Genomic DNA, 53,315 nt, shown 5'->3' with positions numbered 1-53,315 from the left:
ACGCCGGTTACATAAATTTGTTCACAGTTCCAATGTGGGCATAGTAAATTGGTCTAATGTGCACCAGAATTACGTAAATGAGGCATCTAATCCAGGAGACCACTTGGTTGTTCCAACCGGGTATTGGAGTCATTACGACATATTGGGATATCGAAGTTGGTTCCAGGAAAATGGCATGTTCAATATCTTCTTAGGAAAGCGGTGCATAGAGGGTCTTGATGATCCCATTCCAGAATACAGAGACGAGATTGGCGAAGTAGGGTACATTCCCGGTGCCCCGAAATCTACACGTGATGTAAGTTTTATAAGTTAAAGATATTAATGAGATGTTATTATTCTTTCAATGGACTTATCATTTTTTTTATTTTGTAGACATTACGAGGGATAAAGATAATATCAGCAGCTGTGGGATTGACGAAATCGAGGGCACTCAAGAAAATAGGAAAATTTTTTCTGAAAGCAAGTTGTGGCCTTCTCAGAGACAACGGTATGGAAGCTAAATTGCAAAGTATGTTGAGGGAGGCCGATCTTCCAGACAATATCGATGACATCTCAGACGGTGATAATCCAGAACACATCCCTGACTTGCCACAAGACATAAATCCCAACTATCACGAGAGATGGATAGAAACAAATGATGGGTTAAATGAATATCTTGCAAGCTTTCAACCCGAACCTAGTCATGTTGAGCTGGTAAGTATAAAAAAAAATACTTTAATTGGTTGTCGATTATGTTTATTAAGAAAAGTAATATTTATAGGGAGATGAGGATCATGGCACGGCTGCACAAGGAAACACAGATGGGCAATTCTTCTCAGAGTTGTTGTGTAGCTCGGCATATTCCGAAGATCATCAAGCAGGACCTAGTCAGGTCCATCAGGTATAAATTTCATCACTTATAATGTTTAATTTTAATGCTCGTTGATACGGTTTATTAAGTACTAAATTAATTATTATAGGAATCAGAAGTTCCTATCACGTTCACACAAGACAACACAGGACCTAGTCAGGTTTATCAGGTAATTTTAACTCTCTTGAAATAAATTTTAAATAATCGTTTATTGTGTTTGATACAAATAGTAACATAGTTATTTCAGGGTATGAATGCGCATGTCAGTTGGGACCAGACATACGATCAGGCCTATCCTCCGGATGCGCAATACACGGGTCACACAGGACCTAGTTTGGTCTATCAGGTAATAATTTTCAAATTTTAATTTTTATTTAAATAAGAGTCGATTATGTTTACTAAATGCTAAAGTGAATGTTGTAGGATTCGGATCATATCGAGCTGGCCCCGTTAGATGTTACTGGTGCACAAGACAACATAGGACCTAGTCCGGTCGTTACGCCACGTACACAAGCAGTGAATGCCTTTTTTCCATCGTACAATAATGTTTACGTTAGGCGTAAGAAAGCGGACATACAAGAACGAAGATACCCCGAGCGCAACCGTCGAGCACCAGATTTGTTCACTTTCGATTAGGTATTTAAATGAACTATTACTTAAATAGATTGTTAGTTTGTGTTACACCAGAATGTATTTAAATGGACTGTTAGTTAAATGGATTGTTAGTTAAATGGACTGTTACTTATTTTAGCTTATGTTTCTTGAGAATGTTTTCACTTTGCTCTTATTTCGTATGAATGTGTCCATTGTGATTTGAATGTGTCCATTGTGATTTGAAATGGATACATCTATCTAAATCCTAAAAATGAAAAGGAAGCTCACGGTTCCTAGTTAAGAAAAATATATAAAATTGAAGATGCTTGGGCCAAATTCACTGCATAGGCCGAATGTAAAATGGACCTCACCATTGGATAGATAATTTAAAAACACATAAAATTGATATAAAGTTCATGTTATTTGGATTTTTCTACAGAAAGATACGGATCTCCAAAGTTCATCTCTTAAAAATATAAAATGCTGAATTTTCTGTCAGATTTACCAGCTATGCCCCTGTGTTCAACCCCTGTCTGATACAGCTAGGTAACTCCAAAATTCACGAAATTTTACCAGAACATAGAAGACTCTTTCCTGAGAATTTTCATATAAAGAACATAAAATTTGGATCAGCAGAACTCTTGCAATTAAATTCTGAAGTTAGCTACCACCATGGTAACAACAGCTATTTACCAGCAGAATTCCCTGTACAAAAATGCCTGTTTCATATAGTTCTGAATTGAGTTTAATAAAACTGTTTTACATGCATACAAGTCATGACTCAAGGAAGATTTTCATGTAAAGAACATGAAATTTGGTGTAGCCAATTGACGGAAATTAATCTCCAAAGTCCAACTACTCAGAATTAAAAAACTTCACGACAAACTTAAAATGAGCTACAAACATAATCACATCCCTGACAAACCGAATAACAAAAATGAACTACTTACAAAGAGTCTCGAACATACGACTTCATCTTCGACTGTAACCAGAAGATGTTTCTGATTTAAAAGCATTAATTAGAATACACAATTTTTGGATAAGGAAAAAAAATTAATCAATATTAAAATATTAAGAAACCTGCTGTATATATGTCAGACACAGAATGTCTAGCTTGTTGTCCCTGATTCCTATTGAACCATCTCCATGTCTGGAAACTCTCTTCCCCGACTAATGCAAAAGCCAGAGGAAGCAACTGGTTCTCAGCATCGTAACCGCACGCTATCAGCAACCTCCCTTGATACCTACCAGAAAGGAAGCATGCATCAATACTAATGATTGGCCTGAGATGAGGCACTGCAGCAATGCACGGACCGTAAGCCCACGCAGCTGCCTTAAACAACCTTTCTGTTGGATCATCTGTGGGTTCGTGCGCAACTCCGAATTTTGTTCCTGGATTGTCTTTTTTAATTGCTTCCAACAATGGAGTGAGAAGGTCGTAAGATTTTTCCCAACTACCGAATAGTTGTGCGATTGCCAGCTCTCGACCACGCCACAACTTGTTATATTTGGGAATGATTCCCTTGTATTTTTTACGGACTAGCCCTTTAACGCTTTTAATGGTTAAGGCAACATTCTCCCTAATATCTTCTCGTATAACATCGGCGACAATTTTTGCAGTTAATTGTGCATGATCGGTACAAGAAGCATCAGCATGGCATGTATGTGGTCCTGAAATTGTTCTAATTTCCCACTTAGATGAAAATAATCCAGACTTAGCATACAAACGCCACGTACACCTCGTGTCCTTGCAATTGACTACCATGCTAGTTCTATTGCTCCCCGTAATTTTTACTTCAATATTCTTTTTGATGTGATAACTATTTATTTTCAATTGTAGGGCCTCTTTTGAAGAGAACTCATTACCTACAGCAAGTGTATCATGAACATGATTCGGCCTACTGAAGAAGTTGACATCTGCGGGTTGAAATGCTGAGGTGTCATTAAAGCTTGCCACAGGGTGACTTACACCGCGGTCACTTATGGGAAAATGTTCAGCCTGAACGCGTGGTGTTTGGTGTGATTGTGTTGACGTATCATCTCGGACATCCCCTTCTGAATCAGCTTCATTATCCCAGTCAGCGTCATCCTCACATGAGTCAGCGTCCTCTTCATCATCACTTTGCGGCACATCATCAAAATCAGCATTAGGATCAGCTGCATCCGGTGGATCGATCCATGGGCTATTCTGATTACTGTATTCTGTCTGAACAGACGGTGACAACTCGTTCATATTGGGATAAGGATGTAGATAAAGGTCTCGCCTCGGTGTTTGTTGTGTTGGATAGGGTTCGAAGAAACTGGGACCCGCATAGTTATCACTATATTGGATCTGTTGAGGGTCTTGCCTCGGTGTTTGTTGTGTCTGATAAGGTTCAAAGAAATTGGGACCCGCATAGTTATCACTATGTTGGGTCTGTCGAGGTTCTGAATTTGGTTCTGGTACCATACTATTAACAAATAACTGCGGTTGTATTTCACCGATGATTGGAACCAACTCAATGTATAAATCAAGAAAAGTATACTGGGTTTGGGCACGCATACTTTGGATATAAATACCTCTCCAACTCTGATCGCACACGATTTCAATTTTCTCATAATAACGTCGGGTTGTTGTACCCACATTAACCCGTGCATGTGCTTTTAGGTTATACTCATTCTCGGAATATCCAAGTTGGCGATAAATTTCACCTTTCACATCATACCAACCGTGTTCATCAGTCACACTCAATGAAAATTGAGGACTAATACTATACTCTACTCCTTTACGACCCTGTCGTATTTCACCACCAAAATAAATTCTCAACATCAACATGATTAATTATTTTTATAAATTAACCTGCACAATAATAAATAAATCACATATTATTATTATAATAACTAATATTAATTAAATTATTCTACAAGAGTTACTAAATGACATATCAGAAAATAACAAAATCATTTAATTGAACAAACATAAAGTTCAATAGTTACGTAAAAACAAATTAAGTTTGATAACATTTTAGTGATACTATTAAATAAAAATTACATAACCTACACCATAATGAATAAATTACATATTACTATTATTATTATGTTAATAAAAACTAATATTAATTAAATTATTTTATAAAAATTACTGAATAATATAACATAAAATATAATTGAGTTACCTGTTTGAAATTTGATTTTGCAATTAACAACTTCTTTCTGTCTCTGACATTCGCTTCTGACGTTCGCTTCTGCTTTCTGCGTGGAGAAGAAGAACTACGCGGAGAATGAGAAATAGATGCTCAGCGGGGCGTTAATTAGTGGACGGGACCCGTCCAGGAAATTTTTTTTTTTTTTTACGGGTTGGGACGGGATTCTTCAACCCGGCCTGCGAATTTTTTTTTTTTTTTACGGGGTGGGACGGGATTCTTCAACCCGGCCTGCGAAATTTTTTTTTTTTTTTTTCGGGGTGGGACGGGATGCTTAAACCCGGCCGACAATTGTTTTTTTTTTTCCGTGATATTGGTTAAGCCTTTAATTAACCGGGACGGGTTATATAATCCCGTCCGGTGGGACGGGTTATAAAGGCCCGATCTACCTAGTTTTCGAGAAAAATTAAAATCATTGTTCTTTTTAAATATTTAATTTAGTTTATTTCTATTAATAAAAAATTCGGGCGGAACGTGGCTTACGTGGGACCAATCAAATCTGACAAGCTGAAAAAGTGTATGATGAATAGAGTAATACATCTTGACTAAAGAAATCAAGATGCCAATCGGACGCGGTAGTATATAATAATAATACCAAGAATTAGTATTTTTTTTATATGAAGTCAAACAGTAGTTTGGGAATTCCATGGCCCATGCTATCTGAATTCCACCCATTGATTAGTTAGTTTAATAAAAATATATGAGTTCAATAAAAGATAATGATGGCATGCTGCCCCCATTCTTCTAGGATTAAAATATGTTGTGTTATTCTCGTGCATGAACAGCGTTTCTGCTATTTCTGTTTTTTCAAATTCAGTCATTAACTTGTTTCGAGATGCGTGCACAGAAATTTTTTGAAAAAAAGTTGCTTTGAGATTTGTTTCAAAAAAAATTAATTAAACGATTGAATTCGGAAAAACAACGATAGCAGAATTACTGTCCACGAAAAGAAAATAGCAGTGAATTTCATTCCCTTCTTCTAAAGCATGCAAGCTACTTTAATTCCAAACACAACCTTCTATGTGGAAAATCTGGACCGTTCAAATCTTATTTGAACGACTCAAAGCATAATAATGGATTAATGTTCCACTAAATAGGCACCGTAAGAAATTTGATTCATTTTAGATAAATCGGAAATTTTGAGGGACCGGACTGAGAATAACAGCACCGTACTATCTCTTTTTTGCTCTTATTTTCTCTTTGGTTCTGTTCAGCAGAAGAGTGAAGGTTACTATTCATGTGGGAAAAAAAAATTCAATTGGACTGAATTTTTTTTTCTCCACGTGAACAATAAAAATCAGTTCAAAACTTTTGATTCCTATTTCTTTAAAGCCCGCCGAGCAAGTCCTTCAAGAGAAGGGAAGATACCAGCGGAATTGGCATCCTCTAAAATATTTCATATATTTTTTTGATTGAAAAAAAAATTATTTCATATTTTGCGTGAAATTTTGGGAAATCTCAATCATTTAAATACGTTATGTACGAATTTCAAAGATCAAATACTACATTCCTCCTACCTTATCCTCCAAATAGGCATCAGACACATCGGTCATGCATAATATGAGATATCTCAGAGGATACGCACTCTTAGCAAGAGTCCGCATCGTCTACATTAATTAACTCAAAAGAGTATTTTTGGAGTTAATACATCTCGATAATTTAATTTTAAACAGAGTCAATCCATCCACAATCTATAATTCATATTAATATTAGTGTAAATTTAATTTGTACTGTCTTTAAAACAGTTCAGACAGTACAAATCCATTAACTAAGACAGCAGATTTCATTGCAGTTATGAGATATCTCGCAGGATATGGACCCCTTAGTATGACCATAATACCCTTGGCAATCACCTATTTCCTTATCTAGACTTGGCTCACCTAATCAATAGGAGAACCAACTTTGTCTTGATTCTTTTTAGAAAAATTAGAGTCAATAATTCTTCATTTAAAATTTGAATTCCCGACTTCTCACACGTGGGGAGCATTAATTATTTTGTATTATCAAATCAAAGATTGAATCTCAATTTGTAATGAATTTTTACTAATATTGTTCATATCAGTTCATTTCAAGTTTACATTTTCCATTTCCTTTTTCATTTGCTATTTTTCTGTTGTTATGTACAGCCACCAATCTTCATTACAATAGTAAAATATACAAGTAAACCTGAAACGGTGGATTCCCCCTTCCCCAAGAAATGGTTTTATTTTCTTTTCTTTTCTTTTCTTTTCTTTTCTTTTTTAAAATTGAGTTTAAACGTCTTAGAAAACCATATCCTTCATAAATTTATCATGGAAAATTAATTCTTCATTCTCGATAAAAAGAAACATTTAAGAGAGCAAACTTTGAGGCGAAGGCAGATGCAATTTCACCAAGTAATTTCCTGTTAATTTTTTAATTCTTAACGTACGGTCCAAAGAATAAAAAAGAAAAGAAGAAGTCTAATTTGGATGTTTCTATGCATGTGCAAGAGAACACAATTGAGACGACAACCTCTAATAATGATTATATTATATTATACATCAAATGGAAAATAATAAACAACACAAGATTCACATATTCACTTGTATTTTACTTAAATGTTTAGTCGCAAATCTTTGAAAAAGATTCGATCAGCTTCCTTATTTTATTCTAGCGAGTTATATATGCCGCATGGCCACATGAATACATGATATCGTATTATCGTGCATGATGGAAAACAATAAATAGAAGCACGTTATGCCTGCCATAAAACCTAGCAACTAATTAAGATTGGAATAGCTTAGTAAGGAAGATAACAACAACAAAAGAATTAATTAGCTAGCTTGGAGCCTTGGAGGGGAAGCTTTCTCTAAATGGCATATGTGGATCAGACTGCTCTAACAGAAATTAATTATAACCTTAGATTAGTCTGCTTAATTATGATGGCCACAAATTCAGTCTCCTCGTTTATTTGAATATTAGTCAATAGTCAACGAGCAAACAAAAGAAATATTACTTATGTACCCTTGTCAATATTTTATTCATTAAATTTTGTAATTGTATACATGTATCTCCTTATAAAATAAAATACAGTATATTAAATTAAAATTTTATAAGTCTTTCATTTTAATTTTCCAAATTCACTCTTGCACATAAGGTATAACATATGTATATATTGCATACACAGCAAGTAGTTTAATCCCATTTCATACTATGCTGGTCTTTTCACCTAATAAACCCACAAAAATAGCAAATTTAGAGTATGTGGAGAGCAAAACATAACTTTTTTATAATTTGGTGACTAAAAGTTGGTTTTTTCATTGTATTTGTGAAGAACTAGAGATTAATCCGGTACCATAAAATTAAGGTAATATTTTAGAATTAAATAGAACTGGACTGTTCTTCAGAGGGATTCTATATCTTCAATAAACACCGAATTGAGTAAATTTGGGCCGTAAAGTTGTGGGCTCCACTATCCAAAATTTGAGAGGAGGATTGCTATGAAGCGAGAGGATGACTGTATGGAAAAAAGAGAGACTAAACCACGTATAAATTGAAAATTGAAAATTTTATTCATTAAATTTGTTATTTTATAAATATCAATATTTTTTAGTTTGTCTTATAGAATGAATTTGCATTATTTTAATTTTTTTTAATTTTTCATAATTTGGTGACTAAAAGTTGGTATTTTTCATTGTATTTGTGCAGATTAATGCGAAACAGTGATATAAATATTGTAACAAGAATGACATGAACATATAAGAGTAAGGCTACGGTGCTACGAGTTGCATAGAGGATTACGGTGCTACGGTTTAATATTCGAGTTTTCAAAATCCTAACGGTCAATCCGAACCGTCCATTTTGTTCTCAATATTAATATGTGTTTGGAGACCAAATTTTACATTTTTTGAAAAAATTTTACTATTTTTTTAGATAGGTAGAAAATCAAATATCTGAATGGTGTAGAATTTTTTAGATCAAGTGATTTTCTACCTATCTAAAAAAATAGTAAAATTTTTTCAAAAAATGTAAAATTTGGTCTCCAGACACATATTAATATTGAGAACAAAATGAACGGTTCGAATCGACCGTTAGGATTTTGAAAACTCGAATATTAAGCCATAACACCGTAACTCTCTATGCAACTCGTAGCACCGTAGCCTTACCTATATATTATTTTAAACGTTTATCCATTTGTGTGATATGAAAAAAGCGATGATAGCATTTGCAAGGAAAAATAATTTTATATTAGGTTTGATTTTTGAGTGGAAATTCTTATAAATATTTCAAAGTTTGAAAATTTGACTTTATTTTTATTTAAAAAAAATGATTATGTTGTCTGGATAATTAATGAAAATGTCAAAACAATAATAAAATACAGTATAAATTGGACTTGTATTTTTGATTGAGCAAGTTATGAACGAGTTGGTCAAGTATTTCTTCGTTTTAGTTTTATTTAGAGGAGAAACATTTATGTTTAAAAATTAGCATTTCTTTGAATATTCAACAAATAAATTACATTCCACAAATTACGATCACACAGTTTCTAACGTACGCTATTCCACAAAATAGACACAATATAGTTTCAAAAGTATTTCTTTAATTATTTTAATACAATGTTTGAATAGAAGAGTTTTGTTTGTAAATTAACATTTCCTTGAAACTTCATTCAATAAACAAATACATGACACAAATTAAGGTAACACGGTTTGCAAAATCTTTGCAGGGACCTACACTTTTTGTAATCAAGAATTATGTCTTGGAGGAGGCCGGCGATGAGCATGAGTAAACTAGTTAATACTCAAAAGTTGTCACTTTTTGTAAAAGCATTCAGATTTGATGAATATACGACGTTCTTCTCATCAAGAACTTTTGTAATCATTGTATTAAATTTGCTTTAATGACCTTATAGTATTTTGACGGAGCATAATGCAATATATATGATTATTAAATGAGAGCTCTTTTGTCCGGTCAGAACTCAGAAGCGAGAAGTGATTTGGATACCTCTATCGTCTAATCATTAACTATATATTTTCTGGTTTTATAAATCAATATCACACTTTAAGAGGGACGGAGGGAGAAAAGAGTTGATAGATGCTGCCATGCTGCCATGCTGCCATGCTGGGGTTGGGACTTGGGACTTGGGACTTGGGAGGGAGGGGAGTTTGGGATTACAAAAGTTTAACGAATACCGTTCATTTGAAGACGGGGGCAAAATAGGTATTCAACTTTAAAATAAATTCAAATGTTAAATTAAACTTCAAATTTCAGATTTAATCAAAATAAGGAGAAACAAGAAAGAATTTTAATTTAAAATGGGTAAATAAGAAATTTGTATGTTTTGATGAGAAAATTAGCTATAAATTTTCCCTTAATTCTACAATGCAAAATAATAGCATACAACTTGGTTAAAAAGTCTTTGTCGCACCTGTTAAAAAACTTAGTAAATGTTCTTTCAAAATGACAGTTTTTGCGTAATGATGTGAACATAAATTTATAATTTGCACACAAGGTTGATAAGAAGGTAATTGCAAAACAAAATTAGTGAAGTCAATTTAAGCAAAGTTTTTGCTCCAATTAACAGAATATGAGTATTATATCAGAGAGGATTCGAATTTTTCTATTTTTTATGTCTTAATTATAATTATATTTTTTAAATATTAACATTTTAAAATTTAAAATTTAAATGTTAAAACAGAATCGTTAGATATATATAATATGTATCATTTTTATGCACATCTAAAATATTATAACATTTTAATTTTGTTTTCATTGTTATTAAAAATTTGTAAAAAATATATTTGTGTGGTAGTTTTTTAATGTTGATTTTACAATTTACTGATTCACATAAAATTAATATCGAAAAATACAAATATATAAATTACATAGTTTTATTTTGGTTATTTTGGCCTAAATGTTTTTAGAATTGTTGTTATTAAAGAGAAAAACTTTTAGAAATTTTAAAAAGAAAATAGAGAATTCTACTCATTATACTAATTGAATGAGGACGTATGATTTATCCAAAGTATTTAATTTGTATGTGTATATTTTATTTAATTTATATACAAAATAAACAAGCAACTGAAATTCTTAAGAAATTGGCATATTAGTCGTGAAGCCGCCAACACTTTTCTGCTTGGGAATATTATTTGAGGAGGGGAGAATGTACAAATTGTCCTTCATTTTCAAACCAACAAACAAAATATTCATCTTCATAAATTATTAACAAAATGCCCCTGTAGGCTCCACTTTCTCTTCCCTCTTCTCTCCCTCTCACTTCTCGTCATTTACTCTCCATCATTTTTTATTTAAAATGGAGAGTTATGCAACATACCAACAAATATAAATACATTTTCTTGTTGCATAATTTGTCGTGTTTTATTTAATAAACCAATCTCTTTATGCAATTTTTTTTTATTTCAAATGGAGGATTATACAACGAATCATAAAATATAAAATGCATCAAGATTGGTTTATTATTTAATGTTGGTCATTAAATTGTTTTCAATTTAAAAATTGTAATAAAATTATTTATTATTATGTTATTTATATTTTCTACTAGATTCATGAAGTCTGTAGCGAATATTATTTTCTTAATATTTTGTACTTTATCCATAAAGTTTGTAGGATGTACCAGATATTTATTAATTTTTTTTGTTACTGATTAAATTGCATTGAGATTGTTTCATGATGTATTAAATTAGTTTATTATTTTTGTAGCAAATATGAATTTTTTGTCGCAAATATTTTGTACTTCATCGCATCAAGATTAGTTTATTAATTTTGTTATATCATTTTTCAAGCTTGCGTACAGAGCAGGAACAGATGCGTTTTATATCATTATTTATAATATTTTTAATCATCCTTTTAACTATTGTTGTTATGTTAAATTCAACTGTTTAAATTTCAATTGTTGTTTCTGGTAAAATATTTTTTTTCATACTGCATATTTCAAACTGGTACAAAGAATGTATGGGGGCGTCATTCATTTTAATTCAGGTCATGGAGCTAATTTAACACATCATGAAACAATCTCAATGCAATTTAATCAGCAACAAAAAAAATTAATAAATATCTGCTACATCCTACAAACTTTATGGATAAAATACAAAATATTAAGAAAATAATATTTGCTACAGATTTCATGGATCTAGTAGAAAATATTAATAACATAATAATAAATAATTTTATTACAATTTTTACATTGAAAGCAATTTAATCACCATCATTAAATAATAAACCAATCTTGATGCGTTTTATATTTTATGATCTATTGTATAATCTTCCATTTGAAATAAAAAAATTACATAAGGAGATTGGTTTCTTAAATAAAACACAACATATTATGCAACAATGAAATGTGTTTTATATTTGTTGGTATGTTGCATAACTCTCCATTTTAAATAAAAAAATGATGGAGAGTAAATGGGGAGAAGTGAGAGAGAGAGAAAAGGGAAGAGAAAGTGGAGCCCACAATGACATTTTGTTAATAATTTATGAAGAGGGATATTTTGTTTGTTGGTTTGAAAATGAAGGGCAATTTGTACATTCTCCCTTTGAGGAGGGTTAAAATGCTTTCAATTTTTGTGCCTCCATAGTACCTCCATTTTTTAAAACTTTAATAATTTAAAATTTAAAACTTAAAAGTCCAAATAAAACTGTTAGATGCGATCTATATTATTTTCTCTATGTGCTCATAAAAAATTATCACATTTCAATTTTGCTTTTATGTGAATCAATAAATTAAAAAATTAACGTCTAGAAATTATCCACATTAGTACGTTTTTTACAAGCTCTTGATGACAACCAAAACAAAATTGAAATTCCATAATTGTTTACACGTGCATAGATAAAATGATGTAGATCATATCCAATGGTTTTATTTTAACTTCTAAGTTTTAAATTTTGAGTTATTAAAGTTTTTAAAAATAGAGGTATGATGGAGGCATTTGAACTCCCCTCATATTATTTTTATAGATTTTGGACAATATTTAGAGCTTCCTCTTGACTTTTACTCTTTGGACTCTCAAGTTCCAAAATAGTTGTAAAAGTGAGGCTACAATACTATATATAATGCATTTTGATGTAACTTTACTCTAGTTTAATTACTTGAACTTAAACCTTTAATTGACAAGTGAAAAAAACGTGTTGTGTCGTGATTTTAGTCTCGTGTAATATTGTGTCGTGATCAAGTTAATTTTTCACGTGCTATGTTGTGTCGTGATCAGTGGCGTAGCCATAATATTTATCAGAAGTAGGCCAAAAAATAAATTATTAAAAAATAGTTATTATTTTTATTTAATTATTAATTTTTTAATAAAAATTTAAATTGTGAGCACACCCATTGTTAAAAATGAATTTTCTTTAGTCTAATCAGTTTGGTAAAAAAAATCAAGTTAAAATTATTTTTGTACTATACTTTGTGATTAAGATAATTTCTGTGATAGTTTAAAAATAAATAGATTTTCTGTATGTTAAAATCGTCAAATAGCAAAGTACATGGTCTGGATTGAATGTTAAGACTCAAACAATTTATAGATGTTTCTGGTTCTTTGTGAACCAATAATTATTTCTATTTTTGTACTTAATGGACCAATATATCAGGTCTATTTAGAAAGAAGTATCCAATAATCGTTTTTCTCCAAAGAGTCACTGTTCACTTTTTTTTTCCAAATAAACAAATCACGTTTTGGTTAGATTCAAAATTGACACAAAAAAGACCGAATCAAGCCACAATTAGAAGAGAATCATGACAGGAGTAGGCAATGATCTAATTTTATACGGATTTGTAGGTAATTATCAAAATCCAAGGGTAGGCGGCTGCTTACCCCTGGTCCATGCTGGCTCTGCTTTTGGCCATGACCAAAATGTCAAGAGATGTCCACGACACGCGAATGGTCACGCCACGTGAGTCACGTCGTATCCAAACGTGCCTGTAACTAAACATGACTTGCGTGATAATTTATCATAATTTAAGTTAGTATATTCAATATTCACTTTTTGGTCAAGATCTAACAGTCCTAATTACACGTGACTTGCGTGACTACGTGTCGTACAGTGACTAGATATTTCGCGCGACGTGTCATGCTGTGCCAAATTTTCAAAAAAAAAATCATAGCACGCGAATGATCACAATACGGAACACGCGAATTACGATATGTAACCGATATGTATACTGTACTATTATGTGCTGTAATTATACCGTCCCGTAACGGAGTCAGCTTCGTTGTGTCATTTTTCCCACTTTAGACCAGTATAGTAGTCAATAGAATAAACTAGTATATCATAGCAAGCAACGCCAGCTTCCGGATATGTCCTTTTACTCCGATTTTTTTATATATATCCAAAAAATAAATAAAATTTTAAAAAATAACCAACTAGCTATTAAAATTGCAAAACTATCCAAACCGGTTAACCAGTAACCGGACTCAAATCACATTTCCGGTTAACCATTAACCGGAAATTTGATTTGAGTCCAGTTATTGGTTAACCGGATTTGTGCATTTGTGCATTTTGTTTTTTTTTGTATTAAAATATTAGAAATATTGAATATATTTATTTGAAAATAGATGGATTACAATATAATTTGATTTATTAGAAAGACTGCAACAAATAACTCGGATCAATATTTTTCAGGCCAGATTTTTTGTGGCTGTAAGAAAAATTAATATATTTCTTTATGTGTTATTGGAAAAAAAATAAAAATGTTTAGATTCTGAGTTATTGATCCCGGTTCAAAAGTCACTTCTAGGTAATCCAGAAAATATTGTGATCTTTCTAGTACATTTAATTTATAAAAAGTTGTATCTATTTTGAGAATTCTTTTTGAAAAACAATCATTAAATAAATTAAAGTTTTAGTTTTTTTTTCAAAAATAGATACAACTTTTCATAAATTAAATGTCCTAGAAAGATCACAATATTTTTTGGATTACCTAGAAGTGACTTTTGAACCGGGATCAATAACTCAGAATCTAAACTTTTTTTTTTCCAATAACACAAAGAAATATATTAATTTGTCTTACAGCCGCGAAAAATCCGGCCTGAAAAATATTGATCTGGGTTATTTGTTGCATTCTTTCTAATAAATTAAATTATATTGTATTTTATCTATTTTAAAAGAAATATATTCAACATTTCTAATATTTTAATACAAAAAATAAAAAAATTAGAAATTTCTGTTTTTTTTAAAAAAAAAAAGAAAATTCCGGTTAGTGATTAACCGGTTAAAAAAAAAAAAGTAACAAAATACAACTTTCCGGTTAGTGGTTAACCGGTTTTATTTCTTGAGTTCGGGAATCCACTAACTGGGCATTTTTTCCAAATTCGGTTATTGGATAACCGGTTTGGGTAAATTTCGAATTTAAGTTGGGATTGGGATATTTTTTTTAATTTTATTTATTTTTTGGATATAAATAAAAAAATCGGCCTTTTACTGGTTATGATTCAATAATATTACATGTCCTTTTCTCACTGGTTATGATTAAATAATTAACGGTTTCGTTGAAACTTCGTTCATTAAACATCTCACAAATTACGGTACCTAACACGGTTTCCAAACGCGATTTACTAAGGCAAAAAAAAAAGAAAAAAATTTAAAACTGCGATTATTCAAAGGTCGAAAGTGCGAAAGCCACTTACGATTTTGTAGCTTCTACAAAAAATTTTAGAAAAAAATTAGAAATTTATTCATATTATATCTTTAATTAGTCAAAACAGAAGGAATGAAAGTTGTTTTTAGTCTTTGTAGGAATTTACATCTTGAAATTTAATTGAATTTTGTTATATTTATTTGCCTTTCTATTTTATTTTTGATATGTACTAGCGTTTCTTTCGGTGCGTTGATTTAAACTTTTAGTTTTTCTTTTCTATTCAACCCAGTAAATAATTTTCTTTATTAAAACCTTGCTATTTAATTTAACAACACGTTTTTTAAGAATTTTAATTAAATACGCAATATAATAATTTTAAAGGATTTTAATGTAAAATTCCCTAATCAAATAATATGATTTTAGCGCTCTTATGTCTAAATCCAGTTTCGTAGTCTTTGCACGCTTACATTATTCAAGAGAATTATTAAGTCTAATTTTCGTTGGAAAAATTCGTATAGTGTACTAATTATACAATGCAAAATATTCTAGTAGGGCCTGTTTGATGGATCTGTAAGAATAGGAATAGAAATGGGTTAGCCTGCTTTTTGAATTGTTTTTTACTGATTACGTGGAAAAAAAAATTCAATCAAACTGAATTTTTTTTTTTTCCACATAAACAGTACTTCGCCGAACATGACCTAAAAGTGTTTGTCGCACCTATAGGGATGTCTCTTTAAATTTCACTTTTAATTTTCTCTTTTTCGCTGTACTGGTAGGTGCTGTAGTTGCCTTTTAGTGTTTTCTGTTAGAAAGGGAAATCTGAGGGGCCTAGATGCAATTGTTGCTTTTCTGGCATGGACTCCTTGTAACACATGCCAGCTCAACAGCTATAAGCTAAGCTGATGTAATTTCATACATGGAATGAAATTCTGTCTTCAGGCTCTTGGCAAACAAAAAAAAAAAAGTGTTTGTCGCACCTGTTAAAATTCTAGTACAAGTTCTTTGAAAATGACAATTTTTTTATGTGAACATAAATTTATAATTTGCACTGTTGCACATAGCGTTGATAAGGAGGTAATTGCAAGGCAAAATTAGTGAAGTCAATTTATGTAAAAAAAAGGATTCAAATAGTTTTATTTTTGGCATTTTTATTATTTTTTTAAACTTTAATAACTTAAATTTATGATAAAATAATTTTATGTATATTATCTTTTTTTTCTTATATGCATATAAAAGATTATGATATTTTAACTTCTTTTTTATTGTTATCAAAGAGTTTGTAAAAATGCATTGATATGGATAATTTTTGGACGTTGATTTTTCAATTGTTAATTTATGAAGAAGGTTCAAATGTTTTGTGTTTTTCATGCCTCATTTGTCTCTCATGTCCTTATTTTTTTTAAAAATTAAAATTTCAATCCGAACTGCTCAACATGATCTCTATATTTGAAATATACTTGGAGACCAAATTTTATATTTTTTATATTTTTTAAACTTTTTAATTATTTTTTTATATAGGTACAAAATAACTGTGTTTGGATGGTCCAAAATTTCTAAAAAACGTTAATTTTGTATTATCTAAAAACAAAATAAAAATATAAAATTTGGTCCAAGCACATTTTAATAAGAAGATTCCATTGAGTGGATCGGATTGACTGTTTGAATTTTAAAACACATATTCTTAGATGAGGTACAAATGAGGCATTTATACACCCTACTCCTTACATAAATACAAAATCGAAAAGTGATATTTTTTTATGTATAAGTAAATGAACCAATTTTTTTATTTATATCCAAAAAAATAATTAAATTTAAAAAGAGTAAGGCTTGGGTGCTATGGATAGCATAGAGGCCTCTATGCTACGGCTCAATATTCAAGTTTTCAAAATCCAAACGGTCGATCCGAACCGTTCATCTTATTCTCCATATTAATATCTGCTTGGAGACCAAATTTTATAATTTTATGAATTTTTTTACTATTTATTAAGCCACTTTGAAAATCGCTAATCCAACGGTTTTACTGTTTTGTGCAGCCACCGTTGGATCAACAATTTTGTAAAATACTTAATAAATAGTAAAAAAATTCAGAAAAATGTAAAATTTGGTCTCCGAGCAGATATTAATATGGAGAATAAGATGAACGGTTCGGATCGACCGTTTGGATTTTGAAAACTCGAATATTGAGCCGTAGCATAGAGGCCTCTATGCTATCCATAGCACCCAAGCCTTACTCATTTAAAAAAATAACCGAAGCTGAACGGGATTTTGAAATCTACCCAAAACGGAAAAATATTTTTTGGTAATTTAGTCCAAAACCGGAAACAAATTTTCCGGTTTCAACATTCCAAAACAGCGGCTAAAAAAAAAAAGAGAAACCGTAAATTTTCTTTTCCAGTTTTAACATTTTTTTCTTTTTTCAGATTTTTTTATTTAAATAGAAATATTTATAAATTATTTATTTTTTGTATTGAAATATTAGAAATATTTAATATATTTCTTTGAAAATATATGGAATACTATATAATTTGATTTATTAGAAAGACTGCTACAAATAACCCGAATCAACATTTTTCATGCCGGATTTTTTGCGGCTGTAAGAAAAATTAATATATTTCTTTATGATTTATTGGGAAAAAATAAAAATGCTTGGATTCTGAATTATTGATCCCATTTTAAAGTCACTTCTAGGCTGTGTTACTCGGATACAGCTATTTAGGCACCGTACCCGTATCGGATACCAATACGCGTCCGATACGGCCACGATACGTATCCGATACGCCAGCTGGCATATCGGCTGACGTGGCGTATCTCTAAAACTTCTAATACGGTCGTGATACGCGTTGAATCGTATCCGATACGGCTGTTTCAGCGAGATACGGGTGGGATACACCGCTATAGACTGCGCGAAGTGTAGACCGCGCTTTAGACCACGCCGTAAACCGCGCGAACTTGTAGACCGCGCCAAAATTCACCTTATTTTAGCGCCTGGGCGGAATCGAACTTGGCTCCTTCCCTCTAGCGATATACAACCTAACCACTACACTAGATCAACTTTGATGTTTAAGTCTAGTAGCTATTATATTTAATGTATATCTAGAATTTTTAATATTTAATTTATATAATACAAGTGTTGAATTGAAATATAATAAAAAATAATATATATATATATAATAGACGTATCGTATCCTAGATTTTTGAAAATTACCGTATCGCCGTATCCGTATTCATGCAACATAGCTTCTAGGTAATATAGAAAATATTGTGATCCTTCTAGTACATTTAATTTATAAAAAGTTGTATCTATTTTGAGAATTTTTTTTAATAACAATCATTAAATAACTTAAAATTTTTGTTTTTTTTTTCAAAAATAGATACCACTTTTTTAAAATTAAATGTACTAGAAAGATGACAATATTTTTTGTATTTACTTAGAAGTGACTTTTGAACCGGGATCAATAACTGAGAATCCAAATATTTTTATTTTTTTTCCAATAACACATAAATAAATATATTAATTTTTCTTACAACCGCAAAAAATCCGGCATGAAAAATGTTGATCCGGGTTATTTGTAGCAGTCTTTCCAATAAATCAAATTATATAGTATTCCATCTATTTTCAAAAAAATATATTAAATATTTCTAATATTTTAATACAATAAATAAATAAATTATAAATATTTCTATTTAAATAAAAAAAATCTAAAAAAAGAAAAAATGTTCAAACCGGAATTTTTTTTTTACGTTCTCTCTCTCTCTTTTTTTGTAGGTGCTGTTTTGGAATGTTGAAACCGGAAAAAATATTTCCGGTTTTGACTGAATTACCGGAAATTTTTTTTCCGGTTTGGATAGATTTCGATATCCCGTTCAACTTTGGTTATTTTTTGAAATTTAATTATTTTTTTTGATATAAATAAAAAAATCGGTAAATGAAACATATAAATTATATAGTTTTGTTTTGGCCTGAAAGCTTTAGAATTTGTTGTTATTAAAAAAAATAAAGACATTTACATTATACTAATTGAATGAGGGCGTAATTACCAAAAGATTTACCCAAGGTCTTCCAAAATTTTATTTAATTGTGTGCTTGGAATCTTTTAAACGTATACGAAGATCTTATTTATTTCTGGATTCTTAAAAGGTTTCCATGTAATTAATTAATTTGTACAACATAAATAAGAAACTAAAATGAGTGAGTCTATGGTACTATGCATATCACGGGTTGTTACCGTGCTACGGCTCTATATTCGAGTTTTCAAATCCTAACGGTCGATCCAAACCGTTCATCTTGTTCTCCATATTAATATGTGTTTGGAAACCAAATTTTACATTTTTTGAAAATTGTTTACTATTTTTTTAGATATTTAGAAAATCACTTGATCTGAAAATTCTGGACCATAAAAAAACAGTGATTTTCAATAAATCTAAAAAAATAGTAAATTTTTTTCAAAAAATGTAAAATTTGGTCTCCAAACACATATTAATATGGAGAACAAGATGAACGGTTCGGATCGACCGTTAGGATTTGGAAACTCGAATATAGAGCTGTAGCACGGTGCCAAATCGTAATATGCATAGTACCATAGACTCACTCAACTAAAATTACTAAGAAATTATTTATTTCCGCTAGGAATATTATTTTTATAGGTTTTGAGCTTACTCTTGACTTTTACTCTTTCATTCTCAAGTTTGAAAATTGTTGTAATTACTTGAACTTAAATTTGATAATAATAATAGTCAATAGAACATAAGAGTAGTATATGAAAATAAGACTCCAGCTTCCGAATATACCCTTTTACTGGTGGAGAGCATAGAAACTAAACTGAGATGTATGTATGTCCTTGTCTTACTAGTTAAGAACATAGAAAGAGAAATGACATCAATTGATGGGTTCTCAATTAAAAAGGCCCCCCCCGCAAAAAAAAAAAAAAAAAAAAAAAAAAATCGATATTACTCATTTCTTCTCTAAAATTGCCAACGTTAACATTTCATTGAAAATTATGGAGGAGAACGGTTATATATATTTAAAAATTAACATTTCTTTGAAACTTCATTCAATAAACAAATACATCTATTTAGTCAAAGAAGAAGAAAAGAAAGTTATTCATGCATTATTATTAGTATTTGCTTGCTTACGTTAAATTAGTATATCATTTTTGAGTTTACTTTTCATAGTGCATGTCCTTTTCTTGCACATGTTGTAAAAATTCAAAGGGATAGTCAATGGTGTATTAATCCCGCAGTACAAAATAAATGACGTGAACTAACGCGTCATGCAACTCGGTTGAAAGTCTTTGTCGCACCTGTTTGTTAATTAAAATCCAAGTAAAAGTTTAAAGTTCTTTTGAAAAGGACAGTTGTTATATATGTAATGATAATGATAATGATAATGATGTGAACATTAATTATATAATTTCCACTTCAAGTTGATAAGGAGTGCTTCTCTCATGTACCTTTGAAAATAGGAGTCCGTGTCTCACCTGGTACCTGAGGTACAATTAAACAAAACAAACGTCCAGATTAATTTAATTTCAGCTGGGTCAAATTCGATCCGGTGCCTATTAAAACTATAGGGGGTCTGCTTTGAGATTCGTTCCAAGTACAAAGAACGGTCCGAATTTGACACTTAGCACCTCAGTCCTCAGGTATCTGGGGTGATACGAATTCTGAAAAAAGAGTATACTTTTAACCGCATCAAAATTAATTCAGTGTCTAATTAAAATATTTGAGGTCCGTTTTGAGAATTCGGATCTGATGTTATTCATATGGAATAATAGGACCGTGCTATTTCAAATCCAATTGTCGGATTTTTTAATGCACGAATTTCAACGAAGATATACGATTAGATTTGAAATAACAGTTTTCTGTTATTCCATTTGAATAACAACAAATTTGAATTTTCGTTTTGAAATTTTTGTCAGACTGAAATTTGAATTTCTACTCGGTCAGGTAATGCACTGGATCTGAATTCGTTGATAAGAAGGTAATTGGAAGACACAATCACACAGTTAACCTAACTATTGAGTATTATACTAACTAAATCAAGGTAAAAACACCCCAATTATTATTATTATTATTATTATTATTTTTTTTTTAAAGTTAGGGCTTGTTCGGCCATCTAAAGGGAACGGGAATGAAAATTTTTGAATGGCTGAAATACTGTGCGCGTGGGCTGATTTTCGTGAAGTCTGAGTGAATTTTTTTTCCCACATGCATAGTAAACAGATGAACAGGTCCTTAAAAAGTGGCATTGTTTTTCCGAAATTTTGTAACATAACAAGAACGTTACGAAGCACAATGTTCATCTAGATGTTTTTTATTTTGTAGATGCTATTATCCATAATGTTATTTATTTTTATTGTAAACCTTCTAGTTCAGACCGTAGAAACTTAAAAATATAAATTGAGAAATAATTATTTTTAAATTAGATATTTTTTTCAAATTAGAAGAGTAAATATCTGTTAATAATATTTGTTGCAGAAATAATTATATTTTACAATTCAGATATAATTAGTTTGAAATCAATGTGTTATTTACAAATTATTTGTAAAACAATATGTGTCATTCAATATTATTACAGTAATACACCAATAATTATGAGCTTTAGGTTTTCGAAAACAATATATAAATTACCCAATATACAAAAATTGCAAATAACATTTTGATTTGAAAATAATCACAAATGACGGATAGTACCACTTCTTTAATTTTATTTATTTTTGAATGTTACATATAAAAAAAAAATCCGAGTCACCAAAAGAGTTACCTAAGGTTTCCTGAATTTTTACTTATGCTTGGAATTTTGTAATATGTATTTGGAGAAATTATTTATTTCTGGATTATTAAAAGGTTTCCTGACATGATTATTCAACTAGTTAAGTTATACAAATAGATAAGCAACTGAAATTACTAAGAAATTGTTGTATTAGGCAACGCGTTTTTCCCCTGGAAATATTTATTATTTTACATTTTGGATAAGATTTTGAGCTTCCTCATGACTTTTACTCTTTTCATTCTTCACTTTGAAAATTGTTTGTATTCACAAAAAAAAAAAAAAAGTTGTTGTAGTTACTTGTTAGAAAACTTAATTGACAAGAATAATAGTCAACAGAATAAAAGAGCAGTATATAAAAACAAGTGACGCCAGGTTCCTGATATGCCTTATTATTGGTGGTGAACATAAAAAATAAAATGACATGTATGCCCTTTGACTAATGGAGAACATTGAAATTAAAATGACACATGCCCTTTACCGTGGTCAAAGAAAATGACATAAATGCCCTTTAGTCCAAACGATGGCGCAAAAATTAGGAAAAATGATGGGTCTCAATGGAAAACTACGCTTATATTTTTTTGTTTTAAAAAAACATTTCCGATATTCGATCCTCATATAATATTTATAAAAATATTATTTTTTTACTCAGATGCTTTTTTTTTTGAAAAGGTAAGACTGTTGCCACGAGGGAACAATTTCATTTACAAATATACAAAATCAAATGGCGAATCAGCAAAAGTACCTTATTATTATGCTTTTTTTTTTTTTTTTTTTTTTTGCGTTTTGATATTATTATGCATTCCCACCGATGGGCACCTCGAAAAATCCCCAGAACAAATACTCACATTTTTTTCGAGCTGACGTCGCATCTAAGAGCAGAACCAAACTAAGAGACGGAGCTCCTGGCGAATTATATCATCTGAGTTAACTCAAATTTTGAATCCAGATCCAGACCGTTCGATCTGCTCAAGCACGAATGTTAAAGGATCGGGATTCTGATCTTACGGTTCAGATCTAAACGGTAAAATTTAAGTTACTTCTGAGGATCGGCACTCGGGAGCTCCTGGCGCCAAGACAAACAAAAAGGGTTGACAAAAACGAAAAACGATATGACTAGTCATAATTGGACTTGTCAAGGAACAGCAGACTATAAATCCTCCCAAGGCCTCAAACTCATTTTGGCTCCAAAACCAACCACCACACACCATCTGAGATTCAATTGAGTAAAAACAAATAAGAAATATAAAAAAGATAAGCTTGAGAGATGGAGGTGGGGAGGAGAGGGGTGGGGCTGATGGGTCAGCAGTACGCAGCGTTGGTGAGGAAGAACGCTATCGTGACATGGAGGCAGAAACGATCAGCGGCAGTGCAGCTGCTGTCGTCGCTCTTCTTCATCTTTCTCATCTTTTGCATCGACAAGGCTGTACGCCAGCGTTTCAACGCTACCACCGCTTACAAGAACGTTCACGACCCACCAACGTTGTCTTCAATTGCGCTCGCAATTCCTCCCTGCGAGGACAAGTTCTATGTTAAAACCCCCTGCTATGATTTCCTCTGGAGCGGCAACTCCTCTTCTCGCGTTTCATCCATTGTAAACGCCATCATGGCCAATAACCCCCAACGCCCCATTCCCTCCAGCAAGGTAACTAACTAACTAACTAACTAACTAACTAACTAACTAACTCTTTCTTCTTCTTCTTATTCTTCTTACAAATTCCAAATGCTTACCTCTAAAATCCTAGTTAATTCTGAATTGGGATTGCACAGCCGCTACTCAATTAAGCAATTTTCCATTAATAGGCAACTTATCATACTCATGTACCAATGCCATTATTATTCACTCTCAAAAGTCGAATTCTTTCTGAATTTATTTTTAATTTTTAATTTTTAGTTCTGGGTTGTTAATTTTTTTCCTCATTGATAATATTTGGGGGAGAGAAGTCAACGGGACTTTGGCACTTTGCAATGATCCAAGGGCAATCTTTTCTCTGACTTTAGTTGCTCAGTTTGACCCCTCTACGTTTCAAGGAAAAGAGATTTATGCTATTTATGTACTTCAAACATTAATTTTATATATATATATTTTTTTTTTTGATAAAAGTGGGTTATAAGCCCACCGATTTCATTTATTCAACGAAACCATACATGAGAGGATCTTGGTACCAAACCACTGGTACCAAATCCTGTGTTCATATGTTTGACATAATTACACATAAATTAAATATTCTCTAGGTTATGTCATTTGAGACCCCAGCTGACGTGGACAAGTGGCTGCTAGACAACCCCATGCGTTGTCCTGGCGCGCTCCACTTCACCGTGAAAAACACGACGGTCATAAGTTACGGCATACAGACCAACTCTACAGCAGTAGCAAGGAGAGGCAATTATGAGGACCCCACTATGAAGTTCCAAATCCCCCTTCAAATTGCTGCCGAGAGGGAAATTGCAAGGTCTCTTATTGGAGGTAACACTAACCTACCAAATCAATCAATCAATCAATCTGGGATCAATCAATTTTAAAGTAGCTGATAAATGCATTCCCTTTTGATGCCTGGGATGGCAGATTCGAATTTCAGGTGGAATGTGGGGCTGAAGGAATTCGCACACCCAGCCACTGAGACATTCTCTGCGGTGGGGACGGCGGGGCCTACGTTCTTCTTGGCGATCGCTATGTTTGGGTTTGTGTTCCAGATAAGCTCATTGGTGACTGAGAAGGAGCTGAAATTGCGCCAGGCAATGTCGATAATGGGGCTGTACGAGTCAGCGTACTGGCTGTCATGGTTCACATGGGAGGCCATGCTCACTCTTATATCAGCGCTCCTTACCGTGCTCTTCGGCATGATGTTCCAGTTTGATTTCTTCAAGAACAACAGCTTCCCCGTGCTCTTCCTCTTGTTCTTTCTTTTCCAACTTAACATGGTATGTACTATGTACACGGATGCTTCCCTTGATAATTAAAACCAACCTACATTTGATGCATAATCAGTGATAGGGGTGTCAACGGGTACGAAACTGGCCAGGTGGAAGCATTTTCATACCCTTAAACTTTACACTTACCCGTACCTGATAAGCTAAACAGGTCTGGTACACGGGTAAAAGGGTGCCGTTGATACCCTAATCAGTGGTCTGGTACTATAACTAAGTGAACCTTAATTCTTCCTGTGGGTAATGTTTTGCAGCTTGGCTTTGCTTTCATGATATCGACCTTTATTAGCAAGGCATCGTCCGCCACTACTGTCGGCTTCGCAATTTTCATAATTGGCTTCTTGACTCAGGTAAATATATTTCCGTAGCTCTTTTTTGGGTATACAAAACAAAACCCATACCTCTGTATCTAGAAGTTTCTTTATTAATTTCTTTTTTGTTGGTGTGGTTTGTGTAGCTCGTGACAACATTTGGGTTTCCGTATTCGACGACATATAAGAATTATTATCGGAATATATGGTCTTTATTCCCTCCCAACTTATTTGCAAAAGCTGTGAATACTCTTGGTGATGCTACGTCCACTCCTGAAGATCCAGGTGTTAGCTGGAGCAGTATCAACAAATGCACTGAAAGAGAACCTGACTGTGTGATTACCATTGTATGTGCACACAAATGCTCAAATTCTCAACTCAGATTTGATTAAATATATTTTAAATTGAGAAAGATCTTTGTTTGTATTCTATGCCACACAGGAAACAATATACAAGTGGCTCATAACGACATTTTTTGTCTGGTTTATCCTGGCAATTTACTTCGACAATATAATACCAAATGTAAACGGTGTGAGGAAATCGATGTTCTACTTTTTGAACCCTGGTTACTGGACTGGAAGAGGAGGTAGCAAGGTGCGAGGTTAGTTCTTTGCCCTTTTATTCATACATTTGATGTGAGTTACGTGAATTAGTTGGATTTAACTACTTTTTTTGCTGACAAAAGTACATTAATTGTTTTATTAGAGGGAAGCCTCTGCAGCTGCATGGGGTCCACTCCACCAGTGGAAGAGACATCTCCAACTGATGAGGATGTGCTTGCAGAGGAGACAGCTGTCAAGCAGACAAAGGAAGGTGATGATGTAGATGCGAGTGTGGCGGCACAAGTGCGTGGTTTAACGAAAACATATCCCGGCACCTTTAACGCCGGCTGCTGCAAGTGCAAACGCACTGCTCCGTATCATGCTGTTAAGGTATCTTTCTTTCCTTCCCATCTATTCTCTCAAACAAAAGGCGTATGCATATACTAATTTTTATTTTTTAATTTTGTATCAATAATTAGGGAATATGGGTAAATTTTGCCAAAGACCAACTGTTTTGCTTGCTTGGGCCAAATGGAGCAGGAAAGACTACTGTGATTAATTGCCTTACCGGCATTACCCCCATCACAGGCGGTGATGGTATGCTAGTTTCTCTGTCTTTCTTCTTTTCTTTGTTTTGATTTGATTTGTTATTTCAATATGTAATGAATATAACTAAAGCTATATTACATAATAAGAAACTCTTTGCTCCAACTTTTCTGACAGCGCTGATATACGGGCAATCTGTAAGGAGTTCTGTTGGCATGGCCAATATCAGAAGTTTGATTGGTGTTTGCCCCCAGGTTATAATCTGATACTTTGGAATAATAATTGCTTCAATTATCGCATTGCCTCTTTTTGTCTAGTAAAATGATATTCATTCACTGAAGTCCAGAACCTTTTCTTTTTCTGTTATGCAGTTTGATATATTGTGGGATGCATTGACAGCAGAGGAACACCTTGCATTGTTTGCCAGCATTAAAGGATTGCCCCCTTCTACAATCAAAGCGGTACACTTTTTCATTATGGTGTCAACATTGCACTTATTTAATTGCAATCCCCGGTTGTGTGGCTATTGGTGGGAGTAATATTTGGTATTATTAGGGGTAATTGTGTAACATTTTAATTGGGATATTTATAAAAATGAAAAAAGAAATGAAAAGGGGAAAAATGATGTCCTACAAACTAGTATGGTTAATGGTTGCTCATGGATTTGCAACTAGCCATACTGACTTTACAGCATGACTGTGTATGGATTAATAGATATAATCATGCAAACCTTGCAAAAAGACTTGGAATTAGAAAGATCCATTATGTGATCAAGTTTGCACGGAACTTGTTTAACAAAATTAAATTTTTGCGGATGCAGGTAGTGGGGAAATCGCTAGCAGAAGTGAAACTAGCACATGCTGCTCATGTTAGAGCAGGAAGTTTTAGTGGAGGCATGAAGCGCCGTCTCAGTGTTGCCATTTCTCTCATCGGCGACCCCAAACTGGTTTTTCTAGATGAACCGGTAAATATGCGCAACGCTCCAGATACAACTAAAAGAGAATTCAATCTTTTGATTATTTTGTTCCTTATATCATAGCAATATTTATTACCTTCTTATTTATATTTGCAGACAACAGGTATGGATCCAATAACAAGGAGGCATGTATGGGACATAATAGAGGATGCAAAGAAAGGGAGAGCGATTGTTCTGACGACCCATTCGATGGAGGAGGCTGACATATTGAGCGATCGTATAGCTATCATGGCAAAAGGGAAATTCCGTTGCATCGGCACCTCCATTCGACTCAAGTCCCGATTTGGTACTGGTTATATTGCTAATGTCAACTTCTCTGCAACTAATGGTGCACCTGGTGGAGGACCTAGCGATGATTCTCATCTTGAGCCCGTGAAACGCTTCTTTTATGAAGTAACTATATACAAAATTACTACCATTTAGAATTCTTTGCTTGTAGAACATTGTAGATACCTTCTCCTCAGGAATCTTTTATATATGAGATGATATGTTTCTATAATTGTGCAGAGGATCGGTGTGAAGCCAAAAGAGGAGAACAAGGCGTTTTTGACCTTTGTTATCCCTCATGATAAAGAGCCTCTCCTGACAGTAAGTATTATGTTTATGAGCTAGTTCCAAGTTAATTTTGTTAATACTGCTTTAATTTCTTGGCGTTTTCTTCTGAAATGGCAGAGTTTCTTTGCGGAATTACAAGACAGAGAAAGTGAATTTGGGATATCAGACATACAACTCGGCCTCACGACTCTGGAGGAAGTGTTCCTTAATATTGCCAAGCAGGCTGAGTTAGAGAGTTCAGCTGCCGAAGGAAATCTGGTTACCTTGAACTTGACTTCTGGCTCTTCTATTCAGGTATGTGGTTCCTATTTGTAGAATAAACACTTCTCCCTCTTTGAATTTGCAAAAGTTGACCACTATATATGCTACATAGATGCTGACACAATACATGAGACTAATGGTGAATGACTAAACCAGGTACCGAAGGGAGTGCGATTTGTGGGAATACCAGGGACGGAATCAGAAGAGAACCCGAGAGGGATGATGGTGGAAGTCTACTGGGAGACTGACGATGCGGGCACCCTCTGCATTTCTGGCCACTCCCCTGAGACTCCAATTCCTGCAAATGTGGAGCTGAACCGCACTCCGTCTCTGTCGAGGAGGGCTTCTCTTCCTCGTGGCACGCTGGTTGGTTTTGTTATTGAACCCAGCCAGATTCTCAATCAGAGTTGAGTGTGTGTTTGTTTTTTTCTTTGTTGATTTACATGTAGGTATGTGTCGGTGTCTTCTGTTTGGAAAGTGGCTCTTGCTGCATTTTTAATTATCTTTTTGGATTTTTTTTGTTAATTCTTCCCTCTCGTATAAATTCTTATAGATTGAATCTGACACAAGAGTTGAGTATAGTATCTTTGATTCTTTCTTCTAATATACACATAATATAATTATACCCTCTATTTTTGTTTCAGATATTAAATGAATTGGTTAGCATAAAGAAATTAAAAATAAAAGGGGAGGCACCATGAAACTAAAAGAATTTTGAACTTTTATTACTTTTCTATTTGATCGATATTATAAAATTATTTAAATATCCTCAAATCTGCATCTCCAAATGTATGTAGGGTTGTCAATAAAAATTCATAATCCTGTAACGCGACCCGAATCCGTATGAATAAATCTGATAGCTTATTGGATCAGCATATATCACGATCTAATCTTGAAGAAGAATCCACCTTAATTATTGGATTCCCATATGAATCTTTCACAATCGGAATCCAAACTTTGTTAGGAATTTGACAAGTCTTAATATACTAAATACATTAAAATAATTAAATCAGAGTAGAACTAGGGTGTTCTTAAGTTCACCAAGCTCTTTGGTGAACTCAAGTCTAAAACCCATCGAATCAAATTTAAACGATGAATCTTAGCCGTTGAAATCCACCTACTTTACGAGTAATGCATCTACATGTAAATTTTTTAAATTAATTTTGCATAGAATCAAATGATCAAAAGACGTTAAAAAAATGAATACATTAAAATTAATTTGTTAACCTTCTAATTTTGGCCGCTTAACTTTATACTAAATAAATTTGAATGTTTAAAAAATTTCACATGTAAACGCACCACTCTTAATGTATGTGGGTTTCAACGGTTCAGATTCATCATTTAAAACTGATTTGATGGGTTTTAGATTTGAGTTCACCAAGGAGCTTGATGAACTTAAGAACACCCTAGTTCTACTCATTAAATCATAATAATAATAATAATTTTTTTAGTAAATGTTGGAGACCAAGCCACCCAATTATTTAATTTCCACAAATAATTCTCTTTTGAGTTTCAAACTTGCGACCTCCCACACGGAGTATAATAATCATAAATTAGTATAATTAAAGTCATTTCTCTTAATATGTACATTTATAATATAAAATGGTTATATTCACTCATGTTATGCCATGTATTATACTATATTAAAATTTTAAGTAAAACATCCAATACGATCATAATCTATTTTAAAATCCACGACGATATATATATGATACAGATGGATCCGCATTTGGATCCTTCTATTGAAAATAAATCCAAATAATATTTTAAATATTTATAGGAATTTTAACAGTTTGACACCACATATTGAGCTAACTTTCCAAATTTTGCACGCCATGCTGTGATAACAAAACTCAAAGCACCTCCATGGCTCCATAGTTTATCGGGGGAATTTCATGTATCCCCTCAAAAACTTCAATATTACGTATTTTTCCCCTCAAAAGTTTATAATATCGTATTTCCCCCTCAAAATTGTAAAAACTCACATATTTACCCAAATTATCAATTCAATATATTAATTTATCTAAAAATAGTTAAATAATAATATTTTAGAGTGTAAAATTTACTTCAAGACCATTATACCCTTCCTTTCATATTCTATCTTTTCGATTTTTCCTCCCCATCTTGTCCATCAAACACTCCATCCAAAATTTGTTCTCTGCAGCTCATTGAAGAACCAATCAACCAAGACATGTAATTCACAACATGTTAATTCTATTAAGGGTACTTTTTTGTGAGATAAAATTAATGAAAAAGTTGACTGAGAAGGGGATCTTTGAGATTAAATCCATCATCCATCTAGTACTGGTCTTTGAGTTAAAATCTATCTTTGAGATTAAATGCACTGGGGAGGGGAACCGGTGGTTGAACAATCGGTAGCAGAGGAAGGGAGAGGTCTTCGTAACAGAGAAGATGTCTCTTAAGTTTGGCCACAGTGAGATGTTATAAGGTCACCATGGAATCAGCACTAATTTAAATCAAGAGAATTATTCTTTTCTGTAATTCAGAAATCTTGCAAGTTCTTATAAGCCATGGTCTTCAGAAATCTTGCAAGTTCTTATAAGCCACGCTCTGAAAATGTGCGTGCGCATCGTTCCCTCCAGATGATAAATTGCATTATTAGCATGGTCTCTCTTTGTATTTTGGATATACTTACATCTGTGAGCATCTGTGTTGGTGGTGTGTTGTTTGACAGATTCGGTACCATTGCTGGTACGGTGTTGGCCAGCATTGAATATACTGACTTTGAGAAATTGCATTCATCAAGCATATGTTTAATTGATTCCCCTTGTACCCTGCACAATACACATCTGTTGACCAATGGCCATCCCCTCTTATTTAGATTATCTATGGTTAGGAGTCTATTGTTCAGTGCTAGCCATCCAAAAACCTTCATGCGAGGAGGTGCTTGTAATTTCCAAATTCTTTGCGATCCATTCAATATTCTTGGTCCATCCTTCATTGCTCTATATCCTGCTTGGACAGTGTATTGACCCGACACATTCCACTTCCACTTGATGTCGTCTTCTATTTGTGGGTTTAGAACTAGATCCGATAGAATGAATTGCAGTTGTACTAGTTCTTGATTTGCCATATCAGAACTTATTGATCTAAAGAGGGATCTCAGATTTGAGATTTGAGAGACCTCAATAAGAGTGATTTGTGTGTCTAGAGCATGTGTATATAGGTCAGGAAGAAGGGTACTGAGGATTTGTCCTTCCCAATTGTCATTCCAAAGCTGAATTTTTTTACCATTTCCAATCTTGTGTGAAAAGAAAAATTGGCAGTAGGGAAGTGATTTGGAGATTGCCAGAGTGAAAATAGGTGAGTCTGGTAAGCCATTTGAGGCTATATGTTGCTGAAACAGTGACTTACATAGTGTCCTTTGCGGTTTTCTCCATTGCCAAAACCATTTGATCAAAAGAGCCTGATTGAACACCGATAAATCCATTAAGCCTAGACCTCCAAAATATTTTGGTGTGCAAGACAGATTCCAATTTGCCAAGTTTATTTTGGAGTGTGGTTGAGGTGTTGTGCCGTGCTATAAGAAATCTCTTCTTATCTTATCAATGTCTTTAATTACCCACGTCGGCATCTTGAGACATGACATAAAGTAGGTCGGTAGTGAAGACAAAAGTGAGTTTATCAATACTATTCGTCCTGCTATAGTTAGATGTTTTGCTGCCCATCCACTCAATCTTTTGTTCATGCGATGAATCAGTGGCATATACGCAGATTTCAGTAATTTTCTGTTTTTTTTTTTTTTTTTGAGTAAGAATAGGAGTCATGCTCCTATTTTATTAACCGCAATTGGACAAGGGAAGCCCCAAGTATGTGAAAGGTAGAGTTGCCATTCTACACCCTAAGACATTTGTCAGTTGTTGCTGTGTTGCGTGAGTTCCCATGGACACCATTAGTTCAGATTTTGACAAGTTAACCGAAAGTCCTGAAACTTGCTTGAAAACCGTAAGGGCAATTTGTAGTGCTTGTAATTGTTGAACCTCTGGCTTGATGAAGAACATATCATCGTCGGCATATAGTAAACATGGAGTCATTTCATTGAATGGTAACCTTAAGGCTCCCATGTCTGCCAATCTTTGAACATACCTTGCAAGAAAATCAATTGCAAGGATGAACAGTAACGGAGATAATGGATCCCCTTGTCGCACGCCCCGTTTCAGAATAATTTTTTTTTCCCAATAATCCATTGACCATGACTTGTGAAGATCCTACTAGAATGCACTGTTTGATCCATGTTAGCCATTTTGTAGGAAATCCATGTGCCCGCATCACTGCCATAATGAAATCCCAACTCACTGTGTCGAAAGCCTTTGTGAAATCTGCCTTGAATAAGGCAATTGGCAATTTTCTCTTCCGAGTTGTGTGTAAGACATGCTGTGCATAGATAAAACTCTCGCAAATATATCTATTTGTCATGAAACCTGTTTGAGCTTTGTGTACTAAGTCTGGTAGATGCTTCTGTAACCTTTTCGCCAAAATTTTGGAAATTTTTTTCTGAATTCCATGAAGTAAACTGATGGGTCTGTAGTCCTGCACTGTTGTTGGTGATTCTTTCTTTGGTAGTAACACTATGTAAGATGTGTTTAGTGGTTGAAGGGAGATGCCTTGCCTTGTCACTTGCTGGAAAACCATGCACAGATCAGGGGCCAAAATGTCTATGAAGTGGTTATAAAATTCTCCTGAGAAGCCGTCTGGACCCGGGCTTTTATTCTTTGGCCAATGTTTGATGGTTGTCTTTACTTCCTCTAAAGAGATGTCTTCTTCCAATGTCTGTAGCTCTCTTGCATTGTCAATTGAGGGATATAAATTGTCCCAATGAATGTTTGGAACCGGTGGTGATGTTTGGCCAATCAAATCTGAGTAGAATTTGAAGAAAAGATATGCTTTGGCTCTCTGATCCATAGTGACTACTCCTTGATGCTCAATTTGCATTACTGTGTTGATTTTCTTTGCTGCAGATGCCATGCTATGGAAAAATCTGGTCCCCCTATCTCCTTGCATTTCCCATTTCGTTCTTGTCCTTTGCCTCCAAATATCCTCTTCAAGTACTGATAACTCTGTAAACCTTCTTTTGATTTTTGCCGCAATAAATTTTTCCAATTGCGTTGTCTGTCTTCTTTCCTTGACTTGATCAAGCCATCCTAAATATTCTCGACATATTCTAATTTGTGCCTTAATTGTTGTTATCCTGTTCTGGGCCCATTCTTTTGTTTTTTTTTGCAAAGTCCTCAATTTACTATGTAATTGTGTAGGTGTTTGAGCTATTGGTACTGATTGCCATGATTGCACTACCATGTCACTGTATTGCTTGAATCGCAGCCAACAATTTTCAAAACGAAAGAAACGAGATTTCATGTACCTTGTGTTAGCCGTGTAGACTATAGGACAATGATCTGAGGATGTATTCGGTAATACTGTCTGAGTTGAATTCGGGTAGGATTGATTCCATTCATCTGAAACTAGAAATCTGTCAAGGCGTGCCATGTGTGGTTGGTCTCTTTCATTCGACCAAGTGAAGCGGCGACCATGAAGAGGAGTGTCGATTAATCCTAAAGTGGAGATTAGAGCAGCGAAACCCATTGTAGTTCTCCATTCTGCGGCAGTATTACTAGTCCTATCTTGCGGTGCTAGAGTGAAGTTTAAGTCGCCTCCCAGTAACCATGGTGTGCCATCAATTGGCTTAATTGATGTCAATTCTTCTTTGAATGTTGATCTTCCCTCTGATGTTGAAGGGCCATAAATGCCCGAAAATAAAAATTGTTTCCCATCTATGTTATGTGTTAAGAGAACACTGACACTATAAGTCTTGATTGTTGCTGTGACTAGCGTGAATTTAGAGGGCATCCATGCCACTATAATTCCGCCTTTGGTACCATTAGCTGGTAACTGTTCATGTTGCGATAGTCTGAATCCACAAATTTCTAGAAAGGTTCTGTTGTCAAAATTTGCTAATTTGGTCTCTTGAATGCAGACCAAATCCGGTTTCTCAGTCAATAAGGTTTGTCGTACCGCCAATCTTTTATTCCTTTCATTTAATCCTCGGACGTTCCAAGAGATGAATTTTAATTTGGTGTTGTGATTCATTGGAAACTAAAAAACTCCAACTTCTTCCATTTCAAAACAAAGTTGATACAAATAGACAAGGCCACTGCCTCATTGAAAAGAAATGCAAAAGGGTTTGCTCCTGGTAGTGTCACAATGGGCTGTGCTAGCTGTATGAAGGGGTCATCACTGTTCCTAATTAATTCTTCTATTTCTATTGGGGTAAGGGTTAGAATTGAACTTTGTTTTTTTAGAACAAAGCCCATATCAGTCAGCCCATTATTAATCCGCCCCTCTTGGGCTGTAGAATAAAAACTTGCTTTGGAGAAGATATTTGGTAATGGAATTTCTAGCATAATATTCCTCACGTGGGTGGTTGTACCCCTGTGGCCACACTGCGCGTGGAGCCGTGGATGGACACACTGCCCCATGTTTTTTTGAATGTTACTGTTGCTAGAATTTTTGGGCCACACATGACTCTCTTTCCTTCCCTAGGTACGAGGCTTTCTACTTCTATCTTGTCTTTACCTTTGTTTTTCTCTATTTCACTTATCACTGTTGTCTCCAGTTCTGAGCCTTGTCTCAACACATGCATCAACTTACCTTGTACCGACTGTGGTAAAACCGGCCTTGTTCTTCGGGAATATGCTGAATCAGCCTCATTGTGATGTGTCTGTCAGTGATCTCGAATAGTCATCCAAGTCAGGGGATCGCCTTTGAGGACTTGGCATGCGTCTGTTGTTGCAATGGTGCAACCTTCCCCCACCTCCTCCTGGAGCAGGAGGACGGCTCACCGGTGAATGCGACCAACCTTCCAAAACCACTTTCACTGTCTTGGAGTAAGGGATGGTAGACATGAGGAGAGAAGGGGGTATGCTTGCCGGGTTGTGACATGTAATGAGAAGTCTTACAGTTTCAAAATTCCCGTTCTCAAAGACCGGTGCTAGCTTGATGACATGACCAAGGCCGGCTAGTAAGTGGTCTAAGTCATCTTCGTTCCAAGCGTTCATGGGCACTCCGACCGGTTTGAGATGTGCTTTATAAGTTGGCGGGTCATATATCATACCCAAGCTTGGTTGCCATGCGGCAAGCTGAACCCGAGAGTTGTGGTCTATGGCAAAGACTCCGACATTGACAGCATGGTTTCTGAGATCCACTGTTGGGAAGGCTACAAGAGAGTGACCAGTGGATGGGTCCAACTTACCTATCATGAAATATCTTGGGTGGCTATGAAGTTGAGCAGCCAAGGTGTTTGCAAGACGGTGAGCAAGAGTACGTTCATTGCAATGAGGGCCCAAATGCACTACGGCTGCCTTGTCAAGCAATTCATTGGAAGAATGGAACCCTTCCCTGCTCGGAACATAAACCCGACGTATCTCATGACGGACCATAGGTAGTGAATCTGGAGAGAGCATAGGCATGGTTTGCCAATTCTCCATGATTTCCTCTCTTTCTTTGTGGTGGTTCTTTGTTTGGTCTCTGTTATGGAGCGGTTTTGGAACTGTTGGAGGCACTGTGTTGGTTTTTATAGCCTTTGCTTTACACCATGAAGATTTGTGACCAACTCCATTGCATTTAAAACATTTCATTAAATTTCTGCAATTTGCTTGTAAATGGCCTCTCTCTGCGCATTTAAAGCATTTGCCTTGTTCTCTAAGAGCATTCATTTTCTGTAAGAGATTTGGGTTGTTGAACTTACCTGTAAATAGGTTTTGCTTTTTCTGTTTTCTCTGAACTTTCGTCCATTCTTCTTCCTTGGTTGGAGATAAAGCACTACTGCCAGAGATTTTGTTGAAGATTTCATTGGAGCTTGCTGTAATCTGCTGGACTTTGAGTTGATCGGTCTTAAAATCTGACTTTGGTTCTCCATTAATGCGTAGGTTAGCTGTGTAAGGTCTTGGTTGGTGAAGATCAGTTACTCCTTGCTCCGATTTCTTGTGTGCTTGGGTGGTGGATCGCTGTGCCGGGTTGATTTGGCGTACTGTTGCCTGTGCGTAGGTGGGTTGGGGGTTTGATTTGTTGATTTTGGCGATCGATGTCCTCCAGTGTCGCCTTCTTGTGCTCCTGAGTGGGGAAGAGCGAGCCCATCGAAAAAAACGTGTCTATCATTAAACATGAAGATTTATTTTACTCTTCTTATTTTGACTGATTTCTTGTTTTGCAATGAAAGCAGAGGAGAGGACGGCTACCCTTTATCTTCCCTGTTTTGCATAGTAATGAAGTTTCAATCTATCAATCCAACTAGATTTTGTACACTTTATTGAATTTTACTTCTCCTCTAGGCAAACTCTGCTTGTGAGAATTACGTATGCAATAAGTTAGAGGCCCTTTATGAATATTAAATGGAAGTTGACAGGCTTAACCTCTACCTTTCTATATAAAAAAAAACAGAGAAAAATAAAATAGAAAAAAAACCAAAAAAAGAAAAAGAAAAAAGTAACATGAGCAATCTTAATGCTGTAAATGAAACTGTTATATTTACGAAAGCATGTTAATTGCCTATGAGCCCCTGGCGACTTTTATGAAGACGTCTTCTAGAGTTGCGTCGGCCAAACCCCATGCGTAGATTGTAAGCCGGCTCTTGGCCTTCTCCACTGCTTGGAAAACATCTGAAATTCTGACCTCCTGTTTTGGTATTTCAAACTTTTGCGTTCCACATATGTGGTAAATTTTTTTGGCATTTGGGGAGAGTCGCCGCACTAGGGTTTCTACTTCCTGTTCATGCTTTGCTGTAGTAGTCATGGTGAACACATATGACCCTCCATACCTTGCCTTCAACTAATATTATACGAGTCAAATTTGTAATGTATTATTATCTACATTTCAGACACATGTAGAGTGTGTAAAAAAAAACACAAATACCAAAAATTACCTCCTTAGGATTGCCTAAACACTGGAAGCTTCCATCAACAAAAATACCAAGCCGGTCACATAAGACCTCTGCCTCCTCCATTGAATGTGCTGAAATAAAACAATTTGGAAAGTCATTTGCTGTAGTTCTGATTGTTATAAAAAGTTAATTTATGAAAGAAGAAACTACTAATACTTGTAAGAATAATAGCACGGTCTTTCTTGGCACGCTTCACAACATTCCACAAATTGTTTCTTGAATCAGGGTCCAATCCCGTACTAGGCTCATCCATGTAAACAACCTAAAAAGGTGAAAGAAGAAATGATCTTGAGCTCACTACATAAAGGTAAATTATGCTACTAAACCCAAATTAAATATGTCAGTGGCACAGTATTGCGCACCTTAGGGTCTCCAATGAGAGAAATCGCAACACTGAGCCTTCTTTTCATGCCACCGCTATACGTCCTCACTTGTTTGTCTCCAACTCCACCATAGAATAAATTAACGCTCCTCAGTGATTCTTCGACTGCCTTTTTTTTTTTTTTTGTGAAAAGAAAGTTGTTTGGTAAGTAATGTTTTCGAGAATTAAGGACCCTCCACAAAAACTAATAGCATGTTATGGCGTTGTGTAATGTACCTTTGCTAAAGCATCACCCTTAAGATTCTTGAGCCGTCCATAAAATAACAAATGTTCTCGTCCGGTCAAATTTTCCCATAACAAACTACATTTTTTAGCGAAGAAAATAGAAAGAATTTCATTAATTTTCTGTCAACACCCTTAATTATAACTTATAAGAATGGCTCATCTTTCTTGTTACACTAAGGGGCACCTCTAATTGAACAAAAACTGAAAATAAATTGCAATTGAAAGTAAAAGAGATGAGTTTAGAGAAATTGACACGCGGGATGATAACGGAGTTCGGCAAAACAATGGCCTACGTCTCCGGGGCGTCGCAACCTCTTTCTAGGTGCGCCTTTCTATTACCCAATATGAAAGGATTACAATTGTGAACCGTGAGCCCTTACAAAACGGGAAGTCACGGCCAACGAGAGATGAGCGCCGGCGAGCCCTTACAACCAAGGGAAGTCACACGAGCTACTCAAGAACAAGAGAAACACTCAATAGATCACTCTAACCTAATCTAATTAGAGATTAGTGAAGTGGATTTGAGATTGTTTGAGATTGATTGAGAGATATTGAAGTTTTAAGCTCAATCAACAATGGTGGAACCAAGCTCTCAGAAAATCGCCTCTTTTGAAGTTTAGGGACGGCTAGGTTAGATTTGAAAGTGATCCCTTCGGTCTATTTATAGTGGTAGCTCAAAAATGAGCTGATTGAGCTAAAACGTTACAACGTTTTCCAGAAACGTTGGTAACGTTTTATGAGCCTTCAAAAGTCCGAGAGCTGCACCAAAACGTTACACAAACGTTTCAAAAACGTTACAACGTTTATAAAACGTTACATAACGTTTTGCACTGTAAAAAACTTGATCAAAATCAGGAATTTCTGAAGTTTGGAAATTAATTAAAACGTTACCAACGTTTTAAAACGTTACAGCACCGTTTTTTGACTTTTTTTGACTTTTTTTGACTTTGATCGAGTTGTTTCACAGCGTTTTCTTAAGGTATAATCGTTATAACGTTTTACAAACGTTACCAACGTTTTTATCCTGTTGAAACAACATCAAAAACACTTTACCAAGTTTAGATTTTACAATTTACATTCTTGATAAGTCTTCATGATTTCTTCAGTTCAAGTATTCCATATTGCAATTCCATTTGACTTGAACCTGCATAATTCTAAAATAGAAGAAATCGTAAAATTCAATAATTGTATGTTTTTGCAAATTAGTCAAATAGACTAAAAGGATTATTGCTAGAACAACAATCTCCCCCTTTTGACGATTTGCAAAAACATACAATGCGAGTAAGTGCATAAATGAGAATTTTTTTTTTTTTTTCAATTTGGTTTACCCAATTGTTATTTTGCACGTTTAGCAATTTCTCCCCCTTTTGGAAATCGACGAAAGGGAGAAAAATTAGCACAAATTAAGATTGCTCCCCCTCAAAATATGCACTCCCCCTCAATTTAGTAATATGATACCGATAATTCACAAATGAGATAAAATTGAGGGATTACTCTAATACTTCATGTCAAACATTTTACAAATCCATTTAAATGTCGCAATTTTAAAGCAATGATTATCAATCGACAAATCAATTCAATGCATATCAATTCATATAAAATAATTCAATTCATGCATTTCTATATATCACACAACTTGTCAAGATTCTAAGATACACAATTCTACTCATTCAACAATTTTGCAATTTAACCCTTGACAAGTTATCAATTCACACAATTCAAATAATTCATACATCTCATACATACCAACAACAAATACCAAATTAACTAAGATATAGCAATTCAAGCAATTAACATTTTTGCATTCAAACCCTTAACAAGTTCACAATTCATGAGACTCAACAATTCAAGGATTTCGTGAAAATATTGACAATTTGGTTTTTGGTGTCGATATGTATGAGTCATAGCTAACACAAATATTTTTATTTTGCTTAGTTTTATGGCACTAGTGTTGTCACACATAATTGGTATGTAGCGGAAGCGAATTTCATAATTATGCAGAGTTTAGATTGCGCATAATATTTGTGTGTAACAACAACTATCAATGATCCAAGCATTTTGTTTATGAGATGCAATCAATCACTCCTACAATAGTATATATTAGTTATTGTTGAGTTAGTAACTAACACATACGTTGTTTAATCTCCCCCTTGATTTTTGGCAAATTGAATAAATTAGGGGAGATTATGTATGAATCTAAGCTAGTTTAACTTTAGGAACCCAAACAACATTTGAGTTGTTGTCTCCATTCCTAAACCTACACTCTAAGGAGGTATGGCCAATTTTGCAACAATAATTACAAAATGTAATTGATGGCTTTTGAGCAATAGAACCTTGCTTGAAAGCGGATTGGTATTGATGCTTAATTTTATGCATGCTACACCTACGACTATCATGAGACCTATTTGCAACTTTAGATGTGACACTCTTAGTTTTGTTGAAATCAAATCGATTATGATGTTGGGGAACATCTCTAGCTACACCATTTCTTTGAGTTTGGTTTTGTAAAGCATTTTTATTTTTAAGTTCATAAAACCATCCATCGGGTCCTTTGAAATAAGTTTTGTTTGACCCCTTTGGATTAAACATGTTCTTATCACTATTTTGAAAAGTATTTTTGTTCTGGAAATTTCTTTTATTGTACTTATACCTAAATGCATAATTTGGTGACTTTTTATCTTGTTTAGCATTTGAGGCATGAGAAGACTTCAATTTGGATGACTCCTTGTTCAAGGGAGTTAAACCCTTTTTGGTAAAGAATTGATAAGTTGTATTGCTCACAATTAAACTTAAGTTTGGCATTTGGAATACTTGAAGTTTGAGAATGTTCCCCTTTTTCTTTTGGGCCTTTTATGTGATTGGATTTAAATGAGGATTTATCCTTCTCAAATCCAAGACCAACTCTATCTATTTTATGATAAGATTGATCATGTATCAAATTACTCACATAATAAGGATCTAGACTAGTGACATTTGAAGATTCACTAGGAGACCTTAATGCCCTATTTTCGGTATCTAAGGTTTGAACTTTAACCTTTAATATGCCTATTTCACCTATGTGCGATGTTTTTAAATTCCTAACTTCACATTCTAACATGTCATTTTTAGCAATCAATTTTTGAATAATACCTTCCTTTTCAACCAAAATTCTATTGGACTTATCAAGGAGAGATTGTAATTTTGATTCATCATCATAGCATGATATACTCTCATTTTTGAAAATGCTTGACTCATTGATTTCTAACCGATTGGTGTACAAGTTATTTTCGGTCTCATCAATGGTACCATTGTATTCTTCACCACCTTCTTCCTCATCGGTCAATTCATCTTCGGACTCAATACCATCAAGACCCCAATTTAAATGTACCTCATTAGCGGAGCTAGTTGAGGCTTCGATTCCATCATCGCCCTTCTTGATGTTCCTTGATTTCACAAGGTCTATGAGAAATTCGATAGTGGTCTCGTCGGTGATGTTCTTGCTTGCAATAATTGAGTCCACATCAATTGCCGAGGGACCTTCATCTACATTTGCCGTCAACGCAAGATTGAGATCTTGTTCATCCATCTTTGTCTTACTCATTTTAATCTGGGCATTTACTTCAAATCGATTGGTTAGATCCTCCCATATTTCATGGGCACTACACGAATCATTAATTAATGATGAGATAGATTCACTAACCGAATTAATTATATAATTTATTGCAATTAGATTAATTTGCTTTTCAAGTTTGGATGTGGCGGTCACATTATTATTGTCATCAATTTTCGGTACATATCTATTTTCTACAATGTCCCAAACCTCATTGGTTTTAAAAAATTGAATCATAAGATTTTTCCAATGACTAAAATTGTTGGTTGTATTACCGAAAATTGGGGGTTCTCTCACACATCTATAAGGTGTCATTTCCCAAGTTGATCTAACTCAAACTAAGTGAGTCTTAATTTGAGCAACTTGCTCTGATACCACTTTGTTACACTAAGGGGCACCTCTAATTGAACAAAAACTGAAAATAAATTACAATTGAAAGTAAAAGAGATGAGTTTAGAGAAATTGACACGCGGGATGATAACGGAGTTCGGCAAAACAATGGCCTACGTCTCCGGGGCGTCGCAACCTCTTTCTAGGTGCGCCTTTCTATTACCCAATATGAAAGGATTACAATTGTGAACCGTGAGCCCTTACAAAACGGGAAGTCACGGCCAACGAGAGATGAGCGCCGGCGAGCCCTTACAACCAAGGGAAGTCACACGAGCTACTCAAGAACAAGAGAAACACTCAATAGATCACTCTAACCTAATCTAATTAGAGATTAGTGAAGTGGATTTGAGGTTGTTTGAGATTGATTGAGAGATATTGAAGTTTTAAGCTCAATCAACAATGGTGGAACCAAGCTCTCAGAAAATCGCCTCTTTTGAAGTTTAGGGACGGCTAGGTTAGATTTGAAAGTGATCCCTTCGGTCTATTTATAGTGGCAGCTCAAAAATGAGCTGATTGAGCTAAAACGTTACAACGTTTTCCAGAAACGTTGGTAACGTTTTATGAGCCTTCAAAAGTCCGAGAGCTGCACCAAAACGTTACACAAACGTTTCAAAAACGTTACAACGTTTATAAAACGTTACATAACGTTTTGCACTGTAAAAAACTTGATCAAAATCAGGAATTTCTGAAGTTTGGAAATTAATTAAAACGTTACCAACGTTTTAAAACGTTCAGAAAACGTTACCAACGTTTTAAAACGTTACGGCACCGTTTTTTGACTTTTTTTGACTTTTTTTGACTTTGATCGAGTTGTTTCACAGCGTTTTCTTAAGGTATAATCGTTATAACGTTTTACAAACGTTACCAACATTTTTATCCTGTTGAAACAACATCAAAAACACTTTACCAAGTTTAGATTTTACAATTTACATTCTTGATAAGTCTTCATGATTTCTTCAGTTCAAGTATTCCATATTGCAATTCCATTTGACTTGAACCTGCATAATTCTAAAATAGAAGAAATCGTAAAATTCAATAATTGTATGTTTTTGCAAATTAGTCAAATAGACTAAAATGATTATTGCTAGAACAACATTTCTTATATCAGATGTAACAGAGAGGGACACAAGAAAAGTAAAGAAAGATAATTTGGAAAATAGGGAAGATTAGCGTAAGCTTACTCATGCTGCGGGCAGACACCCATGTTGGTATGGATGCCATTACCATCCATGTCAGTCCTTATGTCCATTCCTTGTACATATGCTGTACCTGATGTTGACTTAATCAACCCTATCATCTGTTCACATCAAAAATAACTCCCCTATTTATTACCTAAATATAGTTTATCTAACAATTAATTTAGTTACAAGTCAAGAACTTGACTACTGAAACAGGAAAATATGAAGGTAAACAAATATTGATTTAATCTTTCCACATTGAAAAAGGGGAGTACAAACCATATGGATGAAGGATGTCTTGCCAGCACCGTTGGGGCCGAGCATTCCAAAACACACACCTTGTGGCAGAGCAAGAGAGAGGCCCTCCACTGCCAGCTTGTCAGGGTTGCCATCCCGTCCAGGGTACACCTTTCTTAGGTTGTCAGATATCACCGCATAGTTGTTTATGTTTTCTTCCATCACCAGCTTCTCCACCAATTCCCTCTGCATTGCAATTCAGTTATATCCATTCCATTGATCCAACTACTTTTCCAATTATCTTCAAACTTATAGAGCTTCATACTATTACACATAACCAAGCAACTGACTACTATTCTCATCAAAATAAAAAAGCAAAAATTGGAAAAAGGAGGACACATCAAACATACCTCTTGAGTGACGTCAGACTTGTTGTCGACATTGAAGACGACCTTGGCAGAGCCCTGGTGGTTGAAGCTAGTTGTCAACTGAAGCGACAACGACCTGCTCATCTTTTTTTTCTTCAAGAAGTTCAAGAAAAAGAGGGGATCTTTACTGATGCTACCTCCGAGGAACGACACCTGTTCAAGGTAGAATGATAGAGAAAGCAGCACCATCCACTCCATCACCATAATGATTATGACATCTCTCGTGCCATTCTCTGAGCTGCTAAGATCCCCCCACCTCATTCCTTTTGTGCTCATGACACTTCCACTGAACGCGTACTGCCCAAACTCGTACAAACCTCGGTACAGAGAGAAGCCCGGTACCAGCTCAATCAGTATAATCCAGCCCCCTGTGTACAAGATTTTGATTTTCAAGTTTAAAATGAAAAGTGGGCATTTCGGTCAATCAAACAAGTACACGAAGTGAGCATACCTACTGTCTTGTTAACATGTACTTGAGAAATAATCTTACTTGGAAACGATGGATCTTCGACAAAGAACTGCAAGAGAAATGTGCTGAGTAAGCCAGATCCGAACACATAAATGTAGCCAATCACTGCACCACAAGGTTTAAACGAGCAATATTACAATTAAGTATTTTATTTCAGTGAGAGATATTTAAAGAGTTACTAATTAGGTTTCCTCAGTTTGCATTTATAACACTAAACGTTCTTAGTCTGACCTGTAGCAGTGTTAACAGTTGAAAAGAAAGAAGCCACAAGAAAAGCGAAGGCAATCTCAAGATTGATGTAAATGAAATAAAACACCACTTGTATGCTATAGTCATTTAATCTGAAAAAGTTCAATCCTGAAGAAAACCAAGAAATTACTCAGCATTTGCATTAAATGTCTCAAATTCTTAGCAATAGTATTCATGACAAGGCTGATTTAAAAAAAGAAAAGAAAATATTGCTACCTATTAGAGAGCCAAATATCACAAATAAAATTATATAGGCTGCAGATAGCAATAAGAAGTACAAATAAGAAATCAACCAATAGGGGCCATTAGTTAATCCATGAATCTTCATCATTATCTTCAATTTTTGTTGCTTCTCGTACACCAAGTGAGTGAGTATAACCTATAATACACTAGGAGATGAAGTATCAATAAGAAACTATACGATTACTAATTTGTGTAATTTATGAATAGTATCTGTACTTACCGGAAAAAGTAGCTGAACTACCCAAGTGAAGAACAAAGGACCCAGCACAGAAGAGAAATCTAACCGAAATTTTGTTCCAACTTTGGGTGTCTCCTTCACAAATTTAAATTCCATGCTCACTCCAGCTCCTTTTAGAAATTTGAGAAAAGCATTTGATGCCTGTTATATGCAGGTGGCCAAAATTATTATTTTGATTCTTCTCGTTTTAAAAAAGAAGAAGAAAAAAAAATCTAGGAAATGCCTATTTACATTTGTATTATCATATACTTTTCTACATTCAACCGGACATATATACTAGTACTAATACAAGGACCATTATAGATAGCTTCTGGTGTCAGTAGTCAATGTTCATACACACAATTCAATGCAAGATTATTGCCTTAGAACAAAGTCAAAAACACAAAAAGAGGAGATTGAGGTTTGTTTTTCTTTTACCACATTCAAAGAGCGCGGGACCCTCAGAAAACGAATGTGGTTATGTCCATTATTTTTACTGTAGGTTGAGTTGTACCATATATCAATGTTGTAGCCCATATCACTCGTATCTAAAAAGTCATAAGCTGCCAAACACAAGATTGGAAAAGTCGTATCAACTTCGAAAGAAATATGCAAATATACTCCGTCAAAAACATAATGCAAGCACGAGAGCAGTACCAGTAAGAAACTCGTTTGATCTTCTCTCTGTATTGCTTTGCCGATAACCCCTGAATAGCTCATCATTTATCATCGATGATGCATTGCGCCATAGCGGCAACCCCTGAACACATGCTACATCTGTACATTTTTCAGAGGCAATATACTTTAGTTTCACCAAAACTGATACTGATAAAATCAAGGTTACTAGGTAAACCAAAGAATTAACCATGGAGTAGAACCATACCTATAGTAAAGGATACCCCTTGGTAATTGATTGTAGCTTTGGTCGAAGAATTAGCGAGGCAGGATGGTTGAATGTAATAGAGACGTTTGTTTGGGATAAATGCTGGCTCAATGTACAGAGTGTCTCTTGTGCTCATGTTTGTGCTCTGAAATATAAAAAATAATACAACTAATATTTGAGAAATTTCGTGCTATAAAAACTTTAAATTGAAACAAGCAGCTCAGGTTGAGATTGTTAAATGAAGACTTACAGGTACAACATGTGAGAAGAGAGTAAGATAATCAGAAAAGTTGGGAGAACTATTCATCACCGGAAATAAACTCCCTGTTAGAGCTGTCATGCCACCAACAATAAAGAAATGAAGTACTTACACCATATAAAGCTGAAAATTATAACAAATTATATAAAGGAAAATAAAAAGACGCATTGATAGCTCAGAAAACATAGATACTTTGTGCCAAAGTCTGGTTTTGGCCGGTAAAGAGTACAGTAGCAGGACAAGAGCCAGAGAACTGGCATGACGAATCGGGCAAGTCAGCGAATGGGAGATACACATTGCGCACTGCATGGAACTCTGGCAGGGGCACCTGCATCAGGGCAGGCCCCTCGGGCGGGTTGGGTATGGCACAACTGCCGACCTGTTTCAAGGTCGAGTACTGGGACCCACACACCTTCTGGCATGTGCCTGTGCCTTTGACCGGGATGCACGTGCAGCCACATTGGTACATGGGCTTGTCCAACTCGTTGTTAATCACAGCTTGGAGGATTATCAGAAGGACACAAATTAGGATTGGGTATACGGCAGTGCACATGTTCGTCCTGATGTTCCTCTTCTGTTCATCACCATATTAGTTTATTTTTCATGATTAAGCAAATTTGATTATAAATCACAGGGAATTAGTTAATCAATTATTTTTCTTGTGAAGATGTACAAGTCAATGTGTTGAATAGTATTGCCTCTCAGGTTGTTTTGTAAAGACGGAATTGATAGAGCAATCTCTTTCTTCTAGAAATCAATGAACATAGAAAGGGGGTCAATGCAGTAGATTGATATTGTAATTCTTTTATTCAGCATCCCAAGTAATGTACAAAATGTGCAAATTTGTTGGAATTAGGATACAAAACCAGACAATAATACATAAATATATGTTGATTACAATCAAATAGAGCTGAACTTCTGCTTTCACATAGAACTCGGCTCTTGAATAGAAACTGAAACATATAATGGAACTAATGGAGAGAGAAGAGAAGGAAGAGACCTGAAAGGTGAGATTCTTTCGGAGAAGAGCATTAGCCTGAGTTGAGAAGCTCGCTACGCCTCTCTCTCTTTCCACGTCACCACCTCTGGTGTCGGAGCCCATAAGGCTCCGCGCTGAAGCTGATGATACGGGTACTATTGCTGATGCCTCATGATCACTACTCTCTCTCTCTTTCTTCACTCAATAGTTTTCTTGAATACTATGATTACTATGCTTATACAATCGTTCAAAGATCGATTGATTTGAAATTAAACAACTTTGGAGATGTGAGGAAAAAAAGAGATGAGAGAAAGAGAAAGAGAAAGAAAGAAGACTGAAATTAAATATATAGTTCGTTATTCCTGTCCCACCCCATATCCTCTTTCTTCTCTTTCATTTCCGTAATTCTGTCAAAAAGACCAAATTTAAATTTCGAAAAAGCAAGTACTAAAACGTACCTAGTTGTAATAATTTACTCCTCGAACCAAATCATGCAACATGACAATATTTTAATAATTAAGACCCTTTCATATTTTTCCATATATTATTCGAATGGTGTTTTTTTTTTTTTTTTTTTTTTTAAATTACAGATTCATTCTAAAATGCAAATTAATTCACAGATATGGGTAGACCTCGTTGTTGTTATTTTATTATAGGAATGTCGGTTCTTTGAACTTTCCCACGTGTAACCTAAGTGAATTAAAATTTAAATCCCACCAGTGAGATAGAATTCATAGGAATTTGTATCGTATAATAGATTAGTAAATATTGTTCTGTAACATAGTTAACTTGCAAACAATAATGTTATGTGTATTTAAATCAACAAATTTTAGTCTCGGCCAAAATATTTATTGTTTGGTATTGAATTTAAGTAACAACTTTGCTATCGTATAATAGAATTCAATATTGATTGAAAATCCCTTTTCTATTGAATTTAAGTAACAACTTTTTTTCTTTTGATGTCATTTTTTTTTCCTTCTGAAAAGTGTTCTAGGCCTAGAGCAAAATACCATGTACAATTTCTAGACTCAAAAGAAAAAAAAAAGGACATTGGTATCTAGAAAATTTACATTGTCTATACATCTCAAATTTACAATAATGAAACTATTATTATTGTATTTTAAACATTGACAACACTATGCATGGTTTTTAAAACATTTGGGTTCAATATATAGTTTTGACAACACTCATTTAACTCAGATAGGCAGTATTATCATTTTGTCGGATTCAGATTTTTAGGAAAAGGCAAATAGGCAGTCAAAGGACGATCTATGTACGTCTTGGTATCGAGGGCTTTGATCTTTCTGATTATCTTAGAGACCGTGCTGAGTAAGATGCTATTGATGCTGCTTTTATAGCTGATCCATCTACTACTGATTCAGATTCTTCTTTTGCTAGTGCCTCTACTTCTCGTTTTAATATTAGGGATGATTAGTCTTTATTACTCTGTTTGTGTTTTGTCTTGTGGTTATTTTGTCTTAGTGTTTTTATTAGTTATCTTGGCAATATGTTTTGCCTTTTATGCTTTATGACATTAGTTTTAGATATTCTTTTGATGCTTCACACCTTGAGGATTTTTATCATTTTCAGTTTTATCAATTTTGTATGAACTATTTTTGTTTCTAATGAAACAGGTGGCTAGCTTGCCACTTTTATCAAAAAAGAAAAAGAAAAGATAAACTGTACATCAACGTATTATTTTTGTGCATTCACGTACATTGCTTCCTCGAACTAATTAAAGGTGTCAAACTTAAAATTTAATACACTTCTTTTGTTTGTAAAAGAATAGCAAGATTGATAAATAGTAAAAGTTCTGTATTACCCATAAACAAATGAATATACGAGCTCAACCTTAGGTTTATAATTAATGTATAAATTAATTCATTGCAAGACGATGAAAGTGGAATTAACGTGGCCTAAAATTAATTAAGCTGGCAAGTTCACCAAGTGTAGAATTAGGATTTTCTTCCTTCAAATTCCAAAGAATTAGGAAATTAGAGATGAGATTTGAACAGATTTCTCTTTATATATACATGCACCCACGTTTCACAATATATATTCTGCACAATTTTTAATAAACGACCGATTCTGATATATTTTGCACAATCAAGATCAGATATATATAAACGGCCGACCCTGATACCTATTTTCAAGGTCGGCTCTTAAGTTAATTTGTCCGATCCTAAAATTATCAATATCACATTTTTGTCATGCCCGATTCTGATGGGGCGATACTATTAGTACATATAGTTAGATTATTGTGTCAAATTTTGATTAGATGTAAATCGTGCATGATATTAATGACCTATATCCGGATTTCCTCCTCTCTCTGAGGAGGGTTCCACTGCCTCCATTTTTCATGCCTCCACTCAACCTCCAAATCTGGACCGCTCATCAACCAGTTTCATCAACGATCAAGATTAAAAGTATATTAGCGAAATTTTTTAAAGAAATCGTCTCCAGTACCCCTTTCGTCTCTGTCATTAGCTCACCCAAATCCCTCAATTCGCCTCTTCCGGTCTTCCCCCCACACGCCCCTTCTCCCCCAATCTCCCCCTCGCCGCATCGCGCTCCTTCCCCATGACTCTCGACTACGAACCGACGCGCACCCCCTCCTGACCCCTCTCGACCCATTCCAACCCTTCTTGACCCCGACTCAGGGTCGGACCTCCAACCAGCTCGCACTTTAGTTTTCTATTAGTAATGTCACTGTAAGTAATTTTTTCTACAAGTTGTACTGGTATTAACCTATGCATAGTTGAATTTGTTTGTGTTCTCACCATGCGTGGAAATCTGATGAATATGCATAGTTGAATTTGTTTTGTGTTCTCACCATGCGTAGAAATCTGATGAATACTTAATTTGGTGACAATCTTATGGTTGTGATTTTCACATTGCTGTCAGGTAAGACCAAAGGGGTTCAAGTCGCGCAGTACAAGCGGAGGCTGTGGAAATTTCTGAAGCAATGCAATATATCAAGGGCTTAGGAATTACTGAGTGTTCTAATAACAAGAGTATTGCGGAGGTGATTATGGCAGCTCAACCACCGACTCAGATGAATTAGAGAGATTTCCGAGAAGTTTCAATGTGTGGAAATGGTTCAAAGAAAACAAGAGATATACTTGCAAATATGTTTCCAGGAGTGTCAATGGAACTGCTGATTTACTGGCACGTAGGGGTACAGGAGCAAAATGGGATGTCACTGTTTTTTTTTGTTCCTTTGTTTTGTTTGAAAATGGATGAGTGTGTTGTAAATTGAAAATGGATGAGTGTGTTTTGTTTTCCTTTATTTCTGTTTGAAAATGGATGAGGTTATCAGGAAAGGGAAAAGAGTATAGCGCGTTTTTTCAAATTGAATCTTGTAACCTGTAATAGCTATGTTGATGAATGGAAAACCTACGAGCATTTAAATTTTATTATTCTTGTGAAGCTGAAATTCGAAATAGAAAGTTGGTAGGGAAGTGTAACGAGCTGAAGGTACATGCACAATTGCTTCATACATGCTTCTTTGTTCTTTCATATTTTCCAAAAAAGTTTCTAGAGATCTCTCTCTACAAACAATTTCATCTCTAATTCATTTAATTTACAGTAGTTCTCTTTGATAATTCTATTTTTTCTACTAAGATAAATATACATATCAAAAGAGCCTGTACAAGTACCAATGAGTAGAATTTTAAATAGGTATAGGTACCCGCGAATGTACAAGTACCAGGTACCACCTGAACATAGACTTGATGAATTATTTTTCAGGTACCAATACACACAATATTAGCAAGAAATAACTTCAACTGAACCTCAACAAATGTACATAAAATAAATTGAGAAGGGACAAAAATTGAGAAAGTGATAATTACTAACAAGTTGGAAATCAATTCTTTGCTTTTGAGAAAAAAATGTGAATCATGCATCATGCCCCCATTTGATTTCATTGAACGAGTTACAAAGATTTTGTAACTACAATTTGAAAAGGAAAACAAAGCTCAAACAGTTGAGCTATGAATGTAAATGTAAAAACTGAAAAAGAAACATGAAATGAGTCTAAGAAAACATAGATTATAATTTATAACAAAAATTGCTTTGCTTCGCCTCTGATCCAGCTTGTGTGTGGTTTATCTCATCTCCAGAGTCCTTACCAGTGGTACTGGTGTTAGTACCTCTAACCAATACCATACCAGCACTGTTACCAGAACCATAACAGTAGTACTAGAAGTCGTACCAGACCCTAGTTCGCACCCAAATCCTTACCATTAGTCATCCCTATCGGATCTTCCGCACCCGCTGTACCAGAACTCGTACCAGTGGTACCGCTACCCCGTCAATGATGCCAAAAGTACCAGTAAAGTGATGTATCATTGTTTTTGCCGCCTATGTTAATGTGTGGCTGTTTGTCTTCATAGTGATCACCCATTGCTCACGTATTTTCTGTATAAGAAGTTCATTTTCATTTGATTTGTTGGTAAAGATCCTCAAGGTACAAACTAAGACGATAAACCTTGCCTTTACTTTTAGTAATTTAAACCAAATTACATATCTTACAATATAACAGAGAGATTCAAGATCAAGTATGAGTAATAGGAACACAAATATAGTTCCTGACCCAAGCAAGGATAATGAGTCAATCGGATCAATAAGTTCGAAGCAATTCATTTTCATCTCTATGCATTCTAGTTAGTAACAATTGGGGGTGGCATCACCAATTCAGTAAAAAAAAAATCCTGACAACTACCCAAAATAACTAAAATATGCAATCAAAATGACACATTTCATGTCCACATCTGTTAGGACTGACTTTGTTTTCATTAGCTGGAATAGATAAAAGAAGACCAAAGAGCCATTTGCATAACCTTCCTACACAAGTGTTAAAAAATATGGGCTAAAAACTATTATATTACTAGATTCGCCACGATCAGCTTCCACATCCAAAAGCTGCTCGATTCAAGTGTTAATGGTCATGAATTTTGGAGGTTCATAAACCTTCTTCCCTCTGCACATTAAAGATAATGGATGTTGTGCAAGTCATTAGTGATGTAGAACATAAAATAAGCAATAGCATCTAATCTCAATTAAGCTCCATACTTGCCTCAACTGACACCAAATATGCAATTCGATAAATTTCAAGAACACATATACTAAAGTTTTGCTAATGTATCTGCAAAGGGACTCAAAAGTTGGCTCCTTCACACGTATATCTGCTCATTGAAAACAACAAATATTAGTTCTTCCAGGATCAGTTCTTAACTGCAATCTTTCAATCGCCTCTTTGATCTCTTAGAATGTTCAATACCTACTTCAAAGCTGCTTTTCAAGCATCCATTCTTTGACTCCTGCACTGAATTTTTCATTATAATCATTCAAAAAACTGAATCTCAAGTCATTTAACTGAATAACTTCCCTAAGCTATATTGCAGATACTGTGTGAAAAAAAAGAGAACTATATTGCTCACTGGAACAAAACAAAAATGTCAAAAGTTATTAACTAGAAAGGACAATTTTTCCTTGTACAGACCTGAATCCGAGGGGAGAAGGCATGTGGCGAGGGAAGCCTCCCTGATTTCGCGTTCACAAGGAGGGATCGCTTCTTTTTTCAAACGATTTGACAGTGCGCCTCCAAATTTCCTCTTTTGAATATGGGGTTTCTTCAGGTGACACGAGAGCGGACTCGGAGAGAGGTTGTGCGAGAGAGAGAGAGGGCAATGAAGGGGGTTGTCCTTTTTGTCGCGCAAGGCGATCGCGAGGGGAGCACGGAATAGAGCGAAACAAAGAGAGAAGGAGACGATTGGAGAGGGAGGCGCGAGGGGGTCCTTTCCGACACCAGAGGAAGGCGCGAGGGTGAGGATTTTGGGCGAATGACAGACGAAGAGATTAGAGAAGAGAGACAAAGCATTGGTACTGGAGACGATAGAATATAATTTTTTCGCTGAGAAATCTTTGAACTTGGTTCGTTAATTAAATTGTTGATGTACGGCTGAGATTTGGAGGCTGAATGGAGGCATGAAGAATTGAGGCAGTGAACCCTCCTCGATCTCTCTCTCTCTCTATATATATATATAGATGGGCTATGGTGCATTGCAATGCATGGAGGAGTTTGTATTATATTTTGTCGCCTAAATTTATATGGGAACTGATAATAGTACCCGCGCTACAGTACCCACACTGTACCCGCAGGGGGACCACCGAAAATTAAATATTAAAATTTAACTGCACAATTCAAAATTTTTTTCCTAAATATTAATACCTATGAACGGAAGTATTTATACCTATGTACAGAAGTATTTATACTTATGATGTGAACAATTATTTATTGTATGGATTATGTAGCACCAAGATAACAATACCCGTGCTACAGTACCCGCACTGTACCCGCGCTACAGTACCCGCTATCCGGGGACCACCGAAAATTAAATGTATAAATATAACTTCCTATGAGAACTACAAAAACTCCACAATTTGAATTTTTTTTAAAGTATTAATATTTATGCAATTTTCTCTTCCAAATGAGATCCATGATGACGTACTTTCAGGCTCGTCGTCACGCAAGTGTTTATACCTCGCCATACAAGTATTTATA

The 53,315-nt window shown here is 34.6% G+C and overlaps 3 protein-coding genes and 1 long non-coding RNA gene across 5 annotated transcripts; 1 reads left to right on the top strand and 3 right to left on the bottom strand.

The window, feature by feature from the left end:
• Positions 1–23,130: 23,130 nt before the first annotated feature.
• LOC144545256 (ABC transporter A family member 2-like) lies at positions 23,131–28,672 on the top strand. Its single transcript, XM_078293847.1, has 15 exons — positions 23,131–23,592; positions 24,183–24,414; positions 24,514–24,869; positions 25,130–25,225; positions 25,333–25,533; positions 25,628–25,787; positions 25,892–26,118; positions 26,208–26,325; positions 26,452–26,528; positions 26,646–26,735; positions 27,095–27,238; positions 27,347–27,643; positions 27,758–27,838; positions 27,923–28,099; positions 28,223–28,672. The coding sequence occupies exons 1-15, from the start codon at positions 23,215–23,217 to the stop codon at positions 28,475–28,477; spliced, it is 2,889 nt and encodes a 962-aa protein (XP_078149973.1). The 5' UTR covers positions 23,131–23,214; the 3' UTR covers positions 28,478–28,672.
• Positions 28,673–30,623: 1,951 nt separating this feature from the next.
• Positions 30,624–32,151, bottom strand: LOC144544782 (uncharacterized). Its single transcript, XM_078293338.1, has 2 exons — positions 31,872–32,151; positions 30,624–31,522 (listed from the first exon to the last, which is right to left on the bottom strand). The coding sequence occupies exons 1-2, from the start codon at positions 32,149–32,151 to the stop codon at positions 30,624–30,626; spliced, it is 1,179 nt and encodes a 392-aa protein (XP_078149464.1).
• A 4,416-nt stretch (positions 32,152–36,567) lies between these two features.
• Positions 36,568–46,887, bottom strand: LOC144545257 (ABC transporter A family member 7-like). Its single transcript, XM_078293848.1, has 18 exons — positions 46,769–46,887; positions 45,961–46,342; positions 45,760–45,842; positions 45,510–45,654; positions 45,284–45,403; positions 45,065–45,189; positions 44,630–44,788; positions 44,383–44,545; positions 44,149–44,274; positions 43,939–44,022; positions 43,431–43,816; positions 43,063–43,266; positions 42,787–42,902; positions 37,618–37,702; positions 37,382–37,510; positions 37,176–37,281; positions 37,002–37,090; positions 36,568–36,907 (listed from the first exon to the last, which is right to left on the bottom strand). Exons 1-18 carry the CDS (start codon positions 46,868–46,870, stop codon positions 36,629–36,631), a joined length of 2,883 nt encoding a protein of 960 aa, XP_078149974.1. The 5' UTR covers positions 46,871–46,887; the 3' UTR covers positions 36,568–36,628.
• Positions 46,888–50,627: 3,740 nt separating this feature from the next.
• On the bottom strand, positions 50,628–52,593 carry LOC144545225 (uncharacterized). 2 transcript variants are annotated; one of them, XR_013508435.1, is made up of 2 exons: positions 52,254–52,593; positions 50,628–52,076 (listed from the first exon to the last, which is right to left on the bottom strand). It is a non-coding gene; the product is annotated as an uncharacterized LOC144545225 (long non-coding RNA). The 2 variants fall into 2 exon arrangements; XR_013508436.1 differs by having other exon boundaries at positions 50,628–52,071.
• Between the last annotated feature and the right edge of the window lie 722 nt (positions 52,594–53,315).

Source organism: Carex rostrata, chromosome 27 (genome assembly GCF_964058835.1).
Source record: "Carex rostrata chromosome 27, lpCarRost1.2, whole genome shotgun sequence".
Classification (NCBI taxonomy): Eukaryota; Viridiplantae; Streptophyta; class Magnoliopsida; order Poales; family Cyperaceae; genus Carex; species Carex rostrata.
Note: the sequence above shows the minus strand (reverse complement) of the source record. Positions and strands in the feature narration are given on the sequence as shown.

What these genes read in the sequence shown, in the direction of transcription:
- LOC144545256 (XM_078293847.1), top strand. Translation starts at nt 23,215, where the DNA reads ATGGAGGTGGGGAGGAGAGGGGTGGGGCTGATGGGTCAGCAGTACGCA. An exon ending in TAATTGGCTTCTTGACTCAG is followed by an intron (nt 25,226 to 25,332) that starts GTAAATATATTT and finishes TGGTTTGTGTAG; the next exon opens with CTCGTGACAACATTTGGGTT. An exon ending in CTTCTGGCTCTTCTATTCAG is followed by an intron (nt 28,100 to 28,222) that starts GTATGTGGTTCC and finishes TGACTAAACCAG; the next exon opens with GTACCGAAGGGAGTGCGATT.
- LOC144544782 (XM_078293338.1), bottom strand. Translation starts at nt 32,151, where the DNA reads ATGGGAGCCTTAAGGTTACCATTCAATGAAATGACTCCATGTTTACTA. An exon ending in GCTTCCCTTGTCCAATTGCG is followed by an intron (nt 31,523 to 31,871) that starts GTTAATAAAATA and finishes TTGGAGGTCTAG; the next exon opens with GCTTAATGGATTTATCGGTG.
- LOC144545257 (XM_078293848.1), bottom strand. Translation starts at nt 46,870, where the DNA reads ATGGGCTCCGACACCAGAGGTGGTGACGTGGAAAGAGAGAGAGGCGTA. An exon ending in AAACCAGACTTTGGCACAAA is followed by an intron (nt 45,843 to 45,960) that starts GTATCTATGTTT and finishes GTGGCATGACAG; the next exon opens with CTCTAACAGGGAGTTTATTT. An exon ending in AACTGTTAACACTGCTACAG is followed by an intron (nt 44,023 to 44,148) that starts GTCAGACTAAGA and finishes CTTGTGGTGCAG; the next exon opens with TGATTGGCTACATTTATGTG.